The sequence below is a fragment of the Sceloporus occidentalis genome, unplaced genomic scaffold (genome assembly GCF_023333645.1).
Source record: "Sceloporus occidentalis isolate IW3139 unplaced genomic scaffold, rSceOcc1.0.p SCAF_146, whole genome shotgun sequence".
Classification (NCBI taxonomy): domain Eukaryota; kingdom Metazoa; phylum Chordata; class Lepidosauria; order Squamata; family Phrynosomatidae; genus Sceloporus; species Sceloporus occidentalis.
Window position 1 is genome coordinate 1,967,361 of NW_028317126.1, and position 72,089 is coordinate 2,039,449.

Below are 72,089 nucleotides of genomic sequence, written 5' to 3' on the forward strand. Positions count from 1 at the left end.
CACAGTCCAGCCTGGGTTGACTATAGGAAAGCCTATGACTCAGTGCCACAGACATGGATCTGTAAATGCCTGAAGCTATACAAATTCAAAATACACTAAGGACCTTCCTCAACATCTCAAAGGAAGTCTGGAAGACAATACTGGAAGCCAACTCAAGACAGCAAGCACAAGTGACCATCAATTGCTGCATATACCAAGGTGATGCACTGTCCCTGCTGTTTTTCTGAATAGGCTTGAACCCCCCCCAGCCAGCTAATCTCAAGAACTGCATACAGGTACAAGTTCAAGGGTGGAACTTTCATCAGCCATCTCCTCTACATGGATAACATCAAGCTGCATGCCAAGAGCGAACAAGACATTGACTCACCTAACACAGATTTACAGTGAAGGCATTGGGATGTCATTCGGACTGGAGAAGTGCGGCTGGATTGTAAAAGGAGGGTAGATATTTAAGACAGATGGGATGGAACTAGCAGCAGGGCATATAGCAGACATACAGACCAGCTACAAATGCCTTGGTATCCCACAGTCACATGGGAACCATGATGAGGACACAAGGAAGGCAGCAACATCCAAGTACTACCAAAGTATAAGGCAGATCCTGAACAGCCAGCTCAATGGGAAAAACAAGATCCGTGCCATCAACAGATACGTTCTGCCATTATTCTGATACCTTGCCTGCATAGTGAGCTGGTGTCATAAACCTACTCACCCTCTTCCCGGCTCCAGCGTCGGCAGAACTCGGCGTCGGGTTTCCTCTCTGCCTCTGCTCGCCGACACAGACACGAGCAGAGGCTGCGTGCAGGCACGCCCCCTCCACTGCCAGCAGAGACCAGCAGGGAGGAGGACGCGCTCTCAGGTTGCTATGGAGACGCGTCTACTCTCTGCTGCCGATAGACACCGGCAACGAAGGAGTCGCGTATGCGTTACCATGACAACGTGTCTCTCAGTATGATGTCATTTTGGCGCCAATTTCAAACCATAAAAGCCCCTTTCACTCTGTAATCAGTGCTCAAGTATAAGCTGATTTATTGCCTCTTTACCTAAGCGTTGCTGTTTGTATCTACCCGTGTACCCGACCTTCCTTTGTGACTTTTGACCAGCGTTCCTTGCAGCCTGCCCCGACCATTTGCACGTGACCTGACTTTGATTTTGGATTTTCCCTTTTGTACCTCGCCTCGGACTTTGTGTGTGTTTTGCCGTTTGCTATTAGGAACCACCAACCTATTAGCTCACAGGTCAGCCATGATAGTTGGAGGCTGATGTGAAGACCCGGAAGCTCCTCGCAATGTATGAAGGTTTCCACCCAGAACAACACCCAGCTACTGTACACCAGCAGGAAAGAAGGCAGGTGGGGTCTGGTAAGCGTCAAAGACCATCCTAGATGAAACCCAGAGCATCTGGGAGTACATCAGTAAGGTGACACTCAAAGATGAGCTTCTGAGAGAGAGTGCCGGAACCAGCAACTTACATGTAAGGAAGATAAAGTAGAGGAAGTAATGTGGCAAGCCAAGACGCTGCATGGGATGTACCATTGACAAATAGCTGAGGTGGCTGACATTGGGGAACCCCATCGGTGACTGGAAAGGGCTGCACTCAAAGACAGCACTGATGCACTGAAAATGGCAGTACACAAGAGCAGACACTAAGTACCAGATCTACCTCATCAGACAAGACCCAAGGTGCATACTATGTATAGAGGTTTCTGAGACTGTCCAACACATAGTGGTGGGGTGTAAGATACTCGCAGGAACAGTGTACACTGAATGGCACAACCAGGTAGCTAGCATTGTATATAGGAACGTCTGCAGAGAGTATGGGCTTATCCCTCAGAAGTCCAAATGTGAGATTCCACAGATGCTTGTAGAGAATAGTCGAGCTAAGATTCTGCGGGACTTCCAGATCCAGACAGACAAGCAGGTAATGGACAATCAACCTGACACTGTGGTAGTAGACAAGGACCAGAGGACGGCGATGGTGATTGATGTGGAGGTGCCAAGTGACAGCAACATCAGGAAAAAGGAATATGAGAAGCTGGAGAAGTAGGAGCACTCAGCATATGAGCACTCAGGACTGTGATTCCGATGGTGGGAGAGTGGCTCCAAAAGATTCCAGGAACAACATCAGAGCATTATGTCCAAAAGAGTGCAGTGCGCTTTGACAAGGTGCAGCTGGTGTTCTGGATAAGCGCTGGGATAGTCACTTTTAGTGATTTTGTTTATTATTTTTACCACTCCGTCAGTCTGCAACCAAATCAGTCAGGGAGATGTCTTCTCCTTCAGCTACTGCTGAGCATTTCTCACTGATCACAGCATATCAGCCAGAAGGGTTAGGTATCTGGTTTAGTTGTCTGCAGGGATGCTCCTGCCAGACTCTCCAGCACCCCATTGCACACCTTAATGATCAGGCCGCAATCACAAGGGTCCTTCTCCTTCCACATCCAGCACTGCACTCCCTCAAAACTCCCAATGGCCTCTTTTATAACCTTGCCTATGTGCTTTGTAGTTCACCATCTGCTGGTCACACGACAAGAACTGCAGGTGAGTCCGAGACACAGCAGCAATGGCTAGTCTTGGCCAAAAGGTGATCGCAGCATAACATATACCATCCTACAATAACAGTGGTAGCTAATACAAATTACATTCTCTCTAGAAAACTGCTCTAAAACATGGAAGGATTAACATCCACTACGTCCGCTAGAGCATGTAGAAAACTGGTCAGTGGAGCATAATCGGGATCTCCTATGCTATCAAAGGCCGTAGGAGGCTTCCGTACCATGTCTGGGTTCCAGTGGAGGGAGGAAATCTTCTTACTATGCCTGAGGAGCTTCAGCTCCTGCCTTGCTGTTGGGGAAGTCACCAGTGGCTTGCTGCCCTGGCTTTCCCATAGAACTAGAGTCTCTAAAGGTGGTCCCAGGCACAAAGCTTGGGCTTCCTGGGTTCAAGCTTGGAAAACTGTGTGATACAGGACGAACCACAGGGGTAGATGGATGCTGAGGTTGCTCAGCAGGAGATGATCACCACTCATTATCAGCACTGTGAGCTTCTGGGGTCTTTTCTGTCCCACTTCTAGGACCCTCCATATCGCCTTCCTCATCTTTAGCATTGGCTACTGGTAGTAGAAGTTTCTTATGCCTAGCCTTTATCAGGCCTTCTGGCCCTTTTACGTTGTACACTAGCAAACTCCTTTAGCTTAGACACAGCTTTGAACAGGGTATCTTTCCATCTGGCCACCAACTTATGCTTCCCCAACTTATGCTTCTCTGTCGTGGATTTTCAGGTACTTTACTTTGATATCATACCTTCATTTGTTCCGTTCCTCCATTTTTGCTGTAGCCTGAGAGGCCAACTCAAAGGCCCCGTGAAGATTCTGCTTGAGGGTCCTCACATACTGGAAGTGCGAGCCTGAATTTATACCACTTGGGGACACTCCCAACCAGGCATCTATTGGTAGTTTGGCTTCCCTTCCAAATTTCAGGTAGAGTTGGAATCCTGTAGACTCATGCCTTATGCGTGGACCATGGCTTCCATATGCTTCAAAGTTCCAAGCATATCTAGGAGGGCCTATTGAGGGTGTCGTTCATGACTTATAAATCTGCAACATATTTCATAGCTCTTTCATCAACTTGCTCTTAAACCTTGATCAGAGTGTATTCAACAGCAACAGTTACAGTCTTCTGGTGTTTTATATCTTATATATGTTTTATCTTAAATTAAATGTAATAACGAATTAAAACATATTTGTAAATTAAATTAATAGTTTATTTAAATTGTATTTGTATATCTTTGTGGTTCTATTACTTTTATCAACTGCTACTAGTCATTATTGTGTCAGTATTGTGCTGATCCTAGTCACCGCACAGTTTCATGGATTTCCGGCTAGGTCCTGGTCAGGCGCATGGAATGCTTCCGGCCCATTAAACCCCCCATTGCCGGCTAGTTCATAGGAGCCTGGTTAGGGCAGATCAAAAATTGCATTGGCTGGCTTCAGAGATGTCCCAAATTACACATGGGGGCAGAATGACCAGATTTGGAAAAAATGGTTTTGAAATAGCAAAACGCTACTTGGGTATTTCTAAACTCAGGAAATAATAAAAATAACGGCATCTAAGCTGAGATCCAGCCTCCTCCCTACTGACTATGGCCCAGGCCTTGTAAAGACTTCTTTGTGTGGATACAGGGGGTCAGTTTCTACTGATTTTCCCCAGGTACATGTTTTACTACATTTCCCAATCAGAGTCTCAAAACTGTAAATCTCAGCTGGACATCCTGTTGTAGGAAGAAGGCTGATTGTCTTTGCATTGTGTGCATTGTTGATTTTATAGGTGTGAAGTGTTTCCCCTGTTATTGTGTGAGTTAGCTCTTGTCTTGGTGCCCCTTGTAGGTATGACTAGGTGTCACTACTGTATACCTAATTATCAATTACACAACAGGTAGCTGTTAATACTGTGAGCTCCTGTTAGCGCTGTGTCCTAGCCATTGTCTGTTTAAAACCAATTATATGCCTGTCATCATTCTATGTCTGCTTCCCCAATTAATGTAATTATTTATGTCTCATGTCATTCTGTTCTTCCCTGGATATTGTGTTGCAGGATTTGATCTAATTACTTCCTTCCTGGCATGGTAATTAGATCCTGTGATATTTGTCTTACCACTTTTCTTACTTGTATATAAAGTTCTGTATTTGGTTTAAATAAGTAGATATGACAAATATAGGGGCGCATGTGCATGTGGGGTAAAAACAGAAAAATAATAAAAAATAATAGTGTAGTATTTTCAAAAGATAAAATGATATAAATGTGATGTGAATGCACTCACAAACACAGCCGATGTGAGAGGCTCTTCAGAATAATAAGAGGATCTTTATTTCTTCCATAGGTCTAAAATTAGATAAATAAAAAGACCAAATGGTGCAATATCTTCCTGCAGATGTTAAACAAGCAACAAAATGCACTTACAGGATCGCAGATGTAAATAGGGCACTTCAACTTAAGATTCCGGAGGTGGAGGGAAATAAATCCCAAACTGCTCCTACTGGATGATACTGCAATGTTGCGTCCTCCTGCTCTTCTCTTCTCAACGCGTTTCGCATTGGGTATTAAAATGTCCGTGACAGTTCGAGGTCTGTTTTTAAATCCTGTCCATCCATGTTACGCCTCCAACGTCGTCGTCTATTCCTCACGACTTCCGAGTACGTATTCGGCACGTCAGTACGTTAGACCGTCCTCTATCTGCGGCGTCTCTATGCAACGGGGACGCCTCAGTCCTCAGTGTGTTTTAAGCTCCTCCCCACCAACGTATGTAGTCCTTCCTCTTGTTATTATGTCCGTAAGTTCCGGCTATCTCTTCAACAGTCGGGCACGGATTTCAAATGTCGGTAAGTTCTTAACTAATGCTTATTTAAGAGCATTTTTGGGGGAGGAGAAGATACATATATCAGGGGTCTTTTTCAGAGAGGTATATATGATTTTTGTGGTGAGGCGATTTTTAGAATAGGACAGTGACAGGATAGATGAGACTTAAAATAGAGATATATAAGATTGTATATGTATATATATATATTTATATATATATGATGTATATGGATGTATATTGTCAATTGGAGAATACAAAAATAGAGATAATAAATAATACTTTATATAATTTATGATTTTAATTCTTATAAGAATCCTCAAAAATAAAATATTTAAATAAAAAGGGAGAAGACATACATGTATATATAAAGAGTATATATTATTAATTTAATTTATAATATAGAGAATTAATTTAATTTATAATTTAGAAGATACAAAAATATTTATCATTTATATAATTTATGGTTTTTCAGAGATATTTATTTTTTTTTGCAGAAAATAAAAAGACATACATATATGGCACTAGGAATATTGGGTAACCATTAGAAATCCCACTAAAAATATTTTACTTAATTTTATAATTATAAAAAATCAATATATGTATAAAATGTATATGAATCTTAAGCTGTGTGGAATATTGCTCTCATAAAGTAGCCATGAATAAATTAATAAAATATAATTTATCTAGAGATGTTTATTAGCAGGGATGTGTGAATTATAACTGTTTAAAAATCTTAAAATATAAATATAATAAATTAGATAAAAAATTTGATATTATAAATTAACATAACAAATCATGTGTGTTAACTATTAATCCATAAAGGTCTAGTTCGGTATTTAACCCTCCTTTTTTGTAGGTCTGAAATTTAAAAATCCATTCTGTCTCTTTCTTGGACAAAGCTGAATTGATATCCCCTCCTCTCCAATGTGTTGTCACCAGGTCAATACCCATAATTTTAAATTCAGGGAGTGAAAATGTTTTACATGTGTTACAATGTCTTGGAACACTGTGTTTTATATTCATGTTGCGTATTCCTCCTAGATGTTCTAAAGCCCTGACTTTCAATTCTCTTGTGGTACGACCGATATATTGCATTCCACATTTGCATTCTAATAAATAAACCACATTTTTAGTATTGCAATGAATAAAATCTTTAATCAAATACTCCCTCCCTGTGTTTGTGCATTGAAAAGTTATCTTCTTTTTTCGAACATTACATGTTTTGCATACTTTACATCTTCCGCAACGGTGGAATCCGGGAGATTTGTCTGCTAAAAAATGTTGGTGATCTTCCTTTCTGTCCATGGATGGGAGAGCATTAGGATCTAAAATAGTCTTTAGGTTAGCCAATTTTTTATAGATAATCTTGAGTCTCTCTGGTAGGTGTTTCTGTAACATGGTGTCTTCCCTTAATATCGGCCAACATCTATTTAATGCTTTTTTAATCTGAGGTGCTTTGTCATTGTACTGTGTCAAAAAGGAGAACTCAAAACTTTCTTTATTTCTGTGTTTGTTATTATTCATAAATTCTTCTCTTCTTTTACCTTGTATTGATCGTAAACTATTTGTTAAAAGATCTTGCGGGTAATTTCTCTCCCTAAATTTGTTCAACAGGTGGTGACTCTCAGCTGTGAAATCTTCGTCATTCGTACAGTTCCTACGAATTCTAGTAACTTGCCCCTTCGGTATATTTTTTAGCCAACTAGGATGGTGGCTGCTTGAAAAGTCAATGAAGCCGTTCCCATCCGTGGGCTTAAAAAAGTCTTTGTATTAATCCTGCTGCCTTTGTTGTTTATTCACACATGATGTAAATGTAAGATTGTATTTGTTATGATTAATATATGCTATAAATTTATGTAAGTCTTCCGCTTCTCCCTGCCAGATTATAAGTACATCATCAATATATCTTTTCCAGAGAACCAGATTCGCTCCGAAAAACCATAAATTATATAAATTATAAATATCTATTTTTGTATCTTCTAAATTATAAATTAATTCTCTATATTATAAATTAAATTGATAATATATACGCTTTATATATACATGTATGTCTTCTCCCTTTTTATTGAAATATTTTATTTTGGGGGATTCTTATAAGAATTAAAATCATAAATTATATAAAGTATTATTTATTATCTCTATTTTTGTATTCTCCAATTGACAATATACATCCATATACATCTTTGTATATATATATATATATATTTATATATCTCTATTTTAAGTCTCATCTATCCTGTCACTGTCCTATTCTAAAAATCGCCTCACCACAAAAATCATATATACCTCTCTGAAAAAGACCCCTAATATATGTATCTTCTCCTCCCCAAAAAATGCTCTTAAATGAGCATTAGTTAAAGACTTACCGACATTTGAAATCCGTGCCAGACTGTTGATGAGATAGCCGGAACGTAAGGTGGGGAGGAGCTTAAAACACACCGAGGACTGAGGCGTCCCCGTTGCATAGAGACGCCGCAGATAGAGGACGGTCTAATGTACTGACGTGCCAAATACGTACTCGGAAGTCGTGAGGAATAGACGAAGATGTTGGAGGCGTAACATGGATGGACAGGATTTAAAAACAGACCTCGAACTGTCATGGACATTTTAATACCCAATGCGGATTAAACTTTTTACTTGCTTTTTATTTGTCATTTTCTCCTGAAGAAGCAGGTAAGGTGAAACGCGTTGAGAAGAGAAGAGAAGGAGGACGCAACATTGCGGTATCATCCGATAGGAGCAGTTTGGGATTTATTTCCCTCCACCTCCGGACTTTTAAGTTGAAGTGTCCTATTTACATCTGCGATCCTGTAAGTGCATTTCGTTGCTTGTTTAACATCTGAAGGAAAAGATAGTGCACCATTTGGTCTTTGTATTTATCTAATTTTAGACTTATGGAAGAAATAAAGATCCTCTTATTATTCTGAAGAACCTCTCACATCGGCTGTGTTTGTGAGTGCATTCACATCACATTTATATCATTTTATCTTTTGACAATATTACACTATTTTTTATTATTTTTCTGTTTTTACCCCACATGCACATGCGCCCCTATATTTGTCGTATCTACTGTTGAACACTGAGAGGAGTGTATATTGGGTTGCTGCGGTGTCATTTTAGGGGAAGTATTTATTTATTTATTTATTTATTTATTTATACACTTGATTTGTATTCAGGCATGTGCTTTCCACTGACTTTTTGGTTTAAATAAAGCAGTTCCTGTTTTATCTCAATACAAGTTCCGTCTTGTTATTGGGGTAAGCCTCTGTGCTGTCCTTGTCAGGACAGTAAAGCACTGCATTGCTATGTCACAGTGCCACCGCGGTTCCTGAGAGGCTGTATTTCCTGCTGTCGTCAACATTATTTCCACCTGATGATCCAAGCTCTGATGATCACGGGGGCACTGCTGCTGTCTGCCAGCGATTGTGATATCAGCTGTCGCAGTGAAGGGGGTTAACAACATTCCCCTGCTGGCTGATCACTCCCTAAGAGCGACAGTGCAGCGTTAACCCCTTCAATGCTGCGGCATTTTAGGGGTTTATACCCGTTTTGTACGGGGCTCTGTTGCTGCTGGTCAGCAACACCAAAAAAAAGCCCCCACAAGCCTTTTGATCACTCCTACAGGATATTACTATGATATAAGAGGCCACATGAAGGATAAATTTGAGAGACCTAAATATTTTACACAACTTGCAAAAATAAGGTATTGAAACTTATTTTGCTTAAAAATTAATTTGCGACCATAAATAATGTGTTCCTTAAACCACTTAACGACTAGGGTTATTTTACAATGTTTGCCCTAAAGGACAAGAGCAATTTTAGCGTTTTTGCTATGTCTTAATTCAACTGTGATTTTCTACTCATTTAGTTTACCCCACAAAATTATTAAGTAGGGATTTATTTTCAAATACCGTATTTGCTCGATTATAAGACGACCCTGATTATAAGACGACCCCCAAAATCTGAATATTAATTTAGGAAAAAAAAGAAAAAGTCTGATTATAAGACGACCCTATAGGAAAAAAGTTTTACTAGTAAATAATAATTCATGTCTATTTTTTTTTGTTTTTAATTTCCTTTTATTTACCAACCTGCCCCCAGTTATGCTCATCTGCAGCCAGTTATGCACATCTGCCCCCAGGCATGCCTTATACCCTCCTATATGCCACTCTGCCCCATGTTATGCCTTTTAACCCCCTATATGCCACCCTGGCATATAGGGGGTTAAAAGGCATATCATGGGACAGAGTGGCATATAGGGGGACACTTACATACCCAGACACTAAAATACCCACCCAGACACTTACACTTACCTACCCACTCTGACACTTACCTACCTACCCAGACACTAATATACTCAGGCACTTCACTCACCGCGATGCCTCAGCAGGCGCTTGCTGCAGCTCCCACGGGATTTCAGCATGATGCTGTGTGACCCCGCTAGGCCCCGCCTCCTCCAGAAAATTGAAGAGGTCTACCGGATCTGCTTTGGGACGGCACAGTGCCGCCGGGTCCCGGTCCTGCAGCAATCTCCCCAACCGGCTCTGCTTCCCCGCAGTGGGCGGGCTATCCCGGGAGCAGGAAGGTACGCGTGTATGCAACCTCGGCTGCTGCCGGCACTTTCGCTGGCGCTCGGTGATAGACGCCGGCAGCAGCTGAGGTTACCATACAGGAGGATCCAGGTCCCCTGCAGCGATGCGGGGGATCTGGATCTTAGTCTAATAGTCAGACCTCATTTGAGGTCTGATTAGAAGACGACCCCGATTACAAGACGAGGGGTATTTTTCAGAGCATTTACTCTGAAAAAAACCTCGTCTTATAATCGAGCAAATACGGTAATAATATATACTTATATACTGTATCCCCTTCATGGCAAAGCCTGTACATGTGTTGCATTCACGACAAAGCCCGTACTGCTGTCAAATACCTGCATCGCTATTTTCATGGCGATCGGTGGATTTGCAACATCCACGGAAGCTCCCCCCGCCAAAAATAATGGCCGCCTAAGCATAATCGGTGTTGCTGACATGCCTAAATAAAGAGGCCACATGAAGGATAAATTTGAGAGACCTAAACATTTTACACAACTTGCAAAAATAAGGTATTGAAACTTATTTTGCTTAAAAATTAATTTGCGACCATAAATAACGTGTTCCTTAAACCACATTCAGCAACACAACCTCCCTACCCCGATCGCCTTGTGATTGCTCCGAACAGCAACCACAAGCGACATCAGCGAATGGCATTGCTGCCCCTCACAAGATGGTCACGCCAATTGACATATCAATGAGTTCACAGGGGATCTATCCAGACCCTCCTGAGAACTCTCAACCCTGCAGGTTGAATACAGGTACTGCATTCAACCATGCAAGTCAATGGAGCCCAGCTCACTAATCACAATGTGATTAATAAAAAAATGTAAAAACTCCAAATATATATATATATATTTTTTATGAGCAAGTCCTAAAATTAGCACTATATCGTCACAAAAATGCCCATGGAGTGCCTAGTTTTTTAAAAAAAAATGATGATTTGACATGGGCACAGACTGACCAGATGTCCAAATTCCAAAAAATGCACACCACACAAATGTGATCTTTTACCTCCCAAATAACCCAACAAACCCATGCATGGGGGTATCACTGTATTCAGGAGATGCTGAACACATATTGAGGTGTTGTTTGACAGGGACATATACCAGGAGCGGTAAATTCATACAAAAAAAAAAACACAAGAAAATGCAAAACTGTAACAAAGGCTGGTGGTAAAATGTGTGCAAATGTGGTTAAAATACCAGCATTTCAAATTCCCAGGGGTGTATATTTTTAAAAAATACATGGTTTGATGGGGTAAATTGTATTGGCTGGCTTCAAAGATGTCCCAAATACCACATGGGGCAGAATGACCAGATTTGGAAAAAATGGTTTTGAAATAGCAAAACGCTACTTGTAATTATTGCCCGATGACTTGCAGAAAAAAGCAAAAATACATAAAAAATTGGGTATTTCTAAACTCAGGAAATAATAAAAATAACGGCATCTAAATAAAGCCCTGCTCTTCCTAAAAAAAATAAATATATATATAATGTGTGAGTGCACTAAATGAGAGCTAAACATCAACACTGGAAAAAGCCATTCTCCTAAAGTGTACTAAAAGTGAGAAACAGTCTTGTCATTAAGGGGTTTAAGAAGTGGAATTTTCTGGGATCTCATGATACCAAGCCAAGGTCAGACCAAAAAAGATTTCAGCCACAACTGCTTGGGATACAAAGAAAAACCCACAGGTAACCTCAGGAGAAATACAGGCTGCTCTGGAAAAAAACAGTGTGGTTGTTTCAAGGAGCACAATAGAACGATACATGAACAAAAATGTGCTGCATGGTTGAGTAAGAAGCCTTTACTGCACCAATGCCCAAAAAAGCATGGTTACAGTATGCTTGACAATACCTCACAGTGTATGGCACACTGTAATTTGGAGTGACGAGACCAAAATAGAGCTTTATGATCAGAAACGTAAACACTATGTTTGAAAAGAAGTCAACAAGGTCTATAGCGAAAAGAATACCATCCCCACTGTGAAGCATGGTGGTGGCTCACTGTCGCGGTCTCCGGGTCTGCGACCCCAGTGACTATCTCCTACCTACCTCAAGGTCCCAAGGCGGCGGACACATGCGTTCCACAGGCGGATGAATGAGTTCCACCATCCAAGATGGTGGACGCATGCGTTCTACCGGCAGATTCATGCGTTCCACCATCCAAGATGGCGGACGCAGAATCAAATTAAAGAGATATCAATACCTGTGCTCTAGTGTCACCTGATCCAATAGGAGACTTTAGATCATGGCTCCTCCTCCTCCCTGGCAACAGAAGCATGTCCTGGATACGAGGAAGTATTTAAACCCTTAACACACTACATTCAGTGCTAGGTTATTGAGCCTTTTGTGCAGAGATATCCCAGCGCAATTACACCTGTCCCAAGTTCATTCGGTATTGCCTGAACACCCTTTTTGGGTCCTTGCCATTGCGAGGTTATACTCCAGACAAGACATTCACTGATGTTTTGGGGGTGTGAGTTCTAAAGGCACAGGGAATCTTGTAAAAACTGATGGCAAGATGAATTCAGCATATTATCAGAAAATACTGGCAGACAACTTGCATTCTTCTGCACATGAGACACTCTTGAACTTTCCAGCACGACAATGACCCTAAGCACAAGGAAAAGTTGACCATTCAGTGGTTACAGCAGAAAAAGTGAAGGTTCCGGAGTGGCCTCCTGACCTTAATATCATCAAGCCACACTGGGGAGATCTCAAAAGTGCAGTTCATGCAAGACAACTAAAGACTTTGCATGACCTGGAGACATTTTGCCATGATGAACAGGCAGCTATACCATCTGCAAGAATTTGGTGCCTCGTAGACAAGTATTACAAAAGACTGCATGTTGTCATTGATGCTAAAGGGGGCAATACACAGTATTAGGGACAAAGAGTGTGCAGACTTTTGAACAGGGGTTCTTTGTAATGATGAGGGATCAGTAAAGCGACAGTAAAGTGACAGACCTCGCACTCCCACCACAGGATGCAGGATACAGGATGGAGGAAGAAGGATAGAGGAAGAGGTAAGAGATGGGGAGAAAGGGGTGTAAGGCCAGTGTATGTGTATGTATGTGTTTGTAAGCTTATGTTTGTGTATTGGCCGGTGTGTGTAAGAGCAGTATAGTTATTTGTTACCTGGTGTGTAAGCAGTGGCGTCGCTACAGGGGGGCAAGGGGGGGCAATTGCCCCCCTAGGTTATTCCTTGCCCCCCCTGTTGCCCCCCCCCGCCGAATTTGTAACCACCCAGGACAGTCCCAGTCAGGTGCTAACGACGGCACCTTGCCGTCAGTACCACTACCTTACCTTGATGGAGGTCTGTGGACCTCCATCACCACCTACCCCGGCGATCTGCCCCTCAAACTGAAGGGCATTACCGGGGCCACCCGATCCGCCCGGTGCCGTCTCGCGCAATGACGCGATGACGTCACCACGCAACTTTATTAACAACTGACAATTGTCAGTTAAAGAGGTATGGGGACATGCTGCTTAGATGCCTGTTTACCGTTGGAAAGGTAATCGCCTAACCTTTCCAACGGTATATAGATTGTAAAAAAAGAATAACAAATATTAAGTTAAAAAAATAAAAATGAAAAAAAAAATTTGGGGGTCTCTAAAGGCAGATAAAAAAAGATCAAAATTGCCTAGAGACCCCCAAATTAAATTATTTAAACATAAAGTAGTCTAACTTTAAAAAAAAAAAAAGTTTAAGTATTCTAGCTAAATGATCACTGTGGTAGCCAATGTTACCACAGTGATCATATAGCTAAAAAAAGTTACATTCCCTTTTTAAAAATGGCTGATACTAATTTTAAATCCTATTATGCCTTTGATCATGGGGTTAAATTTAGCCAACGGTAGAGGGAGGCAATTTTTGAAATCCTGATGAACTGCAATTAATTTTAAAATCAGCCATTTAGCCCGTGCGGTACGTGAGTAACCATCTCATCCCTGGAGCGCCTTGCATTTTTACTGCAAAACTTATTTTTGCTGTAAAAGTGATTTTTTTTTTCTCACTTTACCATCATTTCTTTGGGATTGTAACGGGAAAGAATGGTGTGTGCTTCTGCGAGTGAATGGAGATATGAAAGGCGTGTGAATGGTCAGTAATTAGGGTTAAAGCCTTGACGTGGCATTACTGCTCACGTAGGAAGTTAAATTATGGCACAAAAAGTACACATTTGCAAAAACGACATCCCTTGGCGCATCAAATGAGGGGCTGCATGTGTTTCTAGTACAAACCTGGAGTGCGCAAGACAAAAATGAACATGTCGCTATGGTTAGAAAAAACATATTTTCTAGCCAAAGCGACATATTCCATCATTATTTGTGCACTCAACTTTTGTCCTAGAAATACATGTAGCCCCTCATTTGAAGCTCCAAGGGGTGTAGTTTCTTAAAATGGATGAATTGCCTGAATGAGGGAGAACATGAGTTAATATGTTGATGAATTGTCTGAATGAGGGAGAGCATGAGTTAATATGTGGATGAACTGTCTGAATGAGGGAGAGCATGAGTTAATGTGTTTGTGTGTATCATAGATTGTATGTCTTGTTCAGTTGATTAATACCTGCAATGCTGTTTCCATGTATTTATTTGATCTATACCTGCAATGCTACATTTCATATATTATTATTGTATACCTGCAAATACAGGATTTGTATGTCTGATTCAGTTTATTTGATATATACCTTCAATTGATCTATACATGCAAAGCTGGGTTTGTGTGTTAATGTGTTGATCTATACCTGCTATCGGCAGCAGGGTCTAATATTTATATATATATTTATATATATATCGGCAGCAGGGACTAATATTAATATATATATTGGCAACTGGGGCTAATATTAATATATATGGGCAGCAGGGGCTAATATATATATATATATATATCAGCAGCAGGATCTAATATTTATATATATCAGCAGCAGGATCTAATATTAGGCCCTGAAATCATTTAGTGCAAAAGTTAAGGTATTGTGTTGTTTAAAGGATTTCAAGGATTAGTCTTACTAAATTGTGGCTTCAGGCTTCCCATGTTGAGTACGAGTATTGTATTGGCCAATAACAAAAGTATCATTCCATAGCGCATTACTTTTGGCAATATATATATATACATATATGTGTGTGTTTTTTCAGTGGTATGATTTAATGGTGGAAATTATTAATGCCCCCCCAGTTTGACTGTGGTATCTTGTGTGCCCCCCCTATATGTTTCTAGAGTCGCCACTGTGTGTAAGGGCAGTGTATGTGTATGTATGCATTTGTAAGCTTGTGTATGTGTATTGGCCGGTGTGTGTAAGAGCAGTATAGTTATTTGTTACCTGGTGTGTAAGGGCAGTGTACATGTATATGTGTGTGTAAGGGCAGTGTACATGTATCTCTGTGTGTAAGGACAGTACGTGTATATGTGTGTGTAAGGGCAGTGTACGTGTATGTGTGTAGGGGCAGTGTACGTGTATGTGTGTGTGTAAGGGCAGTGCATGTGTATATGTGTGTTTATGGGCAGGTGTGTGTAAGGGCAGTGTATGTGTATGTGTATATGTGTGTTTATGGGCAGGTGTGTGTAAAGGCAGTGTGTAGGGGTCCTGGGAGGGAGGCTAACAATAGCCTTTTTTAATTAAAAAAAATATCTGCTGCTGTGGACTACTCTTCCAATGATGCTCAGCCAGCATTATGGTGGACACCTGGCTGGCTGAGCCTTATGGGAATTCAATTCAATGTGTTACTTATTTTTAATATGCATGAAGCGTGTTTAAGTTGCGATGCAAGCGGGACATTTTAAAATGCAATTGCTTGTGTTGGTGAGTTCCGCGAGATTTAAAATAATTAAAAAAAAAGTGTCCCTCTTTCACATTTTGAAAGGGATATATGAAACAACATGAACACCAAACTCAAACATAAACACAAACATATATATATATATAAATATATTTGTGTACGGAGTCTGGGACATTAGTATGATGAACGAGAATAGTGAGACTGACAAAACGCCTACATACAAGATCTGAGGTGTGCCGTGATCTTGATGGACGGTACACCAAAAAGAGGGCATACCCAAGTAATGAGAATTAAGATAAGGAGAGGGTTGGTGGGGGAAAAGCGTGACCCTGACGCAACGCATCACACCTGAGGGTGAGTGGTAGGGGTTAAGTAGTTCTCCAGACTAACTACAAGATCTGAGGTGTGCCGTGATCTTGATGGACGGTACGCCAAAAAGAGGCCAAAAGGTAAGCATTGCAAATATTTATTCCAAAACTGCAACAAGGTGATCAGTCAACAAGTTTAGAAAAAGCGATACCCATTTCCACCTGCGGATCTGGGATGTATCTAGCATAATACCCAGAGTTCTATCTACCAAGATGCTTGATGACGTGGGCGGGCACCCCATTCTTAGAAGCAGCTAAAGCTGCGCCTATACGGAAGGAGTGAGCCGAGAAACTCTTAGGGTCGCAACCTAAATTAGCCAATAGGATACGTACATGCGTAATAAACTGTATGGTAGTAAGGGGTCTAATCGGGAAAGGAAGCAGAGGACTATCTGGTGGTTTGTCCACTAAAGCGGATAACAGTAGGTCCAGAATTGCCGCTGGACACCATTGATTCTGTGCAGCAAAAATCTTAATGAACACTCCTGGTCCTGTCTGATGTGTCTTGCAACGTCACAAATGCAAGTGGTAACCCTGCGGCTGTCTGGTTAAATGTATCTGAAGAATCTCAGAAATCCAAGGGCCTGCCATCCAGTGATTACCAAAGATAGCCACAAAGCCACGTGAGGCTGCGGCATCAGAAAGGACATGAGGCGAATCATGGGACGGCTGAGGGATGAACAAAGACACACTGTTCCAGTTATGTAAAAATACATCCCACATAACAAGATCTGCCTGTGCCGCTACATCTAAAGTAATGATAGAGCTATCAACGGGCGCTAAGGGTAGTAAAGACAAAAGCCTGGATACGAAGGACCTGCCTTGAGGAATAATTCTCAGGACAAAATTAAGCATGCCCAGCATTGGAGTTCTTTCCTGGAACAGGCAGCTGTCATGGGTGACTTCCAGTGCGTTTGGTCACTTTCCCCTCAGGGCACCAAGCAACCATCACCAACCCCAACCAGTCACCCCAAAACTCCTAGGGTTGCCACCACCAAGAACTTTAAAACCTGGCGTCTTAGGTTACCCAAAAACAATCAGACTGCGATAACTACAAAATCCCCAAACTGATATCTATATAGGTAATGTGATATATGTATACAAAAGGATATCTCTAGGCTGAATTCGATTAGAGAACAAAGACAGAACTGATAAAAAATGTATGAGTATAAAATGGGTCACAGTGCTGTTACACAAAATGCATATAAAAAGAGACATAGACTTAAATAGTACAAAAACAGTGTAAAATAAAAGGGATAAAACAGAGTATCATACCATACTTCCTTGCAGCTCTTCCCACTACCAATTGCCCACCTTTTTATCTCCCCCCAAGACCGCCCTTTTCCTGTTACCTGAGCAAGGGGATGGGAGTAGGGGGGGGGGGACTATGACCTTCTGAAGGTGGGGTTATATCTGCTCAACTTTGGTCTGAGATCACAAAATATGTAATATGACGCCGGCCGAGCTTGGCATAATTATAACACCAGGATCATCATAATTCTCTGGTCCTAGTGATCATTTTCATACCAAACTCCACACCTGTATCAGTTGGCACAAGGACACGTTCGCATAACACTTGTTATGGTCATGCCTGCATGGCGTGTTTGGTCTCCCTGAAACCAGCACATTGCAGGCATAAGGATGCAATGTACGATGGGCCCAAAAGTTCAAAAGTTATGCACCCATTATATTTTGGACATTATGCGTTTAATAATTTTACCCTGTGTCCCTTGATACCCTGTCTCCACCCCCTGGGAGATGTAGCCAGGATGTCTGGCCCTTCACTCTGGGGTCTGTTCCCCAGGACTGGCGCATAGCAAATGTTGTGCCAATATTCAAAAAGGGGACAAAAAGTGACCCGGGGAATTATAGGCCTGTTAGTTTAACTTCTGTTGTGTGTAAACTGTTTGAGGGTTTCCTAAGAGATGCTATTTTGGAGTATCTCAATGAAAATAAGTGTATGACTCCATATCAGCATGGGTTTACAAGGGATCGGTCCTGTCAAACTAACCTGATCAGCTTTTATGAGGAGGTGAGCTCAAGACTGGATCGGGGTGAATCGCTGGATGTCGTATATCTTGATTTTTCCAAAGCATTTGATACGGTGCCACATAAAAGGCTCGTACATAAAATGAGAATGCTTGGGCTGGGGGAGAATGTGTGTATGTGGGTAAGTAACTGGCTCAGTGATAGGAAACAGAGGGTGGTTATTAATGGTACATACTCTGAGTGGGTGACTGTTGCTAGTGGGGTACCACAGGGGTCAGTTTTGGGTCCTATTCTTTTTAATATATTTATTAATGACCTTGTAGAGGGATTGTATAGTAAAGTATCAATCTTTGCAGACGATACTAAGCTCTGTAACGTGGTTAACACAATAGAGGACAGCGCACGATTACAAATGGATCTGCATAGGTTGGAGGCTTGGGCTGGGATGTGGCAGATGAGGTTCAACACAGATAAATGTAAGGTTATGCACATGGGGAAGAAAAATCCAGGCTGGGAATATGTATTAAATGGGAAAACACTGGGGACGACTGACATGGAAAAGGACTTAGGAGTTTTAGTTAACAGTAAATTTACCTGTAGCGACCAGTGTCAGGCAGCTGCTGCTAAGGCAAATAAAATCATGGGGTGCATCAAAAGGGGCATAAGATGCCCACGACAAGGAAATAATTCTACCCCTGTACAAGTCACTAGTCAGACCACACATGGAATACTGTGTACAGTACTGGGCACCAGTGTACAAGAAAGATATAGTGGAGCTGGAGAGGGTTCAAAGACGGGCAACCAGAGTAATAAGGGGAATGGGAGGACTACAGTACCCAGAAAGATTATCAGAATTGGGGTTATTTAGTTTGGAAAAAAGACGGCTTAGGGGGGACTTAATAACTATGTATAAATATATAAGGGGACAGTACAGAGATCACTCCCAGGACCTATTTATACCCAGGACTGTATCTATAACAAGGGGACATCCTCTACGGCTGGAGGAAAGAAGGTTTCTACACCAGCACAGACGGGGGTTCTTTACAGTAAGAGCGGTGAGATTATGGAACTCTCTGCCAGAGGAAGTGGTGATGGTAAACTCAATAAAAGAGTTCAAAAGGCGCCTGGACGTGTTTCTTGAAAGCAATAATATTACAAGTTATCGATATTAGACAGAATAGGGACAGAACGTTGATCCAGGGATTTATTCTGATTGCCATATTTGGAGTCGGGAAGGAATTTTCCCCCTGGTATGGGGCAATTGGCATCTGCTTCATAAGGGTTTTTTGCCTTCCTCTGGATCAACACAGTAGGGACACAGTATGTATATAGGTTGAACTTGATGGACTTTGGTCTTTTTTCAACCTTATGAACTATGAACTATGTTACTCTTCCTCAGGAATCCATTCCTCTCCAAGGTAACAATACCCAGCATAGGGTAATCAAGTTGTATTTTGGGTTCTGACTCCAAAAGGAAAGGTGTGAACAACTGTTACTGGACTTAGCCTCAGTCAAATCCCTTAACCCTTTCAGTGCCAAGCTCCAGTTACTCATGCCGTGGCATGACAGCAGCTGAGAAGACTAGGCCATGGATCGTCTGCCTAATACGGTCCAATTTGTCAAGCGGGAGACAAGCTAATATGCGGGACGTGTCCAAGGTAATCCTTAGGAACGTAATTATCCTATCTGGTCCCTTCCACCTTATGAGAGGCTATATTATTAATATCCTGAAACACGGACCTGAGTCTGTGGAGGTCTTGGGGCGGACGCTCAGGAGCCTCGATCAAAAGAAAGTCATCCAGATAGTGAGTGACCTTATGCGCGAAGGAATTGAAAAGCCAGGGACTGCTTTTACACCCAAATGTAAGTTTGACCACAAAAAAATATTGCCCCACCCACCTGATTCCATGCCATTGCAATAGTGCGGGTAAAATAGGGAGAAGTTTGAACGCATCGCAAATGTCTGCTTTAGACAGCCAAGCACCCCTACCTGCGTGCAAAATACTTTGAATGGCCATGTCAACCGATGAGTATTTTAAAGAAAACTCCTCGGAAGGAATCAATGAATTAATACTGGGGACATAGGAAGAATGGTGCCGACCAGTCATAAATCAAACGGTATTTATTGGAGAATTTACCTCGAACAACGCCAATGGGGTTTATCCTGAAACAAAAAAGGGAGGCTCCTATAATGAACCCTTTATCTAATTCTGTGTGAAGCAACTCTGACACGACCCGGGGGTTTGGTTCTGCTGAGAGGAGATTAGGCCCTTCAAACGAGGACTGGGGAAGGGCGATAAGACCCGTATGAAAACCTGAAGTGAAACCTGTGATTAAAAAAGCCCGTAGCTGCTGAGATGGGTGACCCTGAAGATACGTAGCTAACAGGTCCACATTGACTTGGCTCAGTCAGCTGTGCTGCTGTTTAATAGTACAGGCAGTTTCAGGGTGCGCCCTATCGCAAATGAAACACATGTGAAGCAACTGACACTGCGCATAATTGCATACTGCAAGGTTAAAATTATTGCAAATCTGAGCCTTCCCTAAATAACGAATGGGCCTGCCCAACTTATCCACCTGTGATGTCGCTGAAGAGGATGGCTGAAGCTGCCCCCCTCCCCTATCCAAGCTCGTAGAAGCTGCCAGAGCAGCTGTAGGACACCAGTTGGTGGTGTGAGCTGAAGACTGGCAATTGGAGCAAAGTAGGGCCTTAATCCCCGTAAAGTGTCTACAAAACAGCTCCATATCAAGCACAGCCCAATTAGTAGTGCTCTGGAACTGGGAGAGAGCCGCTGCCACTTTGGCCGAAAAGGAACAGTGATAGTCATAAAAACATGAACCCCCGTACTTGTAACCAAGATCTACCACATTGTACAAATAGAGGTCCAGCTCTTCTCTCCTAACCGGGTGCACCGAGCAGATTATATCACTAAATAGACTAACCACCAGCACAAACTCTGGGATAGAGAGTTTCCTGTTCAACCTGAGATCCTTAGACTTAAGAACTACTGACACATCTCCGCAAGCATATGACTTATTGTCGGCTTCATCATGTATGGTGATAAAGAGAAGCAACATTAACATCTTTGCCTTCCAAGATATCCCTCCTAATACTAGCCGACACAAAATGAGCCAGGGTGACAGCAGGGTTAGTAGGCCCTGTACCTAAAGACGGAGTGACTGCTGGCTGTTGACTAGGACCAGGCTGTGCGTCATGGGCGGCCAGTATACGACTACCGTGTTTATTCTCTCCAAATCTTCCGTACGTTGTTGAAGCTGAAGCATAGAGGTAGAGAGAGAATTCAACAATCTGGACTAGCGAGGTATTAACGGACTGCAGAGACACAGCCTCCGAAGTTGAGGCTTTTGCCGTAGTGGGAAACAAAAGTCTGAATAGTTTAGCCTTTCTGGCCATGGTTGGGTAAGCTATCCCCCGTTTTTGTAACTCCCCTGCAAGCTTGGGAATAGTCCAGGCCCTGAAGGACTGATTGCTACCCTGGTCAGACCCTCTGGCGGGAGTCTCGGGAACGGAGTCCAAATCTTGAAGGTCCGAGACGTTAGACATGACGGCTGGGAGAAAACAAATGGATAAACTGCGGTCACTATGAGAAAACCCAGTAGCGGAGAAGAGGGAGGGAGTGAATACCACCTGGACAGAGCCGTGCGAGATGTTAGCCTAGAACGAGGTGGGACCCCCACGACCGTTCGGCAACAAGCTGGACATGCAGCTATCTAGGGGAAATGTACGTGCGAGGGCCCAGTATGCCAACCCGATCCATGTGGACTGGATGGATCAATTAAAAACGGAGAGTCTAGGCATACAAGTCTGAAAGACGTGTCAGACTTTGATTACAAAGGCAGAGGATGCCTGTGACGAGAACAGGCTAATAATAACCTCGGCCTAGTTTGGGTCAAGTGGACGAGTAAGAATGTTATCAGTATTGTACGTGTGACGTATGTAGAACGGGTGAGTAGACTGAGCGCCAGTCAATTAAAAAACGAAGTCTCAGCCCGTATGGACTCATAGGCGTGATAGGTCTGGAACAACTGGAGCTCGCCTACCCCGACTACAATGGAAGGTGTAGGTATAGAACTATGCGTGCGTGATAGAAGATGAATATGAAGCCACGGTAGGTTATGTAAGGTACGTACAAGCAGGTCAACTCACCAAGGCTTATAACGGACAACGATGGAAACAGTAAAATATTACCAGCCCCCCAGGAACCTAATACAACATAAAATATCTATGCACATACATGTGCCAAAGTACACAACCCCTCAGGACCATGCATAATTCCCACGTAAAGCAAGTAATTTGGATCGGTGCGGAAGTTGGAGCACCAAGGGTTAAAAGCCATTCTAACACTAAACCACCACCCAAGCCCACATAAAGAGTGGACAAACTAGCGTTTGTCCGTTTACCTGGTAGCTGAAAGAGGTATTAAGCGAAGCAACGTGTAGGATACCGGAACGCCTCTAACACAGCTGACTGTGTTGTTGGCCGCCCGCCAGAACTTCGGGCTGCTACTTGGTAAAAGCGTGACCCCGACGCAACGCATCGCACCTGAGGGTGAGTGGTAGGGGTTAAGTAGTTCTCCAGACTCCGCCTACAAATACAGCCATTGCCATAGCCATAACATATAAACGAATAATGAATAAAAACACAAAACAACTTTCATTTGGATAAATACTTAACCGCTTAATGACAAGACTGTTTCTTACTTGTAGTACATTTTGGGACAATGGCTCTTTTAAAACTTTTCAGTGTTGCTGTTTAACTGTAATTTTCTTCTTTCTTATTTTGTGTACCCACACATATTATATATTGTTTTTTCCAGGAAAACAGGGCTTTCATTAGATACCATTACTTTTATCATATCATCTAATTTACTAAAAAAAATATAAAGTACGGTGATTTTTGTAAAAAAAACATTTTACTCACCTGCAAAAACTAATGAAAAAACCTGCTAAATAGATTCTACTATTTGTCCTGAGTTTAGAAATACCCAATGTTTTTATGTCTTTTTTTCTTTTTTCTGCACTTTATGGGGCAATAAGTACCAGTAGCGTTTTGTTATTTCAAAACTATTTTTCCCCCAAAGCTGGTCATTCTGCCCCATGTGCTATTTCAGGTATATTTGAAGCCAGCCAATGCAACTTACCCCATCAAACCATATATTTTTAAAAACTAGACACCTCAAGGTATTTCAAATGCTGGCATTTTAACCATTTCCATGCACTAGTTCTACCATCAGCCTTTGTCAAAGTTTATGGTAGTAAAAAATGTTTGTATTTTTTTCCCACACGTTGTACTACAGGTATAAATTTACCGCTCCTGGTATATGTCACTGCCAAAACACCCCAATATGTGTTCTGCAACATTACCCCATCAAACCAAATAATTTTGAAAACTAGACACCCCAAAGTATTTGAAATGCTTGCATTTTAACCCTTTCCATGCACTAATTTTACCACCAGCCTTTGTCAAACTTTATGGTAGTAAAAAAAAAAATTCCACACATGTTGTACTTCAGGTATATGTGATACCCCACATGCAAGGGTTTGTTGGGTAATTTGGGAGGTAAAAGGTCAGGTGTGTATTTTTTTTGCCATTTAGACATCTGGTCAGTCTGTGCCCACGTCCCAAATCATAAGTTTTTTTGAAACTTGGCACCCTATGGGCATTTAGAATGCCAATATTTGAACTCTTTCCGTGTGGGAATTTCTGTGAAGATATAGTGTGAATTGTAGGGCTTGCCAATATATATATATATATATATATATATATATATACACTTTTTTCTTTTTTTGGTGACAGTGGGGAATTATTTTTACGTTACCATATTTTTTTTTTTTTTAAATTAAACATTTTTTTACATTTTTTAATCTGGAAAAACCCTCTGTGAACGCATTCATTTTTTTGTTGTTGACGCCATCTTGTGAGTGGCGGCAACGTCATTTACATGATGGCACTTGTGGTTGCTCTTCGGAGCAATCACAAGGCGATCGGGGTAGGGGGGTTGTGTTGATACATGCCTCAAGACCGTTTATGTGTAGGAAGTGATTCCGATCACTTCCTAAGCTATTTTAGCATGCCGCCATTTTTCTTGTGGGGAGGGCTTTCCTCCCCGGATCCATGATCTGCCTTACTTCTGAGGCTTCCGTGGATGCTGCAAAGCCACTGATTGCAACAATGCAGCTGTTTAACAGCAGCCCGTACATATACAGGCTTTGTCGTTAAGGGGTTAATAACATATATAAACACATTGTAACCACTTTACACTCTTGGCCCAAACCCAAAGTGAAAACCAACTTTAAATAAACCACCGGTTCACCCAAAACCTCACAAATGGACAATTAACCATTTGTGGACCACCACATAAAAACCATGGCCTGATCCACCATATTTTGTAAGTTCAGGTTCAAAATAGCATAGCCAATATCAGATAAATGTATGCCATCGCTCCTGTAAAGACCTTCACATCCACCTTCCAGATCAATGTGCCTAAAACTAACTTCCCCTTCCAGCGCCATAAATTTCTGCATTGATCTATTTAGCTTGCGCCTAACCCTATTTAGCGCTCTAAACTCTGGTCTATTGAGCCATATAAGGCTGGGTATAATTTCAGACCAAATAATTTTCGCTTTTCTAAAATATTTTTTTATATTAACAATAAGCTTTTTGAAGAGTAGCAATAGCTCAATTGATTTTACTTTACCTAAATCATTGCCACCACAGTGGATAATGATCACACTTGGCCATGGAACGATATTAACATATTCAAAAAAAATACTCTCTAGCTGGCAAATTCCCATACCCCGAACACCTAACCTATAAACCTTAACCTCATCAATTTCAAACCCGAGGTTTCCTCCATATCTCCCACAATCCACACCACTTTTGGATGTTGACCCAAAAGAAAAAAATCATTAGCATTCTACAACAGGTTAAGTCTAACATAAATCTTAAAATGGTCCATTTCCCACCTCCCGATTCTCTTAATGATTGACTTATCTAGTCCCAGTCTTGCAGCCTAAGTTACTGCCCCAATCCTTAAAGAGTGCGTACAATAATTTTCTTTCTCCAAACCAAGTTCCACAAAACATTTCTTTAACACACTTCTGAACTGAACATTTGTTAAAAGGCAGACCAGAACCATGTACCCACCAACTGCCTTGAACCTTAAGACGCAGAGCCATAAAAGCCTCACAAGGCAAACGCCAACTCCATTAATTCTTTGCAATACTATATTAGACAATCTCAAAAATAACCTTAAATTCTCACCACAAATAACATCTTCCACCTGTAAACCCATAAATTTGTTATTATCCAACATAGTCACACCTTTTGTACTAGTAAAACCTGACCACAGTTTCCATGACTTCCTATAGCTATCTCAAACACTTAACTGGGTGAAGTACCGGTAAATTCCCAGAGGCTCTTTGGAACTCTCAACCCTTCCTTCTCTGCTTGAGGTATCAGCTTCCTGAACAGCTTGAAATCAAATGCTTAGATTTTAACCAAATATTATTGTTTAAAAAAAAGTAAACTAAATGCCTTAATAAATTTATCACTGGCGCAGATTTTGCTTTCAATGTATTAATAACCCAAACCACTCCCATGTTGTCGCAATATAACAAAATCCTTCTATTATACCATAACTTTCCCCAAAATTCCAATGCCACCACTACTGGGAATAATTCCAGAAAAACCATATTTCTAGTCCAACCTGCTTTATACCATTCTTGCGGCCACTTAGCTGCTGCCCATTTACCCTGCCAAAAAATACAGAAACCTGATGCCCCTGCAGCATCAACAAAATCTCCCTGCTAAATAGCTGCACCGTGGAAATCTTTAAGAAACAAATTCCAGATCTTCTCTAATTTGCTTAGTAACCCGCACCCTATGATATCCTTCTTTTATTCCAGCAATTGTTCTCGCCATATGCCTAGAAAAAACCCTACACATAGGAATTACTCTTGTAGCAAAATTCAGCAAACCAAGCAAAAACTGAAAACTATTTACCATCACCTTCTTTGCCCTTAAAACCACCTTAATCATGAACCTAAAACACGAAAAACACTTAATCGCCGGGTGGCTCCCAGAACAAATAGTACACTCATGCTTAAATCTACATGAATTAGGCCATTTACATTGAGAATCGTTAAAAGAACAACAAATACCTTTCTGCTGCATATGCTGGGAATTAACCCCTTGACATCTGAATCCTGATGTATCCTTCTGCGGTAGCATAACACTAACCCAAGTACCCATATTCTTCATACCCCATCCCTGCGATGCACAGACAGCTTTTGCCTAAACATTTAATCGTAATTAAACCAACACATACCGCCAAAATTCTTATACACTTCTAAAACCGCTTCTAAATGCTGAACTTTTACTTCTACCATGTTTCTCACAAATGCTAGAAAATATGCAAAAGGCTTTCAACCAGTTATTAAATGACCTGGTCTCCTCCTGTCCTCATCCTTGTCATACTTAGATAAGAATTCTTTAGATTTCGGCAACAATGATAAAATGTTGACATAATCACCATTCCAATTTTCCTTAATGGCATTATTTTTTTTATTTTTATTTTTTTTAATTTTATACATGTTAGATCGCATCAACAGAATTTATAAAGATATGCTTACATACATGGAACAGCATGTAAATTCACATACATATTCACAATTTCGATAGATTTGCAATACATAGAACAGCATATAAATTTCCATACTTATTCACAGATTCACATATATAATGATGTGTCTAAGAGTACAAATAATATAAAACACAATTAGACTAGGATTACAACAAACTTCCTAGCCTAAACCCCACAAAAACCTTGACATGCGGGCATACCAAGAAGAGAAAAAGAAAAAAGAAAAAACTCACTCATTCAATCCATACCATCCATACGATACATTCATACAGTCAAGCAGATTTTTTTATATTTAATATGTATATACGTTATATTATAACTTTTACTATCAAGAAAGGGTGTCAGGATACTGAGCCATCCAAGGTCTCCAAATGTTATAGAATTTATGAAGTCGCTGATGAGATAGAAAAAAGCCGCGTTCCATTAAACATTGGTGTCTGATTTGATTCACTACATGATCAAGAGAAATAGGTGATGATTGCAACCCTTAATGGCATTATTGAAAAGAAAACCAAGTGAGACATTTCACAAGCTAATGATTCCTTTATACAAGATTCATTTACAATACTTCTAACATTTCCTCTTTCCCCCCAAGCCTGAGCTGGACTGGGAGACTGCAGTTCCTTTAGAAAACCTACTAACGAGCCCACCATCTCACCAAGCTTATCCATTTTAGATTTGTTACACTTACCAACCCCAGCTCCAGGTCTGCCTTGACTCTTTGGTACCTCAGAAGACGTGTCCTGCAGCTGTACAGCGTCCTGTGATGCCAGCACCTGCCCCCTATCCAGCTGACTGCTGCGGGTCTTGTCTTCTGCATGCTGCTGCTGCTGCTTCTTCTTGATGACTTCTCTTTTCCCTGGGGAGTGAGACCATGACCTCTTCTGTCTTGTAGCCTGTCTTCTGCTGCGTCTGCTACTTCCTGGTGCTGAAATCCCTCCAAATTCCTCCAAATCAGAATTCCCTGAAGTCCCGCGATGTTAAACAGAAATCTCATAAAGTACCTTCTTCTGGATCCAAAATTTCTTCACGCGATACTTTGGCTGTGGATACTCTTTACCCGGGCTTCACCTCGGCCACCACCTCTAATTCTCTGCCTAACCAACCACGTTGTACATCGTCGTCAGAAAGGGCAGACTCTCAGCCATTCTTCACCACCTCTGCCTTTTCACGAAGCCTGCAAAGAAGCATCTTCTACCTTCGGCTCTCCCGCTATGCTGCTGCTCACCAGATTCTCATACAAGGTCAGTGCAGACAGCTTTGCAGTTCGCCTCACGAACGCGCAGCACCTCAAAAATGGTGCTATTTATAGCGCAAATTCTCGCCTTTTGCACAGTGCAAGACACCCTCAAATGTAAGTCTGGAGCACGGGCGGCAAGTCTAGGGATGCATAGGTATGTCTGGGGGGGCAGAGTGGCATATCTGGTGCTATAAAGCATATCTGGGGTAGGGTGGCATATCTGGGGCAGAGTCTTCCTGTTCTTTAGATAAAATACTGTTTTACCATTCCACTAATGTGTACATTGTCTTTAACCTCTTAATGACAATTGACTGTCCAGGCACGTCACCCAAAAACGAAGGGTTAACGACAATTGACGTGCCAGGACCGTCATGACTTTAAATGGGTGCAGAAAGCGATCTACTTTCGCTTTCTACACCCAAACGGTGTTGCTGTAATGCCTCGATCGGTACTAGGGGCCGTGTCTGGCCCCTCCCCGGGGCGTCAACGTCCTCCATACACTGTATGGCGGCTGCCGCCCGTTTTAAAAGTGTTTAGGAGGCGATCAACAATCACCTCCTAAACTTCAATGGTGTTGCTGAAATGCCTCAATGACGAGGCATTCAGCAACACCAAACACTCACCCCAGGATGGACCGTGACCACTCCAGAGAGCGGTCATAACCGCCACTGCGAGTGACTTCACCAACCGCAAGATGGCGGCTGCCCTTTAAAAAAAACAATGAAGTTGAAAAAGTTCGCTAGATGGTCTCCAGACCCTCTAGAGAACTCTGGCTCCACTTGCAGGTTGAATACAGGTACTGCATTCAACCATGCAAGTCAATGGAGCCCCGCTTTCTAATCACAATAAATAAAAAAAAAATAATAATAATAAGAAAAAAAATAGTTAAAAAAACAATAAAATGTAAAAATAATTTCCCACTGATGTCACCATCAGGTGACATCAGTGGGGGAACCTTCAAGTTCCAAAAAGTGTAAAAAAAAATTTTTTTAAAAAAAGGCAAAAAAAATAAAATATGTATATATATAAAAATATATTTTTGTGAGCAAGTCCTAAAATTAGCACATTAGCTTAAAACAATTCTCGCATGGAAAGAGTTAAAATACTGGCATATTAAATGCCCATGGGGTGTATGATTTGATTGTAAATTGAATTGGCCTGGTTCAACAATGTCCCAATTAACACGGGGGAAAGGATGGCCACACATCTAATTGCCAATTAGAAAAATGCACACGTCCCAAATGTGGCCTTTTAGTTCCCCCCAAAAATGGGGCATGGGCAGTGGATCACCAAATGCCAAAGTTCAACATTGAAAAATGCGCATGCCCCAAATGTGGCCCTTTTTCCCCCAAAGAGCCAGGCAAAACCATTCATGTGGGGTATCGCTGTACTCAGGAGATGTTGCTGAACACATATTGGGGTGTTTTATGATAGTGACATATACCAGAATCTGTTAATTCATACCTGAAGTAAAATATGTGTGAAAAAAATGCAAAAAAATGACTACCACAAAGTTTGACAAAGACTGGTGGTATAATTAGTGCATGGAAAAAGTTAAAATACCAGCATTTGAAATACCCTGGGGTGTCTAGTTTTCAAAAAAATATGGTTTTATTTGGCACACTGAAATGGCCGGGCTCAAAGATGTACCAAATAGATGCCATGATAATTACCAGATTTGAAAAAAATGGTTTTGATATAGCAAAACGCTACCTGTACTTATTGTCCCATAACGTGCAGAAAAAAGCAAAATAAACTCAGGATGAATAGTAGAATCTATTTAGCAGGTTTTTTCATTACCTTTTATAGATGAGTAAAAGATTTTTCAACTAAAAGTTAGAAAGTCATTTTTTTCTAAATGTTTCACCATATTTTATACTTTTTAAATAGTAAATAATATGGTACAATCAAGACATTAGCATCTAAAGAAAGCCCTTCTTGTCCTGAAAAAAACAATATATAACTTGTGTGGGTTCAGTAAACGGGAAAGAAGAAAACTACAGCTAAACACGAGCAGCGCAGAAATCAGCCTTTGTCATGAAGGGGTTAAAAATAAATTTTTCATTAAAATAGCATCAAACTATAAGGGTGCGGACTATAATCGGCCCAATACTTTATATGTGTCCTAGAAAATATGGTGGATGTAGGGTGACCACATGTCCCGGAATTGAAACGCCGTCTTTTTTTTTGTTGACGTGAAGGAGAGCGAGGGGAGCCGAGTGGTCGCTCATGAAGTTTTCAGCAACCGCTCTGCACCCCTCAGTCTCCTCCACGAGGCCTCTAGCTTGGTTGCGGTGCCGGCATGCCATGCTGAGCGCTGGAATATGACGTTATAATCCGGTGCTCAGCAGTGAAGTACCGTGGCAGAGCAGGGAGACAGAGGCCTCGCACTCCCACCGCAGGACTTCTGGAAGGTAAGTGAACTAAAAAGGGAAAGATGGTAGATAGTTAGAAGGGAGTGAGAGGGGGTAGAAAGTGAGATGGGAGGGAGAGGATGTAGAAAGTGAGTGAGAGGGGGTAGATAGTGGGAAAGGGGGTAGGTAGTGTGAAAAGGGGGGGGTAGATGAGAAAGACCATAGTAAGAATATTTAAATAAATAAAGAGTGTGAATGAGTGAGAGTATGAATTAATGTGTGGATGAATTGTCTGAATGTCAATTGGTGAATGACTATAAAAGTGTTTGTGTGTATCATAGATGTATAATTGATTTGTGGAAAGGCAAAGATGGAACAAGCAGGGTGTTTGAGCCTTGGGGACCAAGATGGCACAGGCAGGGTGTTAACCCCTTAAGGACAATAGGGGTTCTTACTCGTAGTATATTGTGTGACAATGGCTCTTTTAACATTTTTCAGTGTTGCTGTTTAGCTGTGATTTTCTTCTCTCTCATTTCATGCTCCCACACTAATCTAATCATCTAATTTACTATAAAAAAAATGATAAAATATGGGTATTTTTTGTTAAAAAATTACTTTTTCTAACTTTTTAAACAAAAAACTTTTACTCATCTGCAAAAACTAATGAAAAAACCTGCTAAAAAGATTCTACCATTTGTCCTGAGTTTAGAAATACCCAATGTTTTTATGGTTTTTTTTGCTTTTTTCTGCACGTTATTGGGCAATAAGTACAGGTAGCATTTTGCTATTTCAAAACCATTTTTTCCAAATCTGGTAATTCTTCCCCCCATTGTGCCATTTTGGGTATCTTTGAAGCCGGCATATGCAATTTACCCCATCAAATCATATATTTTTAAAAACTAGACACCCCAAGGTATTTGAAATGCTGGTATTTTAACCCTTTCCATGCACTAATTTTACCACCAGCCTTTGTGAAACTTTATGGTAGTAATTGTTTTTTGTATTTTTTTCACATACGTTGTACTTCAGGTATAAATTTATCGCTCCTGGTTATATGTCCGTGTCAAACAGTAACATCTCCTGAGCGCAGTTATACCCCACATGCATGGGTTTTTAGGGTTATTTGGGAGGTAAAAGGCCGCTTTTGTGGGGTGTGTATTTTTTGCCATTTAGACATCTGATCCTACTGCCCCCATGTCAATATTTGGGACATCTTTGAACCCGGCCAATTCAATTTACCCCGTCAAATCATAAATTTTTTAATACTAGACACCCTATGGGCATTTGTAATGCCAATATTTTAACTCTTTCCATGCGGGAATTATTGTGAAGATAAAGAATTGTAGGACTTGCTTATTAAAAACTTTTTAATTTTTTTTTTTGGTGACAGTGGGGATTTTTACATGTTACCATATATTTTTTTTTTATTAATATATTTATTTTATTTTTTTATTTTTTACTAATCACTCTGATTAGTGAGCTGGGCTCCATTGACCTTGCATGGTTGGATGCAGTACCTGCATTCAACCTGCAGGAGGAGCTCGAGAGTTCTCAAGAGGGTCTGGATAGACCCTCTTTGAACTCATTTTCTATTGTTAATGCCATCCTGTGAATGACGGCAACGTCATTTAGAGGATGGCACTTGTGGTTGCTCTTCGGAGCAATCACAAGGCTATCGGGGTAGGGGGTAGTGTTGCTACATGCCTCGATATCGAGGCATGTCAGCAACACAGTTTATGCTTAGGAAGCGATTCCGATCACTTCCTAAGCTGTTTTAGCCGTGCCATTTTTCTTCCGGGGAGGGCTTTCCTCCCCGGATCCACGGTCAGCCTCACTTGTGAGGCTTCCGTGGATGCTGCAAAGCCGCCGATCGCGGCAAAAATGCATGTATGGGCTTTGTCATTAAGGGGTTAATGGGACAAAGATGGCATAGGACTGGCTGTTTTGGGACAAAGTTGACTCATGCTGGGCTGTTTGGGGACAAACATTGCAAGTCCTATGTGTGTTAGCTGGGTGCTGGCCAGGTTCTATGTGGTCAGTGCGGACTCCAGGGCTGGCTTTGGAGTATGCAACCTGTGATCTATGCATGTAATTTAGGGGGTTTTATCTATACCTTTAATGTTGAGTTTTTATGTGAATTCCAATTGATCTATACCTGCAAAGCTGGGTTTGTGTATTATTCTGTTGATCCATATCTGCTATGCTTTGTTTCCATACATTATGTATGTATGTATACCTGCAAATACAGGGTTTGTATGTCTTATTCGGTTGATCAATACCTGCAGTTTTCATGTGTTGTTTATTTGATATATACCCTCAGAGCTGAGTTTTCATATGATTTCCAGTTGATCTATACCTGCAATGCTGGGCTTGTGTGTTCTGTTGATCTATACCTGCAATGCTATGTCTCCATACATTATTATTGTATACCTGCAAATACAGGATTTGTATGTCTAATTCTATGCCTTCAGTGCTGAGTTCACATGTGAGTTTCAATTGATCTATACATGCAAAGTTGGGTTTGTGTGTTAATATTTTGATCTTTACGTGCTATGCTATGTACCTGCAAATATAAGGTTGCTATGTCTTATTCAGTTGATCTATACATGCAAGTGCTGTTTCATGTGTTTATTTGATCTATTTTTTGGTGCGGGAGCGGAGGGAGCATTCTAGGGACCGTGGAGCAGGCCCAAGGAAATGTTTGCGTAGGGTCCAATGTTTTCAATATAAAATGTATTGGCAGCAGTGGTTAATATTTATATATATTGACAGCAGGGGCTAATATTAATATATATTGACAGCAGGGTCTAATATATATATATATATATATATATATATATATATATATATATATTGGCAGCAGGGTCTAATATTTATATATTTATATTAGGTCCTCTGCTATCCAGATAAGGAGTTTGTCTATGAAGGGTAGGGATGTAGGGGCGCTTTAGACTGGTCACCCCGTTTGCCCACCCATTGCCAGGTGCAGCAATACTGTTCTCGTGAGCCATGTCGGCCGGGGATGGCCAAGAAAGGGTAGGAGTACTTGGGAGTACAGGGTTCGGGGTCAAGGGTATCATCCGGGTCTCATCCTCTAGTGCACCTTCCGCTCTTTGTTCCTGTTGTCAGGAAACTGCTACATAGTACATATATCCACATGGTAAGCAGAGTTTAGGTGTCCCAATTCAGTGTCAAGGAGAACCTCTGCAGGCAAATTCTTCATCATCTCCACCATATCACAAGCTCCTGCTCCCCAGTCCAAATGGTGGTGGTGGTGGGGGTTCGTAGCACTTTCCCTCCAGCCACTAGGACAGCTGCTTTCGGTGGCGGACACCATCTAGGGCTGGACCAGGGTAATTCTGGCCACGTTGTCCCATAATCCTTGAGCTGGGTCCTGGGTTGGTGGGTGGAAGTTGTGACGGATCGTCCTGTGCCCCAGACTGGACACATCCGCCCGTCAGCTCCTTCCCTCTCCCAGTAAGCGGACACGCTGTGGCTGTCCGAAGAAAGCAGTCACAGACCAGCACTTCCCTCAATCATGAGACAGGACTTCATGCTTTGAGGTTAAAAACAGAACTCTCTTTATTACAAACACACAGAACTTATATACAATCTACATTCACTGTGCACCGAACCCAACCCCCAATCCTATCAGCCACATCCCCTCACAAATCCCATCAGCCACATCCCCTCACAAATCCCATCGGTATACAGGGGATGTATCAGGTGAGGGGATTAAGGGATACAATGGGTTCCCCCACCTGTGTTATCCCCCCTGTAGTGCGGGTGCCGTCTGGGCAGACAGGGCTGTGTTGGCTGATTAAGAGCCCCAGCCAGATTATAGGATCGTCTCTTTGAAGGCTGGAGCTGCAGCCACATTCAAACGGTACAAATAAATATAATAATAATAATAACAGTGAAGATCAGACATAGGTTCTTCACAGAAGTGTAGCGACAGTTCTTCCCCATGTGTCCCACTTGGTTACAGATGTCACATCGGCTACTGTATGCTTTGGTCTCTGGAAGGATTGGGGCAGTACACTGGGCAAGGCGCTGCAACAGCTTGAGCAGGGAGCAGTATGTAGTGATCAGGATAAACTTCACAGATTGGGGCGCAAGGACATGTGGAAAAAACAAAAACAACAATAATAGTGTAGTAAAAAAATACACACTTAATAGTGTAGGTGTACAGTGCACTCACAAGAATAGCAGTATGAGAAGCTCATGAAAAAAAACCACGGGACTTGAGTTCTTCTTATAATCTGGAAATATATAGGCAGAAACCCAAATGGTGCAATATCTTTTATCAAAGTTTAATAATGAAAAGTAAAACACTTACAAAATAGGTGGCATAACTCAAATGATGTTATGCAAAACCAGCAGTAAAGTATGAGAATCCCGAGACTCAAGTAACAATCAAACGTCCAGAGTGGAATCAGGATCCAGAATCTTTATGCTGAGTAAAATGAAATAAAATGAAATAATCTCAACGCGTTTTGCCGTGTCATTAAACGGCTTCCTCAGGAGAAAAAAGTTTTTAATTAACAATAATTAACAATTCCCAATGTCACTTCATTCCCCGTCAAAGAAAAGAAAAACCAGAAGACTTTCAGGGGACATAGAGGAAAGGGAGGAAAGATAAATTTAGACATCACAAAATCTAAAAATGAGATAATCAACCTATCAGAACGCCAACTAGATGAAGCTGAGTTGTCTCTATTAAACAAGGGCTTACAATTTGCCCCTAATAGAGTACCAAATGGGTTCAATCTATTTATAGATGCACAAAAGTACATTAGGAAATTAACGGATAAACGTTTTTTTCTGAAGAAAAATAGTGAGAATAGAGACAATATTAATCAGATAAAAACAATAGATCCTTTTTTACACACTTCTTTTAAGCCAAAATCCATTTTTTTCCGCAACAAAACAAAGGAGAACACCTAGAGGTCTTTTCAGATATGCTCCTTAGAGAATTTAATAAACTTGAAAATAATAAGAGACAATATAATCTTAGTAAAAAAAAGAACAAAACAGTATTAAAACTCTTAAGGAAAATAAACAAATTGTTATCTAAGCAGCAGATAAAGGAGGCACCACGGTAATCCTTCATAGATCTTGTTATATGGAAGAAGCATATCGGCTTTTAAACGATCACACAACATATACACGACTATCAGAGGATCCAACTAAAGTTTTCAAAAAAGAATTAACAAATCTTTTACAAAGGGGAAAAGATAATAATATTCTGAATAAGAATGAATTTTATTTTTTAAATGTGGATTTCCCAAAAATAGCCATTTTTTTTTTTCTACCTAACATACACAAAAATTCAAAAGCTCCCCCAGGTAGACCAATAATAAGTGGGATAAATTCCCTGACGAATAATGTATCCCAGTATGTTGATTTTTTCCTTCAAAAATATGTAGTACTGGCCCCATCATATGTTAAAGACACCACACATATTATAAAAATATTGAATGAAATAACATGGTCCAGCAACTACATATGGGCAACTGTGGATGTCTCATCATTGTATACAGTCATTCCACACCAACAAGGACTAGAATCCATCTTGAGAACATTATCCACCGATGAGAAGATGGATGAACAACAAAACCAATTTATTCTGAGATGCATCCAATTTATTTTAACACACAATTATTTTTTGTTTGATAACCAATTTTATTTACAAATATGCGGTACAGCCATGGGAACCAGATTTTCACCAAGCTATGCCAATCTGTATGTTGCAGATTGGGAGACGAATTACATCAGGTCTAACAATCCGTTTGGTGCAAATCTGGTTCTCTCGAAACGTTATATAGATGATGTCCTCATTATTTGGCAAGGATCTATGGAGGAGCTAAATTCATCACCATATCAATCACAATACTTGTAATTTGAAATTCACCTCCAACATTGATCCATAATCAATTGATTTTTTTTGGATCTAACACTAAAGGGGACTAACAATGAAAAAATCAGCACGAAGACGGATTCAGATGGAAACGGGTTCATACATTACTCTAGTCGCCATCATCCTCAATGGCTAAATAATATCCCTAAAGGTCAGTTAGCTCGAATCCGTAGAAATTGTACCTCTGATGCAGATTTTCAGTCCCAAAGTCAATATCTTATAAACAAATTTAAGGAGAGGAATTACCCTGATGATCTTTTAATAAAAAGTTTTCAGGAAATTAAGAACAAAAAAAGGAAGAATGAGGACTTTAATTTTGCCTTTTTAACTCAGTTTAATGATAAGGCACATTACATTAAAAAAGCCATAAACAAATGTTGGCCTATACTCCAAGGTAACGCCATACTTCAAGATTATCTTCCACAAAAAACAAAAATAATTTATAAGAAATTAAATAATTTGAAAACAATTATAGCTCCCAGTGCTCTTCCAAAAGAAGAATTAAATAGAGAGGAATCTTTTTTACCATATAGACCTCCCGGTTTTTTTCAATATGGCAGCTGTAAATTCTGTAAAACCTGCTTTTTAAGAAAGAAAAAAACAAACTCTTTTAAATGCACAATTACAAACAAAGAGTATGAAATCCGCCATTTTATTCACTGTAAATCAAAAAATGTAATTTATCTTGTAGAGTGTAAATGCGGAATACAATACATTGGAAGAACCTCTAGGGAATTAAAAGTGCATGGTTTAGAACACCTAGGAGGTATAAGAAACAATAATGTAAAACACAGTGTGCCGAAACATTGTATTAATTGTCATAAGTTTTCCTTCTCCAGTTTTAAAATGATAGGAATAGATCTGGTATCTCCCCACTGGCGTGGAGGAGATATTAAAGAATCCTTGTCAAAGAAAGAAACCGAGTGGATTTTTACATTTCAAACTTTCAAAAAAGAGGGTCTTAATGTAGATTTGGATATTTTAACATTTATTTGAGAAATATATTATCCATTAAAAAGCCATTTCATATATTTATACTATATTTATACTATTTTTAATCTTTTTAGTACTTTAATTACATATTTATTATTATTTATTATTATTTATAATATATAATAATTTCAATAAAATTAAAATATATATATATACTAATATTAATTTATTTTTATCTAAAAATAAATAATGTATTAAAAAAAAAAATTCTGTTAAATAATGTATCAATTAATATAGATATAACATAGATTTATCTAACTGATAGATTAATATATATATGATTTTATTATATATAGAATCCAGATTAGAATCATGTTTTTTATCAACATTTCACCCTCGGATATTTTATAATTAAATTTATCTTTTTGGCTATTTCTTAAAATTAAAAGAACCTTATACACTTTTATATCTATTAATATTTATTATTATCTTTTCATACTTACCTTTGCATTTTTAACTATTCGGATAGCTCCTATAAATCATCTGTATACCAACACTTTTCTCTATCATGGGCTGCTTATTTCACCATTTACATTATTAATGAATCCACAAACCCTCTAAAGCAGTTTAAAATTGTTTTATTAAAACCCTTTTCGTCCAGTATCCCGTTTTCTTCTCTATGTGAGCGGTTTGTTCGTCTTCGTATGATCGGAACAGCAGTGGTTCGAGGAGAAGCATCTTCTTTTTTTCCATGAACAACAGAATAACTTTATTGACATCTTACAAACACACAAGCCGGAGAATCAGAGATGCGGCAGAACGTACTGACGAAACCACACCAGAGGGACGATACAACGGAGTGACGCAACTACGCTACCAAGAAACTGTATATAACGGACTTCTACACCGGACTTTCAGCTTGCAGCATTTATAAACTTTTTTTCTCCTGAGGAAGCCGTTTATTGACACGATTGGCGAAACGCGTTGAGATTATTTCATTTTATTTCATTTTACTCTGCATAAAGATTCTGGATCCTGATTCCACTCTGGGCGTTTGATTGTTACCTGAGTCTCGGGATTCTCATACTTTACTGCTGGTTTTGCATAACATCATTTGAGTTATGCCACCTATTTTGTAAGTGTTTTACTTTTCATTATTAAACTTTGATAAAAGATATTGCACCATTTGGGTTTCTGCCTATATATTTCCAGATTATAAGAAGAACTCAAGTCCCATGGTCTTTTTTGATGAGCTTCTCATACTGCTATTCTTGTGAGTGCACTGTACACATACACTATTAAGTGTGTGTTTTTTTACTACACTATTATTGTTGTTTTTGTTTTTTCCCAAGAACCAAGGTGATGCCCACTAACAATTAGAACTGCGTCACTACGGCCATCTGTTGTCCCTACACGTCACTCTTTTGGGGTTACACTATGCTGGTGGTGGGAGACACTCAGAGTTGGTTAAGGAGAGGGAGCTCCTATGGGGAGCCTGGTTTTATTACCCATCTTTAGGACCAGGGTTTACCCAGCCGGGCTGTCTGGAAGTGATGGGATTATACTCCTGATCTATTTATGTTTGTGTCTATAAATAGCTGTGCTTGTTCCAAATAAACTGAGTTTGTGTTTTCCACCTCAACATTAGTTGTGTCTGATGATTAGTGTGTGCTGCTAACATCTTATTGTCCTTTTCAGGACAATATTAGCAATGTGTAGCTAAGCTCTGGCTAGCCACAGTGTCAGAACAGCTCTATTGTATTGTGGTCCCTGTGACAGGACATCCTGCACCCCTACTGGGTACCTCCGTCAATAGCTGCTTACTAGATCTTACAAGGCACACTCCAAAGCACCAACTCTCCAGGCACCCAAATCACTAGCTTAATGTAGAGTGAAGTACAAGGACATAAATGAATTTTCAACATAGTGGAATACAATGGGGGGAGGTGAGGTGATTCTTGCAGTGATTACAGAGGTGGACCAGCTCTGGATTAAAGTATATGAATGGCGTGTACAGGGGCTGTTCGATCTCGAAAAACATCAGAGCAGAAGCACCAGGGAGAGGATGCAGGCGGCATCACTCCCCAGCGGCTAAGTGAGTGCCCGGGAGATGGCGCAGCCGGCCTATCGTCCCAGCGGCAGCAGGAGAACCAGGGAGGGGATGCAGGCAGCATCACACTCCAGCGGCTGAGTGAGTGCCGAGAGCAGAGGAACCTGTCTTCCCTCCCCAGTGTCAGGATGAGTCAACAGATCCCTTAGCACCAGCTGAAGCATTGGCAACAGGAGAGCCTCTGGCCTCTGCCTCACAACTGCAACGGCTACAGGGATCCAGGGAGGTGCGGCAGCCAGCCCATCACCCCAGCGACAGCCCAAGCACCATGGAGGGGATACAGGCGGCATCACTCCACAGCAGCTGAGTACACTCCAGGGAGAAGGGGCAGTCGGGACTCCTCTCCAACGGCTGCTATGTTCATCAGGAGAGGAAGAGGTTGGCCAGGAGAGCACTGCCCTTGTAGGCCATAACATTATGACCACTGACAGGTGAAGTGAAAAACACTTATAATCTTTTTATCCTGGCACCTGTCAATGGGTGGGATATATTAGGCAGCAAATGAACATTCCATCTTCAAAGTTGATGTGTTAGAAGCAGGGAAAATGGACATGCCTAAGGATCTGAGTGACTTTGACAAGGCTCACTGATGCACAAAATACTGTAGCTCAAATTGCTCACATGCGCTCCGTTTCCACCGGCAAAAGCTTGCGTTCCACCATCCAATATGGCAAACGCAAGTAACCCTATTAAGGAAACTACAGGCACCTGCAGAAGACACACCCACTCTTACATCATAGTATCCATGAATCACTTTGTTCAATACGAATGACGATCTCCCTGATCCTCCAAATGTGGAGATCTTGGTGGAGATCAGTCCATGTGCCCTTTGAAAGTTTGCGGTCACTTAGAAATGTCCTTTTTTTTTTAAAAGAAAAGCTAATTTTGTCCTATAAAATAACATCAAATAGATTAGAAATATTGTATACATTCTTAATGTTGTAAATGTTTTAGCTGGAAATGGGTGTTTTTTAATGGTATATCTTCATAGGCGTACAGGCCCTTTATCAACCATCACTGTGTTTCAATAGCACGTTGTGTTAGCTAATCCAAGTAAATGTTTAAAAGGCTAGATGATAATTAAAAAAAACCCTTTTGTTATTATGTTAGCACAGCTAAAAACTAACCTCAAACGTTTGAATGAAAGTATACATATAGATTGACTAAAGAGTAAGAAAATATGTTGGGAGTCTGCCGACATTAGGTGAGTTAGTGTTAGTGTAGAACGAGGGGAGTTAACTGCTTAGTTAATATGCTTCCCTGAAGTAATGTTTCTTATGAGCTTTTTTAAAAACTGGTTTGAAGGAGAACAGGGTTTTCCACAGTGTAAAAAACATAAGTAGTGATAAATTGTGTGCATATGTGTTTCTAAAATCAGGTCTAGTAAATTGATGTACTTTTGTGTATTTTTTTCCGGCTGCACTGTTTGCATTCAAATGTATTCAGAAGCACAGCTTCTTTTTAAACACTTTTTAAATGTTATAAAAATGAAATACACCGCTTTTTTTATTAAAATAGTTGATCATTAAGTGCTAAAAATGTTTATGGCTTCTGTAAGGACACTGGGTGCCGGATCATGTAGGAGTCTCGATGCAGGGGCAGGTTTGGATTCAGAGCACAGCCGTATGCAGGCTGATGTGCTCCACTTTAGCCTTAGTCCTTCTCTTGGGCGCCATCTATAGGTGTTCTAGCAAGAAATAAAGTTGGGGTGACAAGCTCAGTACAGACAGCAAACTGGAAGCGCACTGCAAGGGCAATAGCTAGGAGCACGGCTGTAAGCCCTCTGGCAAGACACGCGGCAGGAGCACAGCTGGAATCCCTCTGGCAGGGCACATGGCTTAGACAGGAATCAAAACCAAAGTGCAAAGGCCAGGAACACAATGCTCTAGCACTGAGGTTAGGATAATGCCGGTTAATATTGGGCCTTAATTGCTTGAACAAGGGGCAGGCGTGTCAAGAACATGCAGGAATAACATGGCCAAGGAGAGACAGAAGGAAACAGTAACCCAAGATCCACCAGGTGGAGTAATGGATAGGTGATTCATCTAGAATCCACAAGGTTGCTGGTTCAAATCCCTGCAGATTTTGACAGCTTCATTCAAATTTAATATTGCGAGCCAGATCTACTCCTATGTGATTCTCATACATGGAAACATTCTGGTGCTGCTTCCCTAGGCTCTCCTTCTTAGAGGGGATCCTTTCCATAGTGCCAATAGCTCTATGGAATCTAATGTAGAACAAGCAGACTATCACCCTGTGGTAAATGGTGACCGATTAAATAAACCTTTTTTCATGCGTGACCCATTATAAACCATTGACCATTATTTACATTTTGTCAATACTAATATTTCTGCCCTTCTCTCTTGGGAGCAGAAAACATTGAACATGCTTCACAATATACCAATATCCGTATTTGCTCGATTATAAGAGGACCCCCTAAAATTTTAATATTTATTTAGAAAAAAGAAAAAGCCTGAATATAAGACTACCCTATAATAAAAAAGATTAACTAGGAAATATTAACTCACATGTAAACTATTTTTTCATATTTAATAAAAACTATGAGAAAAATGAATTTTTGGTTTTTATTTCCTTTTATTTGCCAACCTGCCCCCCAGTTAAGCCTTATACCCCCCTATATGCCACTCTGTCTCCCTGATATGCCTTATACCCCCTATATGCCACTCTGCCCCCAGATATGCCATATACCTGCTACATGCCACTCTGCCTCCCTGATATGCCACTTTGCCCCTATATGCCACTCTGCCCCTCCTGATATGCCTTATATCCCCCCTCGACCTACCGATGCATCCCTAGACTTGTCCTCGGTGCTCCAGACTCCCTGGTGTCAAGTGGGGACAGCTGCTGCTACCTGGGATTTCTGCCGGGAGCACCGGAAGGTCACGTCATGCCAGTGCTCCGCCATAGAAGCCCCGGCAGAAGTATCGGGTAGCAGCGGAGGTTGTCTGTTCACCGGCTGCCAGAGAGGAGGAAACAGGTCTCCTGCAGTGCTGCGTGGGATCCCCCTCTCTGGCAGCCGGTGAACATCGGTGATGCACGCTGCTGACCGGTACTGCCGCCGGGGCTTCTATAGTGAAGCACCGTAAGGTCATGTAATGCCGGCGCTCCGTCATAAGCACTGGCAGAAGTGCTGGCAGCAGCAGAGGTTGTCTGCACACATAGTGCAGATGTCCACCGGCTGCCAAAGAGGGGGATCCAGGTCCCCTGCAGCACTGCAGGGGATCTGGATCTTAGTCTTATAGTTAGACCTCTATTTGAGATCTGATTATAGGACGACCTTGAATATAAAGACGAGGGGTATTTTTCAGAGCATTTGCGACTCTAAGTATGTAGTGACCGTATCCTAATAAAAAAAAAAAAACAGGCACAGCAAAAGAATATCGTTAACTCTTTCATTGTTAGGAGGGATTACTTTAAAACAGAAGAGCCATAAACTAAGGACTACAGTTCCCAGATATCTTATTTTGCAATAAAAAAAAATAGCCACACAGTAGAATCATAACATTCTTGCAACAACATGGGATACATTACTTTTAACTATAGTGTTTTCTTTTGTAGATCATTTTCTGCCATAGAAGGGCAGCTACAACTCACTGGAACCTGTTTACTTTATGTAACATTCCCCAATTCTCTCTCCCTTCTTTCCTGTTATATAGAAGTTTTTTTTTTCTTAAGGAATGCATCTCAAAGTTTGGCAAGTTCGTTCTGAAGTTGACACAGGCAGATAAATGACTCAGAGAGCACATGCTCATAGCCTGCCATGTATCATTGGAGACTAAATAAACAATGAGCTGCAAGCATCAAGTAAATGGGAAGCAGGTTTACATAAAGCAGCTTTTATGAGGAGTCTGAGAATGCATAGGTGCGACTCAAGAAGGAAAGTCTCAACTCAGTTTCTTTACTATAGTTTACAGTGTAAAATTGATGACATCTAGGAGTTGCTAAAAAAAAAAGCTGTTAAAGCTCCACAGCTCAATTCTGTTATTTTACACTTTCATTGCCAGGAGGATATAAGAATAGCAGTGACCAGGCTAATTGTACAGCACATACTCTTAAGAATGCCTTGGAAACGTCCTTACATAAAGTACTTTAATAACACTCACTTTCCCATTCAGGATATTGCTAATGTGGATAATACGAAGACAGAGCTTTATCCCAGTTGGTATTACTGGACTTGTTTTGTGAGACTTAAACAACAGTCAAAGTTATTTAAAATGGCAGTAAACAATTTTTTTACTCTCAAGAAAATGTACATCCCTGACTACAAATAAAGACAGTGTGTCGTTGTGAGAACATGGGTTCAAATAAAGGTCAGGCAGGTAGGTTTAGGTTGGGGTCAAGAGTAAAAAAATAGGGCATGAAAGTTTCTAGCTGCACTGTTTTTTGCCCGAATAGCACTCACGAGTGGCTTGTTCTGCACAAAAGGTGGAAGTATACATTATAAATAAAAGTAGGGGTGGGGGGCAACTGCCCCTCAGGCCACCCTAAATGTAAACTAAACGGCTGCTGCACAGGGCCAGATTAATGTAGGAGCCGATGGAGCTGCAGCTCCAGGCTCCTACCTGAAAATAGGCTCATTCCGGGCCGGGATGGCCCACAAGGATATTTCCCAATGGGCCGACTGCTCACTGAAGTGGCCTTTGCGATCACTTCCGCATCACTTCCGCAGGGTAAGCCTGTGCATTGGTCGCACACTGTGTGAGCAAAGTCTCTTGCTCCATCCAAGGGAAGCAATAACCCAGCGGAGTCATGTGAATTTGGGCCACGTCACATGACCAGGGCCGTATTAAGGCATGGGCTGGCAGGGCTGCAGCCCAGGGCCTCAACCAGCTGGGCGGCCTTGCGCCAGCCCGGGTTGCCGTTAGGGTGACCACATGTCCCAGATTGCCCGGACAGTCCTGCAATGGGACTTTAAGCAGCATTGTCCCAAAATTGAAACGCCACCTTTTTTTTTTTTTATGTGGAGGAGAGAGATGGGTGCTGAGCAGTCGCTCATGAAGTTTTCTCTGCCGCGAGGACTCTAGCTCGATCGCAGTGCCGGCATGTCATCCTGAGCGCCGGAATATAACGTCATATTCCGGTGCTCAGAAGTGAAGCACCACACACCGCAGCAGAGCAAGGAGACAGAGGCCTTGCGCTCCCACCAAGGGACTTCTGGAAGGTAAGTGAACTACAAAGGGGGGAGAGGGTAGATAATGGGAAGGGGTAGGAGAGAGGGTAGGGAGAGAAGGGAGGAAGATGGGGTAGATAGTGAGAAAGAGGGTAGTAAGAATATCAAAATAAAGAGTGAGAATGAGTGAGAGAATGAATTAGTGTGTGGATGAATTATGTGAATGAATGTGAGTATGGATTAATGTGTGGAGGAATTATATGAATTAATGTGTGGATGAATTGTGTGAATGAGTGAGTATGAATTAATGTGTGGATGAATTGTGTGAATGAGTGAGAGAATGAATGTGTGGAGGAATTGTCTGAATTAGTGAGAATATGAATTAATGTGTGGATGAATTGTCTGAATGAGGGAGAGTATGAATTAATGTGTGGATGAATTGTCTGAATGAGGGAGAAAATGTATTAATTTGTGAGAATACATTAATGAATATGTGTAAATGATTTGTGTGAATGAGAGAATAAATGATTGTGTGAATGAATAATGTGAATGAAAGTGTGAATTAGTGAGTGGCTGTAAAAGTGTTTGTGTGTATCATAGATGTATAATTGGTTAGTGGAAAGGCAAAGATGGCACATGCAGGGTGTTTGAGCCTTGAGGACCAAGATGGCACAGGCAGGGTGTTTATGGGACAAATTTGGCGAAGGACAGGCTGTTTGGGGACAAAGTTGACTCTTGCTGGGCTGTTTGGGGACAAAGATGGCACGCCCTATGTGTGTTATCTGGGTGCTGGTCAGATTCTATGTGAGCAGCCTGGTTTTGATCTATATGTCTGCAATTTAGAGGGTTTTATCTATACATTTAATGCGGAGTTTTATGTGAATTCAAATTGATCTACACCTGCAAACCTGGGTGTGTGTGTTATTCTGTTGATCCATATCTGCTATGCCTTGTTTACATACATTATTTATGTATACCTGCAAATACAGGGTTTGCATTCAGTTGATCAATACCTGCAGTGCTGTTTCCATGTGTTTATTTGATCTATACCCCCAGTGCCGAGTTTACATGTGATTTCCTGTTGATCTATACCTGCAATGCTATATCTCCATACATTATTATTGTATACCTGCAAATACAGGATTTGTATGTCTGATTCTATGCCTTCAGTGCTGATTTCACATGTGAATTTCAATTGATCTATACATGCAAAGCTGGGTTTGTGTGCTAATGTGTTGCTATGCTATGTTTCCATACATTATTTATGTATACCAATATAATATGCAAATAAAAGGTTTGTATGTCTTATTCAGTTGATCTGTACACGCAAGTGCTGTTTAATGTGTAGTTTATTTGATCTATACCTATTTTTTGGTGCAGGAGAAGAGGGAGTGATTGCAAGCTATGGAGCATGGAGCAGGGCCCAAGGAAATGTTTGTGTAGGGTCCCATTTTTTCAATTTAAAATATATTGGCAACAGGGTCTAATATTTAACGTATTGGCCCGAATATAGGACGCACTCCCCCCCCCCACTTTAGGTCTTTAATGTGGGGGTGCGGCCTATATTCGGGGTTTAGCGCAGGAAATGCAGTTCCGGGCGTCGGGCAGGGGGACCTGGATCCTCCTCTCCAGCAGCCTTGAACGTGTGCGCGATGACCTCCGCTGCCGGAACCTCTGCCCATAGTGGAGCACCGGCGTGACATAACCTTCTGGTGCTCCACCATAGAACTGCCGGCAGCGGAAGTTGTCTACGTGTATCACGCAGAAGTTCACCAGCTGTGGCGATGTGCGTAGACAAGCTCCGCTGCTGGCATTTCATCCGGTGCGTCTCTGTCACAGAAGTGACTGTAGCGAAGGTTGTTTGCGCGCATCGCACAGAAGTCCAAGGGCCAGCCCACGCTACACACCAGGGAGTCTGGGGGTGCATTGGTAAGTCGGGGGGGACTTCTAGGAGGCAGAGTGGCACTTCTAGGGGGCATAAAGCATATCTGGGGGGTAGGTGCTTTCTAGGAGGCATAAAGCATATCTGGGGGGTCACAGTGGCATATCTGGGGGCATAAAGCATATCAGGGGCAGAGTGGCATATCTGGGGGGAAGAGTGGCATATCAGGGGTTATAAAGCATATCTGGAGGCAGAGTGGCATATCAGAGGACAGAGGGGCATATCTGTAAATAAGGTGCATTATGAATTATGGGGGGCCTTAAAATGGCTATTGGTTTTCTGTCTGTATATCACATATGCTCACAAACTGATCATCCATTAGACAAAATACTGTTTTACCATTCCACTAATGTGTATCTTTTCTTTAAAAATATTTTTTTTATTAACTTTAAGAGTGCGGCCTATATCCGGGTGCAGCCTATATTCGCGCCAATACAGTATATATATATTGGCAGCAGGGTCTAATATTTATATATATTGACAGCAGGGGCTAATATTTCTATATATCGGCAGCAGGATCTAATATTAATATATATTGGCAGCAGGGGCTAATATTAACCCCTTCGAAACCGGGACGTATCGGGAGCGAACAGGCAGCTTCAGGCAAGTGTGGGGACCTGACAACATTCCCCTGTTGCCTGATCGCTCCATGAGACCGTCAGTGCAGCGATCGCTGCATTTTAGGGGTTGATACCCGTTTTGTACGGGGCTCTGCTGTTGGTGCTCTGCCTGTGTGTGATCTCATGCGCTTCATAGTATGTCCCTGAATGGCACAAATAAAATGTGGTCACCTTAGTTGCCGTCCATACAATTAAAAAAAATATAGCATCATAAGCATCAAGGAAGCATCTTACTTCCTTGATGCTGGCAGTGCACAATGAATGAATACCGGTAAATCGGCAATACAAAAGCCAGTATTTTTTTTGGCTGTGGGGTGGGGACTCTGGGAAGCAGGCCAAATATAGAAATATATTTCCAGTTGCTCCGTACATAGCGGTGCACAGTGTGCACTATGGGCATCTGCGCATATGTGCACCTAACGTCCAAGACAGGAATCGCAGGCTCAGTCTCCACCAGATGTGCAAAAAAAACCAGACGTGTCACTTGACACTAGCAGTTATTCATCTCTTCGGTGACCATAGAAGTAGCAATGGGTGGAGTCAACAAATAACAACAACAAAAACAACAACAATAGATGACAGTCACATTGCACATAACTATATACCTAATAAAATAAGAAAATATAAAGATGTAGTAGGTATATTAAAATGAACATTTATCAAGCAAATTATGCCCAATCCGATTTTACTGGGGGACTCACAGTGCCTGTAGCCCAGGGGCCTACAATGTCTTAATACGGCCCTGTGCATGACCTGCTCTGTTTCTGGGTAGACAAGAGCCGTTGTTCGCACACAGTCTGAGCAGCGGCCCCTGTGGAAGTCTGCGAGCGGCACCTGGAGATCTGCAGCTCAGGTAAGGGGTTTGGTGAAGCTGTATGTGTGAGGGAATGAACGAGTATCTGTGAATGAATATCTGTGAGGGCAGACATGATACTAAAGGGGGGGTGTTAATTCACAAAGGGGTGCTGGCTGAGGCATCACATAAATCAATACTAAAGGGGGGCTGGGTGGTGGGATACATATACAATGTGGGGCTAACTGGGGGCAAAACACAAGGGAGTAGGGGCATTAGGGTGACCACATCGGCCATGTTTTCCAGGACACATAACTTTTACATATTGCTGACCAGCCCAGATAAAATGCTGCCCTGCAGTATGGGGGATGTATAGACTCATTGAAGGAACCAACTAGTTCGATATACATCCCCCATACTGCAGGGCAGCATTTTATCTGGGCTGGTGGCATCAATACACAAGGGGGACCACTGGGGCCATTACATAAATCAATACTAAAGTGAGGGACAGGATGGGGTATAAATACACATAGTGCTGGCTGGGGGCGATACACAAGGGGGCAAAAGAACAAAAGGGAGGTCAACGACAAAGAAGTGTGGAAAATACTTTTTATTTTTTTATTGTTGTACCTTAGGCCATCCGGATGTGGGTGTCAATGTGAACCTGTCCTGGTGTGTGTGTTTGGGTGTCAGTATGGCAGAGCCTGTCCCGGTGTGTGTGTTTGGGAGTTGATATGGCAGAGCCTGTGCTGGTGTGTGTGTGTGTGTGTGTGTTTGGGTGTCGGTGTGGCAGAGCCTGTCCTGGTGTGTATTTGGCCATCTGTTTCCTGGCACTTTACTTACTGTAGGAATAAATTGAACTATTTATTTTTGACTTATCCAGAGATAAAACACCCTTTAGTACACAAGGGAGGTCTCCAAAAGTACAGGAGCTTGGCTCCTCGCTAAGGTTCAGTATTAATTGAAAAATGGCAAGCTGCCACTTTGTAGGGTTAACCTTTGAACTATACATTGTGCTATATAGGAGAAAAGATAATGGGGAGCACAGGCTCCCCATTATCTCTGGGCTTAGCAGGCTTAGAGATAAAAACTAAAAATATGGCTGCCAAGTGGGCTTACACCACAAATCCTCTCTGAATCACAAAATACAATTCTCACACTTGCATTTGCAGCATCCTGAGTTCATCCCCAGAAAGCGGCAGCAACAGTGTTCAGGTAAGTATAACTTTCACTGGCATCTAGCATAATACACATATAATGTGTCATACATACCTGCAGTGTAAAATAACACATTTTCTGTATAATAATTTCCACACAACCAAAGGAATCAAACTATAATGACCTCTAGATATATTGATTTAGAAATCACTCTATATACATAAGATTTCCATGTTTATGTCTAATTATTTCAGAAGACTTAAAGGTAGACAAGCAATGCAGAAAGTTGTGTATAAAAACAAGATACTAACTAGAGGCAGATACAAAGAAACCTCGATTGGTATGACGAGAAGGAAGAGTTATTTAAAACAACACAGGTATGAACTATATTTCAAGGGAGGAGAAATGTAGGATAAGATGTCATATTTCATTACTAGACATCAGAGGCTTGATTAATTGTAAGAAAGTTATACTTTACTGAAAGGGTGGTAGACAAGTGGATCAGCCCCCTCAACATTAGTGTCTGAGATCATTTAATTTGTAAATCCATAAAATGTAAAGTTTGTATGCTTGCTGACTTCATGGTATGCTAACAGCAGTAGTGGCCCAAAAAAGTATATGTTAATGAGAAGAAGACAACCTGACAAGTTTGAGGGTAAAAAGTGAGTTTGCAATGTTGCAGCAGATTTCTTGTAAATTATCTGCTGAAAATATACAATTTATACTTTTACATATACTTATACCCGCATGTTTTTGTCCTATTTTGGGGAATCAACAGTGATCAAGATCACTTGGGGCACAAAATAGCTCAGGTGATAAAAAGGTTAATTTTTAAAAAATATATTTCTTTCACCCTACCTAACTCTAAACCAACTGTATCTGATTCCAGCCAATATAAAATAAAAACAATATATTTTTAGGATTTTTTAATTTGTATTTTTTTCAAGATTTTTCCCCCACATAAGACTAAGTGCCTCATATTTCACCCACTAAACTTTCCACATACTAAGTCCAAAGACCCCAAATCCCTACCAAAAAGTGCGCCAGCTCCCAATCTCAACCACTAAACTATGGACAAACTGCCCCTAAAACCAAAATTATTGGAAAAAACACGCACAGAGAAAAACTACGGACAGGTGATCAAAGGGGTTATCTTTAGGGAAGGGACAATGATTTCAATATATAACCGTTTTTTGTAAATATTTTAATTCTGTCTGTCCTCTGCTTCACCATCAGTGTGAGTCAGGGGGAGAAGATTGGGTTTGTTAACTAAACCATTGTTGTGAATGGTTATCACAATGATCACTCAAAAGTATGCATGCAAAGTTTTATGCTGTTGCAATGGTCCACAACCCCTAGTGGCTGAAGCTTTTGTTGACTATATGGTTGCTTAGTCATGATTCCTCTTTTTTATATTTAGTGTGCCTACACAATTTATATATTGTGTTTTCAAAGGCGGATATGCCTTTTTCTTGATAACATTTTTTGTATATATAATACATAATTTAATATGATTAATAAGTTGAAAAACACACATTTTTGGCTATTTTATTTAGGGCTTCTTCCACATGTTAGATGCCATGGATGTAAAAAAAACCTGTATAACAATGCCATGTATACATAGATATTTGTAACACTCTCTTAGGCACTACACTATTTTTTGTTACTTTTCATCTTAGTGGAGGGGTTAGTGGAGGGAAGGTTTTTGAAAAATTAATATTTCTAGCGAAAGGGGTACGATGGGCACCTTTTTCCATTTTATTTACATTGTTTTTGATTAGAGATTCCTTCAGGGTCTTTAAAGACCGCATTGATCTCTCTTGGAATTAATTTTTTATATTTTTTAAGTTTTTTTATTTTTTTTTTTACACTTTAAAGATTTTTTTTTGAAGAGGGAGACATTCTAACAGTAAGAATTTACAAAGCAGTCTATAGTTATGTTATTTTCATGAAGCTGTTCTTTGACTTCAATAATCAGGAAGAGCTCTGATCGTTAGCTGCAACATTATCCCAAACCTTGAACAAAATGCACAAATCCTGCTGTGTCCGTTTCACCACAGGAACTCTTTGAACTCTGCAGATGTTAAATCAGTGATATTAGAAGAGCAGCCATTGGGTTCATTTAAACAATAAACATTGGTTTATTTAAAGCGACACTCCAGCCATCAAATGCACTTTGATTCATATGATAGGTGTGTGGTCCCTTTAAATTGTTGTGTTCTCCATTTTGCAAATGCATGGGTGGATTTTGTAGAATCACCCTAAATTCACTTGCCCTTTTACCTGTCCCTTAGCTAAATGCCCTAAAGAAGCATTTGGCTGAAAGCATCTCCCAACATGTAATATACTCACTCCTAGTCAGGTCCAGGTCTGGCTCTGCTGAACGCTGCATGCAGGGGTCTGTTTAGAACCCAGTGTGCATGTGTAAAGTCTTGTGGGGAAAAAAATGATGGCTAATTTTTTCACAAATGCAAGGAATGCAGAAAACTACCGTATATTGCATTATATAGATGATTTCTATCAAAGCCTGCACAGCAGACATAATGCTGGAGATTAATATATGGAACATACCGGTATTTATTTTTATTTGTTCAGGATTACAATGATATGTGCCAATTCCAAATATGAATAAAGTGATTACCTTCATAGATAGGAACCAGTAAAACATTTATATGAAAACTAAACCAAAAGAGTACTTATAAATTTGACCCAGAAAAAATTATTTTAAAAACCATACAAAATTGTGGCTTTTCTTGGTCTAGCTAGTTGAGACATCTTGATATATATACCAATGAAGTCAAAGAAAACTGTTTAATGTTTAGTTTAGGAATAGTATCTTTACACACAATTCTGACTGAGCTGTCAGCCAGTGTGGGACTTCTCTCCTGTGTCCAGGCCCGGACTGGGACAAAAAATAGGCCCAGGCATTTAAGACTCAGCAGCCCATTTTTATTTATTTATTTATTTTTAAAGCCCACCCTTCATGTACCATCTTTGCATTTCCCCAAATCACTTAAGCATTCATGATAGACACAAACACTTACTCATTCACACAAATCAATACCATACTCATTAATGCAGTCTCACAAATCATTCAAGCAATTTATCCACACATGAATTAATTAATTCTCATACGCATTCACACAATTCATCCACATATTTATTCATTCATTCTTGTACGCATTCACACTACCCCCTCTCCCCATCCCCTTCTTATCTGCCCCTTCTAACTATGTTCCCCCTTATCACTATGTACCCCCTTCCCCATTTCTCAATATGTACCCCCTCTCACTATCTATCCCCTCCATCTACCCCTTTCTATCTAACCCCTCCCCCCTCTCACTGCACCCCCTCCCTTACCCTACTTACCTTGTTGCTGGAGTAAGCAGCAACTGCGACCGGGTCCGCCACTCTAGGAGGCCGGGCAGCCCCCACCAGGGCCGGCCTTAGTGGTGCCCGGCCGCACAGGGCTTAAATTAAAACATCGGGGGTTTTTTTTTAAAACTTTATTTAACATCCTCCATGTTAAATAAAGTTAAACAAACTTTATTTAACATGAAGGATGTTAAATAAAGTAAACAAAACCCCCCCCGATGTTTTAATTTAAGCCCTGTGCGGCCGCGTACCCCTAAGGCTGGCCCTGGTGGGGGCTGCCCGGCCTCATAGAGAGGCGGACACGGTCGCAGTTGCTGCGGGCTTAAGGGGTAGGTGCCCCTTATGCCCTGCGTTAATGCAGCTGCATAGGCCCAGTCAGTCCGGTGCTGGCTGAGCCTATTTTAAGGTAGGTGCCTGGAGCTGCAGCTCCATCAGCCCCTACGTCAATCCGGCCCGGGAAAATGCCCGGTGTGCCCGATGGCCAGTCCGGGCCTGCCTGTGTCTGATTACTTTAATACCCAACGAGTCCAGCTTTGTTCAGTTAGTTGGGCCTGAAATCTGTCTTAGCCCCAGCTTGGTTTGTGTTGCACATCTAGACAGCTCACTCACCATAAAATGAGAAATACAATAAAACAATATTTAATAAAATGCCTCTTTCGGTTGTGCGCAGACTTGTACAAGATCAACCACTTAAAATGACTGAGAAAGGGCACTGTAAAGTATCTGCAAAGGTCTCTATTTGACATTGAAGACTGGGATTATATGTTAAAAGAGCAATGGTATTAAAATGAATTAATGAAAAATGTACAGATGTTGCGAAACAAAGTACACATTTCCAACAAGTCTGCCTTTGTTTTCTTGGGGCAATGCTGAAAAACTCTGTTGTATAAAAGCAACCTGGTACAGGAACAAAGCAAATATTTGACATAGCAGAGCAAATGTATGGCAAGCTGAGGGTTAAAAATCCTATATCCTTTGAAAGCTGTTTACTCCCTTAAGCCCCATGCAGGGGTCAGATCCAGGACTGTTGTGTCAAGTTACAAGAATGTGAAGAAAGGGAGATTTTGAGCTGGAGATGCCACACAGAAGAGTGTGTTGTTTGTCTGCCTTTGAAATAAGATGCAGCCCAAAGACCAGGAAGGGGGGATCTGCACCAAAATATGTCTATGAATTATAGCTTGCCTTTGGCTATGACTTGTGGGGTGTAGGGGCTGCTTTCTAGGGATCACATTTCCACAGGTGTTCCTCTGTTTTTCTTCCAAGTTCATTCTTTTTATGTATTTTATCAATTACTGAAAAAAATGCACCACAGAAGAGTGTGTTTTATCTAATGATAACCAGTCAAATAACCCTTTGTGAAAAATTCCAAAATGTTTAACCACATTTTCCTCAGTCAGTGAGCTCTTGTCGGGTGACCTGCAGAGTACCTCCATTAGGTAGAGAAAACATTTAATTAGAAATCACACTAGACTTCTAAAAAACATTTCATTTCCTAGACACTGAAAGTTACGCAGACCAGCTTTGCCAAGGGTGTTGAAACCCAGAGTTTATTAGGTAAAGGCAAATGATAATACTAGGTAGAGTCCTACTTTGAAAGTGCTTTTATAGCATGTTATATATGTGCAAAGGATATTTAGTGTATATTTAGTTTCTGAGTGGTGGGAAACTTAGTGTTTATATGGAGAGCGCATAGGGTGCACAGTATACAAAAGTCACTAAAACTATTGAAGTTTACTGTGGGTTCTGGCATAAAATCTTTTATGATCTTTACTTTGTACAATTATATTCATCATCCCTTAGTAAAAGGCTTTTCTCATATAGCAACCTGGTCTGGTACTGGATCAATTAAATGGCAAAAAATCTAAATGATATGAAAAATGTACCCTGGTCTAGTTCTACAGCAGGGTTCTTGGGGTTAACTGTGCTCTCACTGTATTGATCACTGGAATGCACAAGTGTATTTAACACTGTAATCACTGTTACAAATAAAGAAAACTAAAATGAGGATCAAAGTTTTGTGATTGCTGTCTTGCAAATATTTTTAATTGCCACTAGACCACGTTGCTGAATTTGCTCCATAGAACAACAGTTACCCACTCTGCCCTGTAAGCAAATTAATCGGGTTATAAATTTGTAAGATAATACTGCATGTTAAAAAAAAAGAAAAATTTGAAGAACATTTATCTAGAAAACGTAACCCCTCTGTTGTCAGTTCATTGCACTGAATTAGAAGCTACTAGAGGTCAATGTCTGTAACAATGCTCAGGGATAATATCCACTGCTAGACCTGTTGTTGGCTACCCCTGAGGACGTTTTAGCATAAAATTCAATACACAATTTTACATCATTGAGCAGGGCAATGATTCTTTGTGTGATATCCATTAATGGCTAAAGTAGAGATAAAAGGGCTACTTTGGTCATTGTTTTAGGGGAATCTGACAAATTTCCCCTGTTAACTCAGTCCTTAAGGCTTAGTAGGGATTTATTTTTGGAATTTAATAACTGACGTGGAGCTATTTGCGTATACATGTAATAAGTTTTCATCATTTAGTTTATAAGCTCAAGTAAGAAGGGCCCTCCGTCACTTGACGTCACTTGTCACTTCTCCCCCTGGGAGGCTGGGATATTTTCAACAATTTTTGCATCCTTTCAATTAACCACGATTCCTGGGAAAATTTTTCAGTTTACCCATGAAAAATTAAATATATTGTTTTTTCCCCAGGAGAATTTCAGCTTTTCTATGAGGCGAATTTCATATTTCATATTCAAACTCTTGACCCCGACCTACAGAACCCTTACAAAACGCTGCACTCCCTTATATTTCTCCCATCCTATGCAAAGTCACCTCTAACCAACCTCTTCCTTCCTCTCATCACCTTTGTCTCTCTTCTTCCATGATTACCTCTTTCAACAGAAACATCCAGGATTTCACCAGTGCTCTACACCTTCTCTGGAATTCCCTTTTCCGTTCTGTCAGATTTTTTCTGAAAACCCACCCCTTTTGAGAAGCATACAACCTTTCCTCATAACCAAACCTGGGAATTCTCTGGTCAACACTCGAATCCCCTGGGAGTTGACAGTGCCATTTCCCCTTTAAATGGGGTTGTTTTATGCGATGTCAGCAGGAACGCCCAACAATGTCAGTGGGACTGGCCACAGGTCTGGGTAGCCAGAGCCCAAAAGTCCCCAGGTATGCTCATACCGCTTTCAGCCAGCATCCTGCCATCTGAACAACCAACAACCTTGACAGCAATTGCCCCCCCTAGGTTATTCCTTGCCCCCCCCCGCCGAATTTGTAACCACCCAGGACAGTCCCAGTCAGGTGCTAACGACGGCACCTTGCCGTCAGTAGCACTACCTTACCTTGATGGAGGTCTGTGGACCTCCATCACCACCTACCACGGCGATCTGCCCCTCAAACTGAAGGTCATCACCGGGGCCACCTGATCCGCCCGGTGCCGTCTCGCGCAATGAAAATAAAAATGTAAAAAAAATGGATTTGGGGGTCTCTAAAGGCAGATAAAAAAAGATCAAAATTGCCTAAAGACCCCCAAATTAAATTATTTAAACATAAAGTAGTTTAACTTTAAAAAAAAAAAAGTTTAAGTATTCTAGCTAAATGATCACTGTGGTAGCCAATGTTACCACAGTGATCATATAGCTATAAAAAGTTACATTCCCTTTTTAAAAATGGCCAATACTACCGTATTTGCTCGATTATAAGACAAGGTTTTTTTCAGAGCAAATGCTCTGAAAAATACCCCTCGTCTTCTAATCGGGGTCGTCTTCTAATCAGACCTCAAATAGAGGTCTGATTATGAGACTAAGATCCAGATCCCCCGCACCGCTGCAGGGGACCTGGATCCTCCTGTCTCCCCCACACACACTTACCGGTGCTTCCTGCTGTATTGCCGGGGCAGCGGGTTGACGTCTACGCGATCCGCGTAGACAACGTCCGCTGCAGCCGGAAGGGGTTGTCTGCGTCCGTCGCGGATACCTTCCCCGACTGTCAGAGATCAGAGTTCCCCAGTGCGGCACCGGTGCGGGGAACTCTGATCTCTGACAGCTGGGGAAGGTATCCGCGACGGACGCAGACAAACCCCCGCTGCCAACTCCACCTCCTTCCGGCTGCAGCGGAAGGAGACGTCAACCCGCTGCCCCGGCAATACAGCAGGAAATTGGAAGCACCGGTAAGTGTGTGTGCGCGTGCGCGAGTTAAATGGGGGCATAGGGCATTTCTGGAATGCCTTATACCCCTATATGCCACTCTGGCACTTAGGGGGTTAAAAGGCATATTATGGGGCAGAGTGGCATATAGGGAGGTATAAGGCATTTCAGGAGGCAGAGTGGCGTTAAGGGGGCATTTAATAGAGCACTCTGCCTCCTGGAATGCCTTATACCTCCCTATATGCCACTCTGCCCCATAATATGCATTTTTACCCCCTAAATGCCAGAATGGGATATAGGGGTATAAGGCATTTCTGGAGGCAGAGTGGCACATAGGGGGTCAAAAGGCATACCATGGGGCACAGTGGCATATAGAGGGTTACAAGGCATATCATGGGCCACAGTGCCATATTGGTGTGGCAAGCCTGGGGGCAGATGTGCGTAACTGGGGGACAGGTTTGAAAATACAAGGAAATAAAAACAAAAAAAATATTTTTCTCAATCATAGCTTTTATTTAAAAAAATAGTTTACATGAATTAACATTTACTGGTAAAACTTTTTTCCTTTAGGGTCGTCTTATATTCAGGCTTTTTCTTTTTTTCCTAAGTTAATATTCAGATTTTGGGGGGTCGTCTTATAATCACGGTAAATACGGTAATTTTAAATCCTATTATGCCTTTGATCATGGGGTTAAATTTAGCCAACAGTAGAGGGAGGCAATTTTTGAAATCCTGATGAACTTTTATCCTGAATGGCAAATATTATTAAAATCAGCCATTTAGCCCGTGCGGTACGTGAGTAACCATCTCATCCCTGGAGCGCCTTGCATTTTTACTGCAAAACTTATTTTTGCTGTAAAAGTGATTTTTTTTTCTCCCTTTACCATCATTTCTTTGGGATTGTAACGGGAAAGAATGGTGTGTGCTTCTGCGAGTGAATGGAGATATGAAAGGCGTTTGAATGGTCAGTAATTAGGGTTAAAGCCTTGACGTGGCATTACTGCTCACGTAGGAAGTGAAATTATGGCACAAAAAGTACACATTTGCGAAAAAAGGCATCCCTTGGCGCATCAAATGAGGGGCTGCATGTGTTTCTAGTACAAACCTGGAGTGCGCGAGACAAAAATGAACATGTCGCTATGGTTAGAAAAAACATATTTTCTAGCCAAAGTGACATATTCCATCATTATTTGTGCACTCAACTTTTGTCCTAGAAATACATGTAGCCCCTCATTTGAAGCTCCAAGGGGTGTAGTTTCTTAAAATGGATGAATTGCCTGAATGAGGGAGAACATGAGTTAATATGTTGATGAATTGTCTGAATGAGGGAGAGCATGAGTTAATATGTGGATGAACTGTCTGAATGAGGGAGAGCATGAGTTAATGTGTTTGTGTGTATCATAGATGTATAATTGTGTAAGGGCAAAGATGGCACTAGCAGGATTTTGAGCCTTGGGGACCAAGATGGCACAGGCAGGGTGTATATGGGACAAAGATGGCAAATCTTATGTGTGTTATCTGGGTGCTGACCAGGTTCTATGTGGGCAGCGTGGTTGGGGTGTGCAACCTGTGATCTATCCCTGTAATTTAGGGGCTTTAAATATACCTTTAATGCCGTGTTTTTATGTGAATTCCAATTGATCTGTACCTGCAAAGCTGGGTTTGTGTGTTCTTCTGTAGATCCATATCTGCTATGCTATGTTTCCATACATTATTTATGTATACCTGCAAATACAGGGTTTGTATGTCTTGTTCAGTTGATTTAATACCTGCAATGCTGTTTCCATGTATTTATTTGATCTATACCTGCAATGCTACATTTCATATATTATTACTGTATACCTGCAAATACAGGATTTGTATGTCTGATTCAGTTTATTTGATATATACCTTCAGTGCTGAGATCACAAGTGAATTTCAATTGATCTATAGATGCAAAGCTGGGTTTGTGTGTTAATGTGTTGATCTATACCTGCTATCGGCAGCAGGGTCTAATATTTATATATATATTTATATATATATCGGCAGCAGGGACTAATATTAATATATATATTGGCAACTGGGGCTAATATTAATATATATGGGCAGCAGGGGCTAATATTTATATATATCAGAAGCAGGATCTAATATTAGGCCCTGAAATCATTTAGTGCAAAAGTTAAGGTATTGTGTTGTTTAAAGGATTTCAAGGATTAGTCTTACTAAATTGTGGCTTCAGGCTTCCCATGTTGAATGTACAAGTATTGTATTGGCCAATAACAAAAGTATCATTCCATAGCACATTACTTTTGGCAATATTAATATATGTGTGTTTTTTCAGTGGTATGATTTAATGGTGGAAATTATTAATGCCCCCCCAGTTTGACTGTGGTATCTTGTGTGCCCCCCCTATATATTGTTTCTAGAGTCGCCACTGTTGACAGCTCATCCTAACTTGACCAACTCATCCAAGCAGTTCTCTCCTACTGTTTCACTTCCCCCTCAACTGACCACAACCGCTTGCAAGCTCCCAAGAGCAGTGCCCTGTTCTCCATGTGTGCCAGTTTGTTATTCTTTGTGATTTTAACACTGTCATGTAAAAAACACCTATCTAAGGCATAAATATTGGATATTTGACACACACATGTACACATCCATGCTCACACACACAAGTACACATCCATGCTCACACACACAAGTACGCATCCATGCTCACACACACAAGTACACATCCATGCTCAAAAACACACACACAAGTACACATCCATGCTCACACACACACAAGTCCTGTCCACAGGGTTCTGTCCTTGGGTCAATTCTTTTTCATTTGCTTATTAATGACTAGGAAGAAGATACTAGAATTAATGTCTCAATTTTCATAGATGACACAAAATTATGTGTCTGAGCAGGATGTCACTTTTCTGCGAAGGGATTTAAACAAAATGGGAGAATGGGTAGTAAATTGGCAGATGCTTTATACTATAGATAAATGTAAAAATATGCAAATAGAAAACCAAAAATGCTAACTATACTACAAGTGGTCGTGTGCCGGGTAAATCGTTTTTTTATAAAAAGATTTGGGTTCTCTTATTGACAATCTCAGGCAGTTGTCTCAGCGGTTCTGTGACATACCTGGTACCAGGGGCATACCTAGAGTATTTGGCACCCGGGGCGGATCCTGTAAGTGGCACCCCCCCCCCACCAAATGTAAAGACATCTACAAAATTATGTTAAGAATATTTATTGCACCAATTTGTAAACTGTATGTCAACTGTAAACAACAAGAAATCTGAAAAAATAAATTAATAACTTATAAGTAAAATAAATACGTTTAAATAACATTTACTGAACATATAATAGTGCTTTCTTTAATAACCCTCCAAAAAAAACAGCGTCCACATTGCCCACATAGAACCTGACCAGCACACATAGGACGTGACATCTTTGCCCCCAAACAGCCCAGCATGAGTCAGCATTGTTCCCAAACAGCCGAGTGTACGCCATCTTTGTCCCATAAACACGCTACCTGTGCCATCTTTGTCCCATAAACACCCTGCCTGTGCCATTTTTGTCCCATAAACACCCTGCTTATACCATCTTTGCCTTTTTGACAAATCAACTATACACCTATGATTAACACAAACACTTTTACAGTCACTCACTAATTCACTTTCATTCACACAATTCATTCACACAATCATTTATTCTTTCACACAAATTATTTACACATATTCATTGATGCATTCTCACAAATTCATTAATTCTCTCACTCATTCAAACAATTCATCCACACATTAATCCATTCATTTTCACTCTCTCATTCTGACTCTTTATTTCAATATTCTTGCTACCCTCCTTTCTCCCTATCTACCCATTCTCACCCCTTCTGCCCTATCTACCCCTTCTCACTCCCTTCTCCCTATCTACCCCCTATCCCCCGTCCCACTCCCTTCTCCTTACCTTTCAGGAGTCCTGCGGTGGGGGTGCAAGGCCTCTGTCTCCCAGCTCTGCCACTGTATGGAACAGTATAGAGTGATGGGAGTTATGATGTACTTTAGAGCATAATTATATAATGAAAAAGACACTGGAAATAGTACAGCATAACACCCATCACTCTCACACATTTACCAATCCACATTTACCAATCCACACTTACCAATCCACAGATTCCACACATACCAATCCACACATACCAATCCACAGATTCCACACATACCAATCCACAGATTCCACACATACCAATCCACACTTACCAATCCAGATTCCACACATACCAATCCACACATACCAATCCACAGATTCCACACATACCAATCCACAGATTCCACACATACCAATCCACAGATTCCACACATACCAATCCACTCTCACTGTCACTCTCACTGAATGATTTCCTACCTTTCCTCTTTTCTTTATACAGCAGTAAGCTCCTTTTCTTCCTCTTCTTCTGTCTTCTTCGCTCCTCTTCTGTCTTCTTCCGGTTCAGAGGGCACGGACGGCAGTGTTGTGCGCCGGGATCTGACAACAAACCCCGGTGCACAGCAGCCCTCCGAGCCACCCCCCCCACCCGAGCCTTTGATCACTCCCACAGGAGTGATTCCGCAGGCTCAAAACCGTCTATCGCGTTTTCTGCTGCCACAGGCAGCTTTAGGGAAGGGGTTTGTGCTGCTGCAGAACCAATCAAAAGTGAGATGATGATGACCAGATCACTCTTGGCCAATAGGAGTAATTATGAACCCCCCACAAATTATTAATAAAAAATACATTATTACCTGATTATTTGTCATTTTAAGTCACTGATTATTGAGTGGTCAGTAGCCTATTCTTGTCACTTACAAGCGATCTGATAAGAAAAAATATTTAAAAAAAGTTTTAAAATTGAAATGCACATGTTCCACTTTTGACTCCAAAATATCTGAGAAACATGACTTATCTATGAATGTGGGGTATTTCTGTATTTATTGTTACTGAACACAAATCAAGGCCTATTTTGTTCTATCACATTTCTGCTCAGAAAAATGGTGAAACTGCAAAGTGGATGTGAAAAACCATCGCAGGTATGTTTAAGGTCAATTCAAAGAACTTTAAAAGTCATACCTTCTGGACAACACGCTGGCATCCCTTAAGATCGGAGCTTTCCTCTTAAACAGAGACGTTTTCTTTACTGTTAGGGCGGTTAAATTGTGGAATAGACTGCCGTCTGAAGTCATTTTGGTTAATTAAAACAATATATCCAAAAATGTTTGGATGTTTTTCTAGGTCTGAAATCAGGGTTATCACAAGTAAAAGTAGATGTAGGTAATGTTGATCCAGGGTGGTGCTATGGAGTTAAGAAGGCATTGTTTTTTTTGTGCCTTCTTCTGGATCAACTAAAAAGGGTTTGTGAAATGGTTGAAATTAAAAGACTATATTGTACAGCACTGCAGAATATGGTGGTGCTATAGCATCACTGGTGTGGAAGAAAAGCGCTTCTAAGTACGACATATGTAGCTGGCCATAAAGGTCCACTTTGTGCAAAATATATGAGCACTCTATTTTAAGCTAAACATTTTGGTGTGATATTAATCCAATGGCATATTTACATTTATTGGTTGTAAGAGTAACTATACAATATTTCCTTGGTTCTTTGGCATGAGTGAACATTTGTTTTGTGATAGTTTTACAGATTTTTGTTCATTATGTGATTGTCCAAGACTTACCAAGACTTAGTAATCTAGTATAATACCAGGGCACCCTTTTTGGCCAGAGGTACTTTGTGGCCAGTAGGAATTTGCTCTTTGCTGTTGTTGTTGATACCAGATACCAGCTACTGTTGATACCAGAGTAGGAACAATCTAATGGTTTAAGAAAGATTAAGTCATACATAGAGTCAGAGTCACACAACATACTAAGTAAGTAGGCAAGTCAAGTTCAATACAAAGGAATCAAAGATCAGTCAGGGCTTACTGACAAACCAGCTTCTATACACAGGGTGCATACGTTACGTCAAGTGCTATCAAATTCGATACACAGGAAAACGTGGTCACGTACAGAAAAAAAAATGTTGAATTGGCAAGTGACTCAGTTTGAGTGTTTTAATAGGAGTTCTCACATCATTATTTTGTATCACAAACATGTATAGAAATCTGACACTTACATAATGATTATTGCGACTGACTTTATATATAGTCACAGACCTGCTGTCAAGATGGTAACAGACTGGCATTCCATTGTGTTAGGAGTAGGCTGACTAAATGTAAGACTACACATTGGGAATTATTGCAGAGGCAAGATGAGGTAGAGTGCCAGATATCTTATATGCTCATAACAAATGTCATTCCTGGTAAGGAATATTTCTCTTTATATTATTTTTAATATATATGATATATTATTTCTCTATAATATATAATGTAGACATGTAACATCATATAATACACCTGAATGGAATTAGTTTTCCGATTTGATTCCTTTTTTGCGTCTTTATGTCTAGAATTCCTTCTAGGAACTAGCACCACAGAGTGAGCCAATATAAAGTTTATATGCGTAACAGAATAACATGGTATCTTAAATACAGGAGAAAACAATTATTTATCATACTTAACCTCAAGCATATGCAGGCCCAGACTGATGACCGATAGTGTCTTCCAATCACCTATAGCATGTGTTCACTGGTCATATGCACAGTAAAAGTATAACATGCAGCTGCACACCTGTGATTATTTTGATGCTGGTCTTAAAAAGTTCCAGGGCTTGTTTTACCTCTCTAATTCAGTACTTTGGTATCATGATGTTTTCATTTGGTCTTCAAAATCCCGACCATGCATACACTTACACATTTTAACTGTCTCACTGACAAGGAAATGTTTGGATTCTATTTTAAAGTTACATGGATTGTAAATCTATAAAGGTACACACCACCACAAAGGCAGCCTGATTAGACCATGGAGCAGGAAATCTAATATGACTGCTTGCTACCATGTAACAGATGCTGCTAGGGGGTTAAAGTGCCAGCATGCGACCAGCTGATCTTTAGTGACAATATATGGCATTACGGTAAGAAAAATGCTTGATCCCTCGTACCATGTCACAAGTGAATCCCTAAAACCAGTTTGAAAATATAAAAAAATAAAATACACACAAATCAAAACAAAATGAGCTCCCATCACCATAAGTATGATAGCTAGGGGGTAGACAAGTGGGGGGAATCATTATGGAGAGATTCATGCATCTATATTATGACTTAAATAAAGTGCATTTGATGGTTGGAGTGTCCCTTTAAAACAAAGTAGTGATACAAATACCACTGAATTAAAAAAAATTAGAGGTATTTGCTTATCAACCACAACAAGATTTCTACATATAGATACTTTATCTAAAACAACTGGGTGTATTTAGCTTCAGCACACAGGACCTGTGGGTCAGATCTGGCCTTTCAGACAAATCTGACACTCACATAATGATCTCAGCAGGACAGGAAGGGGGCATTATTTGCCCATTCCTTCTGCCATACTAAATGATCCCCCTCTGTGGCCTCTGACAGTTCTCTAACAACAACTGTCTGCTGGGCTGGCTAATCCCTCACAGGTGACCAGCTGAAGTCTCTTTCTCAGCACAGCATTCCTTGGCCACATTTAACCATAGCAACACCAGATAAGGTTAGTCTGTTTTTGACGCTCTTGGAATCCTCAGCGTTGCTTTTGACATAAAACCATTCTTCCCGCAAATTTTACTTCATGTATTCACACACATAACCACTAAGTCACGTAATGCGAATAATAGTAGCCACATTAATTCACAAAATAACACATCAAATTAGGGGACCCTGCCAGCACTATATATATATATATATATATATATATATATATATATATATATATATATAAATATATATATATACATATACATATATGTGGTTTTTGGTGCCAGACAGGCTGGTCTTAGTATTTCAGAAATTGCTGATCTACAGGGATTTTCACACGCAATCATCTCTAGGGTTTACATAGAATAGCCCGAAAAAGAAAAAATATCCAGTGAGCGGCATTTGTGTGGATAAAAATGCCTTGTTGATATCAGAGGTCAGAGGAGAATGGGCAGACTGGTTCGAGATGACAGAAAGGCAACAGTAACTCAAATAACCATTCATTACAACCAAGGTATGTAGAATACCATCTCTGAACGCACATGGGCTACAGCAGCAGAACACAGGGCCGGCCCTACTATGGAGCAGAGTGGGGCAATTGCCCCAGGCAGCACTTTTGAAGAGGCGGCACTTTGCCGCCCCAAGAAATACTATAGGACACCGCAGCCAGCAGCAAGCTATTATTAGCATGTCTGCCGTCTGCGGACCTAATGCAGACTTCGAGATTGAAGGTCAGCGCTCGTGTGGCAGCATTAGTTTCCCGGAGAGCGCAGTGACGTCAGGCGTCACGTCAGCGCTCACACATGGGGGGCATTTCACACTTAGCCCCAGGCAGCACAATGTCTTGGGCCGTCGCTGGCAGAACACCACACCAGGTGCCACTTCTGTCAGCTAAGAACAGGAAACTGAGGCTACAATTCTCACAGACTCACCAAAATTAGACAATGGAAGACTGGAAAACGTTGCCTGGTCTGATGAGTCTCAATTCCAGCTGTGACAGATGGCAGGGTCAGACTTTGGCGCAAAAAACATAAAAATCATGGATTCATCCTGACTTGTATCAGAACACTATGAGAACCAATGACATTTGACATATGTTCAGTATAAATAATGTAAGTTCCACTGGGAGGTCTCCTCATGGCTTTGAGGTGTACCACAGTGTACCTATCTTCTGATGGCTACTTCCAGTAGGATAACACACCATGTCACAAGCTCACATCATCTCAAACTGGTTTCTTGAAATCTCTGAGGAATGTTTCCAGCACCTTGTAGAAAGTATGTCACGAAGAATGAAAGCAGTTCTGAAGGCAAAATGGGCTCCAACCCAGTACTAGCAAGGTGTACCTAATAAAGTGGCCAGAGAGTATATATATTATGTAAATATTAAAATTAATTTAATAAGAGAAACACCACTATGCACTGACATTCTCCAATGAATATGAGAGGGTGGCAAGAATCTAAGAAGAGACCGAGTGCTATTTAAAGTCTATAAATCATCCTTAATGGACCAAACGGTTACTTACTGCAGCTGTGACATAAAATATAAAGGATAATGTCAAAACGTCATAGGTACATGAAATGTTACATAGGTATTATGATCTGGTGATGACTACTGATCTACCAAAAGAGTAATATTATTAAATTTAGGTGGGCTGGTATTATTTAATCTGAAACCATTTCCACCAGTAGCTTTGCCTTTACTGTTTACTTCTTACCCCTATGCTGTCCTTTTCTATGGATTGTCACCACTGCTTATATGAGATACAGTGGCAAATTCAGGTCTAGGCCAATTTGACCTAGGGCAGCAGCCCATCCACCACATGCCCTACTGGACATTCAAGCTCCATGTAGCACCACTGCTCAACTGGACGGTTAATAAAGAGATCAGTGATCTCCTCAACTGGCCCATTAACATTATGCAGGGGCTATAGGTTGTTCAGATCCACTTTAGTATGCTACACTTTAGCACTTGCCCTACAATGGGTAACCATAAAAAGTAGTGCTTTAGATCACAAAAAGGAGGACCTTTTTTTAAACACGCTAAAATCTAAGTTGGATGTGTATAGATAACAGACTTATTATTTCTTCTAGCTATTTCCTATGTTTTAATAAACACTAAAAAATAGACATTGACCATCAATAGTGGAGTACTGTGGAAAATACGCTTTCTCAAAACCCAAAATTATGCTTCCCAGAGGTCCTTTAGGAGGGACAGTCTCTCTTTCGGAGACAAATCCCATCAGTCCCACTTCCATGCGTACCTCCCAACTTTCCCGATTTGAAGGTAAGGTCCATAGCAGGGTTTTGGGCAACCAGTAAACCATTGTGTGCACATCTTACATCACAGCGACATCCGAGAATTTCATCGGTGACCCCTCCCTGACCTCAGTCATGCCACCTCTTTTCAATCTGCCTTTTGGTTGTGCTAGTGTCTTGAGCCCATGCCTGATTATCTTTTTTACTGATTTCTGGTATCCTGACTTTGCTTGCTCCTGGTAAAGCTTATTTCTGGCATCCTGAACCAGTTTGCTGACTTTTGATATCCTGAACTGGCTTGATATCCTGACCTGGCTTGATGTTTTCTGGGTATGAGTGTATTACAGTATTTTACAACCTAAAGGATACACAATAATGTGAATAGAAAGAGCAGAAAATTTGTTCATAAAAAGTATCAGTAAACTGCATCCCTTAGCCACTTCTAACCACTTCTAACGTCCTCTGAAACAATAATGTCTAAATCTGGCTAATTGAGATGTTTAACAATATTAAGGGAAAGGTTAACGTGCTTCAACTTAACAAACATTGTAAACAGTTTTAATAATGTATAGGTGGGATTGATTCCTTAAATTTACAAAAACTATTTATCCATTAAAGCTAATATCATTTACATCACCTTAGAATCTGTTTTTTATTTCACATAAGGGATATTCTGTCTTCAAACACTTATGAACTGAATTGTGCTGTAGTAAACCCTAGCTTTCTACAGCGGCTGTCACTGACACGTTAAGCTTTTAGGGAATCCTCCCACTTTCCTGACCTTGGTCAAAGGTTAAAAGCTCAGTGCCTTATTAAAATGAAGACAAAAGAATCCTTTCATTTGTGAATCTTTTGCACATATGCAATCCAGACTGTGTAACATATCAGTCCTGTTGTACTGCTGCCCTAATCCAGACATTCTCTCTGCAAAGGCACTGCTTGGAACCCTCGTTTGTACATACAGGGTTGCCTGCTTGCATTTGCGCACCAACCTGAATGGTTCTATATACTTTCTAAGGATATGTTATCAGGACAAAATTTTGATAATCTGTTTCTGTCACTTTCTGCCTTATATCCGAGTACAACTGTTGTAAAATTGGCCCTTATTTTTAAATCACATAGCTCAGAACAATTATACAGATTGAATAACACAAAAAGCTATAGGTTTGATTTATTATAGAAATGTTAAAAGTATATTTAACCCCTTAATGACCAGGGCTAGTTTACCTATATACATATACCCAATGTATGGGTTGACAGGATCAGATAGCTGACGAACCCATTAAGGTATACATGATAAAACGTGTGTTGGACCAGATTTTTTTTTAAAATGTAAATACCTTAGTGGTTTTTGAGCCAGCTGCAGTGGCGTCGCTACAGGGGGCAAGGGGGGGCAATTGCCCCCCCTAGGTTATTCCTTGCCCCCCCTGTTGCCCCCCCCGCCGAATTTTTAACCACCCAGGACAGTCCCAGTCAGGCAGTGGCATCGCTACAGGGGGGCAAGGGGGGGCAATTTCCCCCCCTAGGTTATTCCTTGCCCCCCCTGTTGCCCCCCCCGCCGAATTTGTAACCACCCAGGACAGTCCCAGTCAGGTGCTAACAACGGCACCTTGCCGTCAGTAGCACTACCTTACCTTGATGGAGGTCTGTGGACCTCCATCACCACCTACCCCGCCGATCTGCCCCTCAAACTGAAGGGCATCACCGGGGCCACCCGATCCGCCCGGTGCCGTCTCGCGCGATGACGTCACCGCACAACTTTATTAACAACTGACAATTGTCAGTTAAAGAGGTATGGGGGCATGCTGCTTAGATGCCTGTATCTCAGGCATCTAAGCAGCTACATACCCCCAACATATACCGTTGGAAAGGTAATCGCCTTAACAAATATTAAGTTAAAAAAATAAAAATGTAAAAAAAATGGATTTGGGGGTCTCTAAAGGCAGATAAAAAAAGATCAAAATTGCCTAGAGACCCCCAAATTAAATTATTTAAACATAAAGTAGTTTAACTTTATAAAAGAAAAAAAAGGTTAAGTATTCTAGCTAAATGATCACTGTGGTAGCCAATGTTACCACAGTGATCATATAGCTATAAAAAGTTACATTCCCTTTTTAAAAATGGCCGATACTACCGTATTTGCTCGATTATAAGACAAGGTTTTTTTCAGAGCAAATGCTCTGAAAAATACCCCTCGTCTTCTAATCGGGGTCCTCTTCTAATCAGACCTCAAATAGAGGTCTGATTATGAGACTAAGATCCAGATCCCCCGCACCGCTGCAGGGGACCTGGATCCTCCTGTCTCCCCCACACACACTTACCGGTGCTTCCTGCTGTATTGCCGGGGCAGCGGGTTGACGTCTACGCGATCCGCGTAGACAACGTCCGCTGCAGCCGGAAGGAGGTGTGACTAACAGCGGGGGTTGTCTGCGTCCTTCGCGGATACCTTCCCCGACTGTCAGAGATCAGAGTTCCCCAGTGCAGCACCAGTGCGGGGAACTCTGATCTCTGACAGCCGAGGATGGTATCCGCGACGGACGCAGACAAACCCCCGCTGCCAACTCCACCTCCTTCTGGCTGCAGCGGAAGGAGACGTCAACCCACTGCTCCGGCAATACAGCAGGAAATTGGAAGCACTGGTAAGTGTGTGTGCGCGTGCGCGTGTTAAATGTGGGCATAGGGCATTTCTGGATTGCCTTATACCCCTATATGCCACTTTGGCACTTAGGGGGTTAAAAGGCATATTATGGGGCAGAGTGGCATATAGGGAGGTATAAGGCATTTCAGGAGGCAGAGTGGCGTTAAGGGGGCATTTAATAGAGCACTCTGCCTCCTGAAATGCCTTATACCTCCCTATATGCCACTCTGCCCCATAATATGCATTTTTACCCCCTAAATGCCAGAATGGGATATAGGGGTATAAGGCATTTCTGGAGGCAGAGTGGCACATAGGGGGTCAAAAGGCATACCATGGGGCACAGTGGCATATAGAGGGTTACAAGGCATATCATGGGCCACAGTGCCATACTGGTGTGGCAAGCCTGGGGGCAGATGTGCGTAACTGGGGGACAGGTTGGAAAATACAAGGAAATAAAAACAAAAAAAATATTTTTCTCAATCATAGCTTTTATTTAAAAAAATAGTTTACATGAATTAACATTTACTGGTAAAACTTTTTTCCTTTAGGGTCGTCTTATATTCAGGCTTTTTCTTTTTTTCCTAAGTTAATATTCAGATTTTGGGGGGTCGTCTTATAATCAGTGTCGTCTTATAATCGAGCAAATACGGTAATTTTAAATCCTATTATGCCTTTGATCATGGGGTTAAATTTAGCCAACGGTAGAGGGAGGCAATTTTTGAAATCCTGATGAACTTTTATCCTGAATGGCAAATATTATTAAAATCAGCCATTTAGCCCGTGCGGTACGTGAGTAACCATCTCATCCCTGGAGCGCCTTGCATTTTTACTGCAAAACTTATTTTTGCTGTAAAAGTGATTTTTTTTTCTCCCTTTACCATCATTTCTTTGGGATTGTAACGGGAAAGAATGGTGTGTGCTTCTGCGAGTGAATGGAGATATGAAAGGCGTGTGAATGGTCAGTAATTAGGGTTAAAGCCTTGAGGTGGCATTACTGCTCACGTAGGAAGTGAAATTATGGCACAAAAAGTACACATTTGCGAAAAAAGGCATCCCTTGGCGCATCAAATGAGGGGCTGCATGTGTTTCTAGTACAAACCTGGAGTGCGCAAGACAAAAATGAACATGTCGCTATGGTTAGAAAAAACATTTTCTAGCCAAAGCGACATATTCCATCATTATTTGTGCACTCAACTTTTGTCCTAGAAATACATGTAGCCCCTCATTTGAAGCTCCAAGGGGTGTAGTTTCTTAAAATGGATGAATTGCCTGAATGAGGGAGAGCATGAGTTAATATGTGGATGAACTGTCTGAATGAGGGAGAGCATGAGTTAATATGTGGATGAACTGTCTGAATGAGGGAGAGCATGAGTTAATGTGTTTGTGTGTATCATAGATGTATAATTGACCAGGTTCTATGTGGGCAGCGTGGTTGGGGTGTGCAACCTGTGATCTATCCCTGTAATTTAGGGGCTTTAAATATACCTTTAATGCCGTGTTTTTATGTGAATTCCAATTAATCTGTACCTGCAAAGCTGGGTTTGTGTGTTCTTCTGTAGATCCATATCTGCTATGCTATGTTTCCATACATTATTTGTGTATACCTGCAAATACAGGGTTTGTGTGTCTTGTTCAGTTGATTAATACCTGCAATGCTGTTTCCATGTATTTATTTGATCTATACCTGCAATGCTACATTTCATATATTATTATTGTATACCTGCAAATACAGGATTTGTATGTCTGATTCAGTTTATTTGATATATACCTTCAGTGCTGAGATCACAAGTGAATTTCAATTGATCTATGCATGCAAAGCTGGGTTTGTGTGTTAATGTGTTGATCTATACCTGCTATCGGCAGCAGGGTCTAATATTTATATATATATTTATATATATATTTATATATATATCGGCAGCAGGGACTAATATTAATATATATATTGGCAACTGGGGCTAATATTAATATATATGGGCAGCAGGGGCTAATATATATATATATCAGCAGCAGGATCTAATATTTATATATATCAGCAGCAGGATCTAATATTAGGCCCTGAAATCATTTAGTGCAAAAGTTATGGTATTGTGTTGTTTAAAGGATTTCAAGGATTAGTCTTACTAAATTGTGGCTTCAGGCTTCCCATGTGGAATGTACAAGTATTGTATTGGTCAATAACAAAAGTATCATTCCATAGCACATTACTTTTGGCAATATATATATATATATATATATATATATATATGTGTGTGTTTTTTCTGTGGTATGATTTAATGGTGGAAATTATTAATGACCCCCCAGTTTGACTGTGGTATCTTATGTGCCCCCCCTATATATTGTTTCTAAAGTCGCCACTGTATTTATTTAATTTTTTACATTTTAAAAGGGGTAGTTTTAACCCCCAAAAACATGAGGCTCAAAGTAAGGCATCCCAATTTAAACAAATAAACACACAGAGGCATGAATAGAGTTGCTAAGGCCAATGCGTGAAAACACTGAGAACCAATGACATTTGACATATGTTCAGTATAAATAATGTAAGTACCATTGGGAGGTCTCCTCATGGCATTGATTGTCTTTGTTCACGTTGGTCATCAAATGCCAGAGCGTTGCAGTGTACGACCAGGGCAAACACAGGGATGCCACCCTCAAGGATAGCCCTCTAACACCTGGCCCCCCATTTGGTCTGCTGAAGCCTGGATTGTTGTCCACCTACAAGAGCAGAAAATCCTATAGCCCACTAAGCCTATATGCATGAGACCTGTCCACACCCTAGCCGCCTGTTCAACTCAGGGTGACATAACACCATGCCTCCACTATAGCATATGAACCTTGGGATCATGCTGTTAAGCTTCCTGTTAGCCCTGCTAAAATCAGGTGTCAACATGGCATCCCTCCACACCATGTGTGGCACAATATTGGACCAAAATTATGCCACTTGTGTTTGAGAGGTGGGAGTTAAGCATTAATGAGAAGAGGTATACATCTCTTCATTTTATTTCAGTTGCAAAGTAACAGTACACAAATCAGCCCTCTGCCTTTCAGTGAATGACTTCCAGGCAATATTGTCTGGTGTAAAAAATGTGTTAGCACGAAAAAAAAACGT